General features: G+C 39.0%; 3 protein-coding genes across 3 annotated transcripts; all 3 read right to left on the bottom strand.

The window, feature by feature from the left end:
- Positions 1–42420: 42420 nt before the first annotated feature.
- Positions 42421–43470, bottom strand: LOC137959553 (uncharacterized mitochondrial protein AtMg00810-like). The gene has a single exon (XM_068806919.1). It carries the CDS (start codon positions 43468–43470, stop codon positions 42421–42423), a length of 1050 nt encoding a protein of 349 aa, XP_068663020.1.
- Positions 43471–43632: 162 nt separating this feature from the next.
- Positions 43633–46623, bottom strand: LOC137959554 (uncharacterized). The gene is made up of 5 exons (XM_068806920.1): positions 46189–46623; positions 45864–46080; positions 45385–45512; positions 45140–45268; positions 43633–43959 (listed from the first exon to the last, which is right to left on the bottom strand). The coding sequence occupies exons 1-5, from the start codon at positions 46621–46623 to the stop codon at positions 43633–43635; spliced, it is 1236 nt and encodes a 411-aa protein (XP_068663021.1).
- A 10097-nt stretch (positions 46624–56720) lies between these two features.
- Positions 56721–57454, bottom strand: LOC137959555 (uncharacterized). The gene is made up of 2 exons (XM_068806921.1): positions 57042–57454; positions 56721–56871 (listed from the first exon to the last, which is right to left on the bottom strand). Exons 1-2 carry the CDS (start codon positions 57452–57454, stop codon positions 56721–56723), a joined length of 564 nt encoding a protein of 187 aa, XP_068663022.1.
- Between the last annotated feature and the right edge of the window lie 14635 nt (positions 57455–72089).

A 72089-nucleotide genomic window follows, 5' to 3' on the forward strand; every position in this document is an offset into this window, starting at 1 on the left:
TGGTTATAGCCAAAAAGTCCCACAGAACGGGCCCCAACGTTTGTAACCATTTAATGCCTAATACCATATCAAATCCCGCCAGGGGAATAAAAAAAATTCAGCATTAAACGATGGAAAAAGTTACTGCCTTACTAATCCCATAGCTAGAGATCTTCTCGCCATTGGGCACTGAGACGGTGATTGTCTGATGAGTGTGTATCTGGAGCTGGAGCTGTGCGGCTGTCAAACTCAAAACATTGTGTGTACTCCCCGAGTCGACTAGTCCCACCAATTCTCGGTCAATGACATGAGCTCGGACTTGCATTGTATTAGGTGATTTCTACCCAGTAATAGCATGCAAGGATATCTCCGGTGGTTCCTCCTCAATAATATCATCTGGCTCCTCTGGATTCTCTGAATTCTCCACCTCGAGCCAAAAAAATCATTTACATTGGTGCCCTACCCGATACTGCACATCGCAGTTATAACATAAATTTTTGGACTGCCTTTCTGCCATCTCTGCACTCGTTAATTTTTTGATAAAGTTCGGTAGGGGATTACCAGGGCGAGGATTGGCTACCCGAGTCGTAATCGGAGTGTGTCTGGAGGATGGGGCTGCTGGAGATGCTCCCTGAGATGAAGTATAGCGGTGCCCTTGCCATGCGGAGGAAGTGTTCCTCTCACCCGACCAACTAGGCTTACGTTGCTGCAACTATTGTCGTTGTTCCATTGCTCGGGCCATATTCATTGCATCTACTAAATCCGTAGGCATAAAGAGTTCTACCTCTAGCCGTAAATACTCATTGAGACCCGTTGTGAATAGGGATACCTGTTGGTCAACCAATACCCTCTCCCCAGCACGAGCCAACTTTTCTTGGAACAATTTTTGATATTGTTCCACCGAACCAGTTTGTCGCAATAGGACTAACTCCCCAGGGGGTTGCTGTTGGCAGGAGGGCCAAATCTAACTGTGAATAGATTTTTAAATTCTCATCAAGTCATCCCTAGTCTCTCTTTCTCTACTTGAGTAACCCATAACATGGCTTCATCTGTCATATGAAAAGAGGCTAGTTGCACCTTATCCCATTCAGTAGTCCCTTTGTTCAAAAAAAAAAAAAAATTCACTTCTATGCAACCAAATTAAGGGATCAACTGACCCATTGAAAGAGGAAAACTCTAACTTGGTGTACCTTGGAACTGTGCCTCCTTGCTGGTGTCCTTGGACAACAGTGCGCCTAGGCCACTGCTCCCCTCTTCTATGATATGGTTAAGCAACCTCTCTCACCTCTGGACTCTGATGTCTCTCTGCCCTCAACTCCGTTAGCATGCAGATGACTCGGCTCATCTCTTCTTCCAAATCACAAACCTTCCCCAACACTGGTTGTGCTGTTGCAAGGCTATCTTCTAAATTTTGTATCTTGATTTGGATTTCTTCATTGCTGAGAGTATCCCCCATGTTACCTTGCTCTGATACCACATTGTTACGGTCTCGGGTCATAGATCAAGTAACACAGCGTGGGATTTGTGAATCCAGCATTGGTCTTGAGTTGTTGGACATGGTAAGGAGGGTTAAAGATCCCTTCTTAGACTGGTCTTCCACATGTGATCACTCCCTTTTGATGAACCCCTCTAGTGCTAGAATTATAGCTAGAATTGAAATATTATCACGTGGAGAGAGGATTGAAAGAGGTACCTTTTCAACCCTGATTTGGTTGCTGCTCGTGCTAGGATTGAAGTCCAAGCTTAGGGGGTAGCCTTGGCTCACGTTGATGGCTGTTTCTACTCTATTTCCGTGATGACTCCCAAACTAGAGGAGTTGCACTAGTCCTTCACGTGGAAGAACTAGAAACTCTTCCTTTTTCTACTTGTCAAGAGGGTTAGAACCCCTGCTTGTTGTTGACGCTGAGAAGGAGGGAAGACCCTCTCTTTAGGCTCAGAAAAGGGGCAAGAAGCTCCTCTTCCAACTATGAATGATGAGGAATGAAGGTGGATGAAGATGGATGGCAATGGAGATTGAAGGATAGGTTGGATTTTTGGAGTAAACCCTAAACTCGAGATCAAGAGGTGATCTCAGCATGTTTACACTAGGTTATTCTAAAATCTCAAAGCTTACCTATTTCATTCATTCTTTCCTTTAAATAAATCACGTCATGGAGTTTTAGGGTTAGGGTTACAATAATTCCCCATAATACCCCTACATATAAAAGTAATTAGAAATAACTCCTACTTAAAACAATATAAGAAATAAATCCTACTCAAAGTAATATAAAAAATAATCCTATTGAGTAAGTTGTTGTTGCCTCCTTCGTTGTGTGACTCGGTGTGCTATTGAGTCCACAACACCTATAAGACTGTGCCTCAGCTAGACAACCCCAAATGTGTAAGTGCCTAATGCTAGGCTTCTTGCTTGTCCAAAGCTCATAGGGGGTTTTGTCAATTGCTTTGCTCGGTACCCTGTTAAGGATGTACACTGTGGTCATGAGAACTTCTCCCCAAAGTGACTCTGGCAACGAGGAATGACTGTTCATACTCTTGACCATATCCTTAAGAGTTCGATTTCGTCGCTCTGCAACACCGTTCATGCTGGGTTTGCCCGGCATGGTGTATTGCGGAACAATTCCACACTCTTTGAGGATAATCGCGAAGGGTCCTGGACGTTGTTCTCCTAATCCATCATACCATCTGTAGTATTCACCACTACGGTCGGATTTGACAGCCTTGATTTTCTTTCCAAGTTGAAGTTCAACTTCATCTTTGAAAGACTTGAAGATGTCCAGGGATTGTGACTTCTCATTCATCAAATGTAGGTAACCGAATCTAGAGTAATCGTCTATGAACGTAATGAAGTAATGTTGGTCATTCCATGAAGTTGTAGGAAATGGACCACAGATATTTGTATGTATAAGTTCTAAGACATCTTTAGCTCTTTCAGCACCTAATTTTCTAATGTTTGTTTGTTTCCCCTTGATGCACTCAACACAAACTTGGAAGTTTGTAGTATCTAGGGGTTCAAGAATTCCATCTGACACAAGCCTTTGAATTCTCTGTTTAGAGTTGTGTCCTAAACGTTTGTGCCATAATGTGGCAGAATTCTCACTGAATTTTTGCTTCGTACCACGTGAACGTATTTGCAATATTTCTCTATAGGAACTAACAATATCAAGCATATATAGATTATCACTTAAGGGACCAGAACCAACAAAATATGAATTTTGGTAGAGACTAACTTTATTATTTCCAAAAGAACAAGAAAAACCTGATTTGTCCAAAATGGAAATAGAAATTAAATTCCGCCTAAAAGACGGTGCAACAAATGTCTCAAATAAATCCAAATAAAATCCAGTGTTTAATTGTAATCAGAAAGTTCCTATAGTCTCTACTGCAACTTTATTGTCGTCGCCCACAAAGATGAATTTTTCTGCATTACTTGGTGGTTGGCTCCACAGGCAACCCTGCAAAGATATACTAATGTGAGTGGTAGCACCAAAATCCACCCACCAAGTGTCTTTAGGTACAGAAGCTAAATTAACTTCAGAACAAACTAAAGTTAAAGGCATACCCTTCTTTACATGCCAGGCTGCATACTTGGGACAATCCTTCTTCATATGTCCCGACTTCTTACAGAAGTAGCAGGTAAACTCCTCAGCCTGTTTCTTCTGTTTCTTAGTCTGAGAAGAACCTACCGCAGTATCCTTACCTCTCTTCTTCTTCTTGTACTGAGAGGTTGAGGCCAAGTGAGCACTTTCAGTCTTATCCCGCTGCTGCCTCTCTTCCTCTTGCATACAGGGAGATATAAGCTCATTTAGGGACCATGTGTCCTTCTGAGTGTTATAACTCACTTTGAATTGGCCAAAGTGTGCAGGAAGAGATATCAGAACCAAGTGCACGAGCAAATCCTCAGACAGCTCTAACTTAAGTGACTAGAGTTTTGACGCGAGATGAGACATTTCCATGATGTACTCTCTTATGTTCCCTTTGCCTTTATACTTCATCGAAATGAGTTTAGCCAAAAGGCTACTCGGTTCCAATTTTTCATTTTTGGCAAAATATTGTTCAATTTCTTCTAGGAACTTTTTGGCGCTCTTGCTCTCTGTCATAGAGCCCCGAAACGCCTCCGAAATGGAGTGTTTCATGATCATCAAGCACATTTGGTTAGAGCACTCCCACTTCTCAATTTTAACCTCATTGAGGTTATCCAGAGTAGAAATAGGTGGCTCTGCCCGAAGTGCAAGATCCAAATCCATACAACCGAGGACATTTTCCACTGTATCTTTCCATGCCTTAAAATTCGTCCCGCTCAACATTAGAATGCTGCTTATTTGAGTAGTAGCATTTGAAGCCGTAGTAACAGAAATTGTATAAAGAACAAAATAAACAGTATTCACACATTAACTAGCATGTCATATAAAGAAAAACCAAGATAAGTACCAAATAAAATCCAAATTGGGGACCCATCTCAAGATACCTAGTACAACATTAATTTCTAGTCTTTGGACAGAGAAATTAATTGTAAGTGGTACTCTCTGTGCAATGATCAAATACTGACAATCAGTTTTGTCACATGAAAAATCTTTATAATTGTCACGCATTTATCATCACATGCACGTTGTTGATTTGGCCAAACTGTATCTTCCTTTGGGCCGAGCACAATTTGCATAAATAACTCCGTACAAACATCTATGTATTTCTAGTCAAATTATTCTACACTACAGAGGTTACTTTGGCAACATATGTGATTGAAAATACTAGACCATCTGAACAAAAGATTTTTTTTTTTTTCAGTTGCCCAACACTGTTGCACCGCCCCATTGGCGCCGCGGTGGTGGCTTTTATTTCCTTGGAGTTGTAATGAATGTTCTGTAATCTACGAGATATAAACAAAACATTTATCCAAATGTAACAAACATATACAACAACCTTATTGGGCATATGCGCCAAATGGAAAGCTAGCGCGCTGATTCGAATCCCCATGGGCACATAAAACTGATATTTCAGAATCGAGGCAGCTCAGTCGAGCTGGCTCAGCCCGAGTCGATCTCGTTAGGTAAATCTAACAAAACAAGAGATTTTTTTTATGGCGACCCTGCAATTTGTCTAACGGACACTGCAGTGCACGCAACGGTTACTGTGGTTGCCCAACAGACATGGCAGCGTGTGCAACGGTTGCTGCTGTTTCCCAACGGACATGGCAGCGTGCTCGCTGCTATGAATGGGCACGACAGTTGCCCAACGGACAAGGCAGCGCGCCCGCTACAGTGATTGGGCACGACAGTTGCTCAGTGGTCATTGCAGCGCGCCCGTTGCCATGAACGGGCACTGCAGTTGCCCAACGGGCACAGAAGCACGGCCGATGGGCGCTGCAGCGCACTGAGTCCCAGCGCTTGTGGCACGGCAGCGCGCCCGATGACCCTAGCCGGTGCCATTCTTTCCGACGGGTGCTACAGTGCCGGACTCTCTGTTTTCGGTGCTGCCGGTGCCATTTTTTTTCCCGACGAGTGCTGCACCGCCGGACTCTCTGTTTTCGGCACTGCAGGTGCTATTCTTTCCGACGGTAGACAATGACGGCAAAGCGTTACCCCGAGAGCGTTTAGCCAAATGCCCAAGTTTCCACCATCACCGCCCCCTTTTCCCTCCGGACATCACTGCAGCGTCCAATGATGCGGATGCTGCAGCGCGCGTCCCTCTATTTTTTTCTTCCTTCCCGTGCATGCTAGAGATCATCTTCAACCTCCAGCCTTGCGCGGGTTCGGCTTCCACCGGTGGCTCTGCCAGACATCGCTGCAGTGTTTCCTAGCGGATGCTACAGCGCGAACCTCCACCATTGGATGTCGGCCTTCGTCTTCCGACGGCAATGGCGACCGACTTAGAGCTGTGGAGAAGGTCTGCAAAGCGCCAGTTCGGCACAGCGCAGGCGCTCTGGATGTCTCTCCCCATCGAATTAGTATAAAAATCCTAATAATCTAACATGTACCGCTCCGATACCACTTGTTAGAAAACCGTAGTAAATCCTAATTTAGAATTTACAACATGCCAGATAATTAGGATTGAATATAAATACCTGGATCCATTCCGAAGTTTTGTCTTTCTGTTGCGGAATCACTATGACAAACGACAGTAACAGAGATTGATGTTGTGGTCTTCCTCAACTAAATCTCCTTATTCCTCAATGGGACCTTCGTCTTTCTTCCAGATGGGGAGAAGGGAAGCTGTGTGTGATTTAGTATTTTGGGGACTATAACCATGTTGTGTCTCCTTATATAGGGTTTCTATAATTCCCTATGGTATTTACTCAATTGGCCCATATCCATGGCCCATTCCTTAATGGGTTTAACAAAATTAGATCACTTAATTTCAGCCCATTCCATTAAAAATAAAAAATATAATTATATAATAAATATATTACCCAAATTAGAATAGGAAATGTGAATTTCCTAACAAGAGTGCCTTCTCCGGTGTATGCGTTTGCTTTCTATCGACTTGCATGAAGAGAACCGCCTGCAAAAAATTTAATGGCATACACGACGATGCTTTGACCTGAACAAGCAACTGAGCATCTTTCACCTTCAAAACAGTGGTTGGCTGAATTGGTCTATCAGTGCACGCATGACGAGATTCACGAGCAGAGACGAGGAAGCGTGGATCAAGTTACTCGACATTTTTACAGCTCAGTTCTTGACGATTCAGAATTGCAAGTCATTATATTTGAAGGAATCGTGAATTAATACACTAAAGACCCAGAAAGTTTAAAACAGAGATTAAGAAACTCTGAAGCAATTCATATCTCTCCAGGCAAACAGTATCTTATCCAATAATCTGGAGACATTAATTATTCATCAAATATAAGAAATAGAATAGAATAAATTTGAAAGAAAAGATCGTAGTCTTTACCCAAGACTCGAGTAACCCAGAGTTACATGTCCACAACTTAAACGAATCAAAAACTGAATCGCGTTCTATACTATTTATTATGTAATGGGTCAGGGCACGAAGGGACTTCTCTTTTCATATCTGAGAAAAAATCTCCACTCTGATTTGAATGACTAGCATTTGATGTTTGAAGGTCTTCCTGTTGTACCAGCTTCTGCTGTAGCATTATTACGCCTAAAGCTCTCTTCTTTGCGACTCCCACACTCAATAAAAGAAGAAGAAAGAACCCGGGTTTCGTAGTGGAGATTAACATTCTCTTCTCCGAGAAAGAAGAGGGGAGCGACTGCAACCGACAATGGAGGAGCTGAATGCCAAACCGCATCCTATATATAGGAGAAGGAGATAAAGAAAGGCTAGTTCACTTCCCGAACAAAAAAAAAAAAAAAGGTTGAGGGAAGACAAATGTGTCATATGGGGGTAAGATCTCATTGAGAGCTCGAGTTTCTCCATGTAATGACCAACTCCTTTCCATGACTACTTGCAATTGTTTAATGCAGTTTCATTCAAAAGGAAAACCTGTTTCATCTTCCTTACCTTCTCTTCCAGAAAAAAATAGAAGAAAAGTTCAATTTTCTGCAGCTCTGTAGTGGTTGATGAACCGCTGTAGAGATGTTTGGCACTTGTCACTCCAGTTGCAGACGTAAACTTACCTCACTGGATCTATGTTTGCCTTCCATTGCTTCTCAATCTATGTCACCTGGTCAGTTGTTATTGAACATCGCCCGAGAAAAAAGTCACATACAGATTAAACTTCTCTGTTCTAAATTCAAAGATATAACCATTCTTCCATTAAATGGAAAACAAAACTTACAGTGAAGCTCACAGTTGATGATTAAGGTTAGCAGCAGAATGGCTAGTTCTGAGCATTTCCTGGAAAACTGAAGCTAAAGGCTCTAATGCCTTGACGAAACAGTAAGCATTTCTCTGAAATCATGGTGAAAGTGTAAACCGTTTTTATGAGAAACGGTTTTCTCAAACGTGTGGTCTCAAATTTCTGGCAGTTGCAACTTTCGGCAGTTGCAACTCCCTCGGTAACACGAAGCCATGAACCTTGATGGGAGGTTGGCTTCGGTTAAGAATGGTTTTCGGTCCCCTGTCTCGTCACTCTCATTCCCCTTCAGTTCAGTGCCATCGCCGTGAGTGCTCAGAGATCGGAAGCACCGAGAGAACAGAGCGAAGGAATTTGAAGCGTATGGAAGGAGGTATGATTTATCTTCCATTTAATTCATAATGAATTTCATGTTGTTATTAGAAATTCATGATTAAGACTTACAGTTGGTATCAGAGCAGACCTCTGATCCAGCGTTTCGATTCCGAGAGACTCTGTTCGGTCTCTGTTCTGTTTTTGTTTTTTTAAAACAATTCCGCGCTCACTACTTGCGGGCACCGGGCTCTGGCATCGGCGACAGCCAGCGTCGAGCATGACGCCGGCGCCAACGACCATTCCGCACGATTGCTGGCGCCGACCGCCGACGGAGGCTGTCGCAAGACACTCTCTGTGAGCTCACTGCGGCGGCTGTCTTGTGACGTCTGAGAGCATTGGAGATGCAGCGCCGACGCCGATAACAATTCCGAACTGTTTTCCAGCGTCGATGACTTGAAAGAACGTGAGCAGAATGCCGGCGAAGTTTTCTTCTGCGCGCGGTTGGAGGTTGAAGACGATCTCCAGCGCGCAGAAAGATTTAATTAAAATCATAAGGTATTTCTGTAAATACCAAAAGAGTTGGCTTGGGACGAGTTTTCTTCGACTTGCCGTTCCTACTTGGAAACCGCGACTCAGGTCGGGTTCACACGAAGAGAAAAAAAAAAAATCAAGTCGACTCGGACGAGTTGAGTTGGCTCACCATTCCTAGGCCGAGCCGACTCGATGCATAAATTGAATTTGCGCCGGCGGGATTCGAACCTACACGCTGGGGAAATTATTTGCGCTAGTGACCATTAAGCCACTAGTCGTCTGCTGTTGTGTAAATAGGAAATTGTAAATTTATTTCCTCTTACAGTTTTTATGCATTTTTTGGCTTATATGTAAATGCATGAAATTAAAGTTATGCATAATATTATAGTTTTCAATTATGCATATCTTATGAGCATATTTGGTGCATAATGATAACATGTTAGTGTAAGTTACAATTATGCAATTCATGCTATTCTCATATATTTATGAGATTTAATGTCTAGTGATCCATATAATTTTTATTAATTAGAGAGTAGCCACAACATCTTTAACTTAATAAAAATTATATATTATGATTAGGATTACATAAAGAATATTAGACATTAATTGTAACTAATTTTACTTGATATAATAAATTTTATCCAACAGGAATTTTTATTATATTTGAGTTTATTAGTTAGGATAAAGTATCAAGTTATTCATAATTTACCCACAGGGATTATGAATTCATAAATAATTTGATAGTTTTATCATAAAGAAAAATTAAAAATTAATTGTAATTAATTATATTAATATAATAAAATTTATCCCACAGGAATTTTTTATTATATTTGAGTATAATAATTAGGATAAAATATCAAATTATTCATAATTTACCCACAGGAATTATGAATTCATAAATAATTTGATAGTTTTATCATCAAGTTTACTCATAAAGAATCTTGAATCTACTTGAATTAAAAACATTTAGCCCATAGACAATGTTTTTTATGTCAGTTGATTTGATTTTTAAGCATGATTTACATTGGTAAAACATGATATTTTATTCAGGCCTCAATTTTAACATCGACATGTAATTTGTACTTTTATGCAGTTGTACAACCTGCACATTTCTCTGATTTTCGTTGTGATATCCCTGATCTTAAGGGAGATAACTATAAGGTCTAGAAAGAGAGAATACTTCTTCATTTAGGGTGGATGGACATAGATTATGCTATTAGGAAAGACGAACCACCCGTAATTACTGATACCTGCACTGCAGCTGCAATTACACTTTATGAACGATGGGAGCGATCTAATCGCCTCAGTGTAATGTTCATTAAGACTAAAATTGCTGCTGGTATTCGTGGTTCTGTTGAGCAGTATGAAAATGTCAAAGACTTGCTGAAAGCCATTGATGCTCAATTTGTCACTTCAGATAAGGCATTAGCAAGCACCCTAATCATGAAGTTCTCATCCATCAAGCACACCAGTATGAGAGGTGTGCGTGAGCACATCATGCAAATGAGGGATATTGCAGCTCAATTAAAAAATCTTGAGGTTGATATGTTAGAATCTTTCGTGGTGCATTACATTCTGAATTCCCTTCTGCACCAATATGGACCCTTCAAAATCTCGTACAACACACATAAAGATAAATGGTCAGTTAATGAACTTTTGACCATGTGTGTTCAAGAGGTAGGGAGACTGGTGATGGAACAAGGAGAAAATGTCATGATGGCAACACATGGAAAGGGCAAGTATCAAGACAAGCAAAAAGGCAAGGGTAAAATATCCCCCCAAGCTGGTATTAAGAAAGATTCCAAGTGTTTTTTCTGTAAAAAGAAGGGACACATGAAGAAGGAATGTGCCAAGTTTCAGAAATGGCTTGCTGACAAAGGTACACCAACCTCATTTGTTTGTTATGAATCTAATATGGTTAATGTCAATAATTACACTTGGTGGATTGATTCTGGATCAACAATCCACATCTCGAATTCCTTGCAGGGTTTGCAAAACCTAAGGAAACCAGTGGGAAGTGAGCATCAAATATTCTCAGGAGATCAGATGAGCTCACATGTGGAAGCTATAGGAACTTGCTATTTAACTTTAAGTAGTGGCTTTGTTTTAAAATTAGAAAAGACCTTTTATGTTCCAAGTTTCTCCATAAACTTGATTCCAGTTTCAAGGCTTGTACCTTATGGATATTCTTTTAACTTTTCATACTCATTTTTCAGCTTATATTATAAGTCTGATTGTGTTGGGAATGGTACATTGTCTGATGGTCTTTATAGCATTAATTTAGAAAACAATGCCACTTACAGTTCAATGCATGTTCACATTGGTAATAAAAGAGGTGTTATTAATGAGGATTCCTCTACATTATGGCACTGGAGATTAGGTCATATCTCCATAGATAGAATTAAAAGATTAGTGAATGAAGGGGTACTTAATACTCTGGATTTTACTGATTTTGAGACTTGTGTAGACTGCATTAAGGGAAAGCAGACTAACAAGTCAAAGAAAGGTGCCAATAGGAGTTCAACCATATTAGATATCATACATACTGATATATGTAGTCCAGACATGGACTCACATGGTCATAAATACTTCATCTCTTTTATAGATAATTCCTCACGATACATGTATCTCTACATGCTTTATAACAAGTATGAAGCTTTAGATGCCTTTAAGATCTTTAAGGCTGAAGTAGAGACACAATGCGGTAAGCAAATTAAGATCGTGAGATCAGATAGAGGTGGAGAATACTATGGTAGATACACTGAGAGTGGACAAGCACCTGGGCCATTTGCAAAGTTTCTTCAAGAACATGGGATTGTTGCCCAATATACCATGCCTGGTTCTCCGGACCAAAATGGTGTAGCAGAAAGAAGAAATCGAACATTATTAGGCATGGTGCAGAGTATGCTTAGCAACTCCAATCTTCCTAGATCCTTGTGGCCTGAAGCACTTAAGACGGCAGTGTATATATTAAACCGAGTTCCAACCAAGGCTGTTCCCAAAACACCATTTGAATTATGGAAAGGTTGGAAACAGAGTTTGCGATATATACGCGTTTGGGGATGCCCGTCTGAAGTGAGAATTTATAATCCACAAGAGAAGAAGTTGGACCCAAGGACCATTAGTGGGTATTTCATTGGATATGCTGAAAGGTCTAAAGGTTACAGATTTTATTGTCCATCTCACAACACTAGGATAGTGGAATCAAGAAATGCAAACTTTCTTGAACATGACTTGATCAGTGGGAGGAATCCAACTCGGAACATAGTTTTTGAGAAGGATTATTCAGAATCTCAACCTTCCACCTCAAGTGATAGATTGGTTATTGTTCACAGCACCCCTCAAGTACAAACTGGTGTTGAACAACCAATCATTGAAGTTCCACGAATTGCTGACAACATTCCAGTAGATCAAGTTGTTCAAGAGTTGCCAAACACTTTTGAATAACTAGTTGAACCACTTAATTCTCAGGAAAATGATGGTTCTACATTAAGAAGATCTACTAGACTCAGGAGATCAGCAATTCTTGATGATTATATAGTGTATCTGCAAGAATCTGACATTGGAACCACAAATGATCCCATGTATTTTTTCGAAGCCATGAGTTGCAAAGAATCAGAATTATGGTACAATGCCATGAAGGAAGAGATGAATTCTATGAAGAGTAATGACGTCTGGGATCTTGTTGAGTTGCCTAGTGGATTTAAAGCCATTGGATGTAAATGAGTCTTTAAAACAAAGAAAGACTCATTAGGCAACATTGACCGATACAAGGCAAGACTCGTTGCTAAGGGATTCACTCAAAAAGAAGAAATTGATTACAAGGAAACTTTTTCTCCTATATCTAAGAAAGATTCCTTGTGCATTATTTTGGCATTAGTAGCCCATTTTGACTTAGAGCTACAACAAATGGATGTGAAAACGACATTTCTCAATGGAGATCTAGAGGAGGAGGTTTACATGAAACAACCTGAAGGATTCCCCTCTAGTGATAGTGACCGATTGGTTTGCAAGCTAAAAAAGTCAATATATGGATTAAAACAAGCATCCCGCCAATGGTATTTGAAATTCCATAATGTAATTTCTTCATTTGGGTTTGTAGAAAACATTATGGATCAATGTATATACCAGAAGATCAGTGGGAGTAAAATCTGTTTTCTTGTTTTATATGTGGATGACATTTTGCTAGCAACAAATGATAAAGGTTTTCTACATGAGGTGAAACTATTTCTCTCTAACAATTTTGATATGAAGGATATGGGTGAAGCATCTTATGTCATTGGCATTAAGATTCATAGAGACAGATTTTGAGGTATCTTAGGTCTGTCTCAAGAAACCTGTATTAATACAGTGTTAGAGAGATTTCAGATGAAAAGTTGTTCACCAAGTGTAGCTCCCATTGTGAAGGGTGATAGGTTCAATTTGAACCAATGCCCGAAGAATGACCTTGAAAGGGAACAAATGAAGGACATTCCATATGCTTCTGCTGTCGGAAACCTAATGTATGTTCAAGTCTGCACAAGACCTGATATTGCATTTGCTGCTGGGATGTTGGGGCAATATCAGAGTAATCCCGGGTTAGACCACTGGAGAGTTGCAAAGAAAGTCATGTGGTACCTTCAAGGAACCAAAGACTACATGCTAATGTATAGGCAGACGGACAATTTAGAAGTCATTGGTTACTCAGATTTTGACTTTGCTGGCTGTGTTGATTCCTGCAAATCAACATCAGGATACATTTTCTTGTTAGCTAGTGGAGCAATATCATGGAGGAGTGCCAAACAGACTTTGACCGCCACGTCGACTATGGAAGCCGAGTTAGTTTCCTGTTTTGAGGCTACTTCACATGGTGTGTGGCTTAAGAGTTTCATTTCTGGGCTTAGAATTATGGATTCTATCTCTAGGCCATTAAGAATATATTGCGATAATTCAGCTGCTGTTTTTATGGCCAAGAACAACAAAAGTGGAAGTCAAAGTAAACACATCGACATGAAGTATTTGGCCATAAGAGAACGTGTTAAAGAAAAGAAAGTGGTCATTGAGCACATTAGCACTGACTTAATGATCGCAGATCCTTTGACTAAGGGCATGCCACCTTTTAAATTCAAGGATCATGTTGTGAATATGGGACTTGGTTCCATTATGTAAATTTTTTCATTGTATGAACAATATTATTTCAGTGAAATTCTTAAATTAATATGATGTTTTTTTCTCATCTTTATGTGCACTTTAATTTTGAGAAAATTCATCTGTGTTGGACCAAGAGTAAACATAGGGTTTATTCATACAGTATAAGTAATACATACATAGTAATACATGGAAGATACTACTCATCATTAGAGGACCTATCGCCATGATTCATGTATTTATTACTTAAATTCAGATTATCGATGGGTTTAAAATTATATTAGAAGTTTCGACCAAGTGGGAGAATGTAAACCATTTTTATGAGAAACGGTTTTCTCAAACGTGTGGTCTCAAATTTCTAGCAGTTGCAACTTCTGGCAGTTGCAACTCCCTCGGTAACACAAAGCCATGAACCTTGATGGGAGGTTGGCTTTGGTTAAGAATGGTTTTCAGTCCCCTGTCTCGTCACTCTCATTCCCCTTCAGTTCAGTGCCATCGCCGTGACTGCTCAGAGATCGGAAGCACCGAGAAAACAGAGCGAAGGAATTTGAAGCGTATGGAAGGAGGTATGATTTATCTTCCATTTAATTCATAATGAATTTCATGTTGTTATTAGAAATTCATGATTAAGACTTACATAAAGAAGTTCAATTGGAAATCTTTTGGATTGTAAAAAAAGAGATAAAAACCGGAAGAAGTACATAAACAGTTGACATCGTCCATTAGTGCTCTTCTTCGCAGACTTCATTAATGGAGGGTAGCTTCCTCCTTACCACCATTATTTATTAGACCTGAGAAACTGACCAACGTCATCTAATGGAAAGAATCACATAAAAAATGCATTAAAGTAGACAAAACCATGCCTAATAAGTTGGGCCCAGAGCCTCAAATTCAGGATCAATTGGTTAAATCTCCTAACACTGTCTGATATTATATGATGCAACCTTCACAATTCAAGCATGATGGGAACTCTTAGTCTTCAGAACAAATTTTGGATCTCTTAGAAAATGACGGTTTCATGTTTTCGATAGTTTTTATGAAAAGAAATCTTTAAATAGATCATCTTGTTTCGAATTTGGAGAAAATATATATAGAACATATGTTTGATTCTTATTTTATGGTATGATGCAGCAGACTCGTAAATGTCAGACAAGTCTGGAGTCCATTAAAGATTGTTATCTGAAACTAATATCCAGATTTTGATGATTTTTTAACAGTAGCTCTTTAGCTTGGTTGATCTGCCTCCACCTCTGCATGAACTGGGCTCTCATTATTGCTTTCGTTGGAACTAGTTGCTAACCATATTCCAGCTCTCCTTCTATAATATAAAAAAAAAGAGAAGAAAAAAGGAAGCAGGGTAGTTAGTCCCTTCTAGTCACATAGGAAAGAATGAAACTTGTCTCATTGAAAGACAAAATTTACTTTTTACAACTATAAATGTCAGCTAAAGTGCTGTTTAACTCTGAACTTCGGCTTTAATGGACCAGGTGAGAAGTCTTAATTTAAATCCGTGGCATTCATGCATCAGTTGGTACTAGTCAGATTGAATTTCCATGACTTGGAAAGGAGAATTTGTGCACTAAGCAAGTATATATTAATCAATTTAAAAAAAATTAAACAATGAAATAAAATTTTACTAACCAATTTCTAGCTTTTATGCCTATAATGGAAACAAGTCCATAAGTTTGTGCCTATTTTGGAACAAAATAAAAAACTTTATTAATAACTTAGAGTTGCCTAGGAGGCAAAAAATCAAAATTTATAATTCAAAATATTGTCAACTCTTATAGGGAACTAATTAAAAAATGTAGTACAAATGCTGGAAAATTCTAGTTAAAAAGAAAACATTAGTTCTTTTCACTTTTCCCCTTAATTTGAAAGCACAAATAAGCTCTCCTCTTAGTTCAAAGGGTGTTTTAGCTGACTTAAGAAACATGACCTTAGAAGAAAAAATAAAAAATTCAGGTGCTCCTTTATGAAGCCGTCTTTGCAAGAAGCAATCATGAGGAGCCACCTGCCCCAAAAGTACATGTCCATCATTGTTGGTGTAAGATGTTACGGTCCCTGGTCATGGATCGTGTAACACGACGTGGGAGGGGTGAATCCAGAGCTGAGGACGAGTTTCAGCACTACTATGGTTGGTTGTGCTAGAACTCGGCCTAACCCCAAAAAATAGTGCACACATCCAGCACTGCTATGCTCGGTTTGGACTCAGTATATCGGAAAAGAGAAGTGGGAGAAGATGGAAGAGAATGGAAGAAAAATAGAAGATGAAGGGAGCTCGTTGAGGAGAACTCCCAAACCCTGGAGCTCGTGAGGGGAACTCCCTACCCAGAGCTCGTCAAGGGGAACTCTACACCCTGTTTTGGCTATAATGATACTTGACCTTTTATATTTCAGTTTCCCTCCTACATAAGCCTGGCACCAACATGAGTTCTAGCCAAAAATTGCAATAATACCCTATGGCATATTTACTCTTAAACTAAGATAAAGTGCATTAAATTAAAACTAAAAGAAACTCCAAACTTAGTGGCTCAGTTGCGGTGCTTCTAAATGACTTGGCCCACTATCGAGTTCAAAACATCACTCCCCCCTGGAGAAAGAGTTTGTCCTCTAGCTCGAAGGTAGGATAGGCCTGGCGAATTGTCTCCATGTCTTCCCATGTTGTCGTTGCTGCATCTATGTCCACCCACTGGATGAGAACCTCCCACTTGTTATGAAGTTGTTGGGCTTGCAATGGTGTGGCTGGAGAGAAAATAATACGCTCCTCCTTCACTGGGGGTAAGCACAGAGGTGGTGCTATGATACCAAATGTTAAGTACCTAGCCAATACTACCCAAAAGACCGCCCTGTTAGGAGCGAAAGACATAAGTACTTAACCCAGGACCATAACATCACACCCCACCTTTGCGAGCCGATGACCACGACGGCGCAACGACACTGGCCCAACCCAGGGCTTATCACAAGGACCTACCGGTATTTTAATCTCGCCTTTGCGCGTCTCGGGACTCGAAATTGCGACGTGGGAGCCCGCTCTGATACCAAATGTTAAGCCCTTAACCAATACTACCCAAAAGATCGGCCTGTTAGGAGCGGAAGACATAGGTATTTAACCTAGGACCATAACATATTATGGAAGGAGGTCTTACAGAAGAGTTTCAATTTAACTGTGTTTTAGTCATGGTAGTCTTCTATTTATATTGAGTTATTTAATTATGCTAGGACTTATCTTTAAGTGTTAGAGTTTGGGTGTGATTGGGACAAAGGTCATTTAATTGTAGTTGGACTTTACTACTTTCCTCTATTATAGGTAGAGATTTATGTACTCTGATTATAATAAGTCAATGAAGTATTTCTCTTTTCCATAAATTCAACATAGTATCAGAGCAGGTTCTATGAGTTGACTCGGTAAACCCACAGAGGTAATGTGATCCCTTTCTGATTTATTATCTCTAACAGTTTGTTATGATCCCGGATTTGACACATGGATTCGTAGGGAGGAAGAAGAGAAAGATGTACATCAAGGGAAACTTGAAAACCCTAAGTTCTTTGAGGAGAATGCACACCCTTGAGCTCATTGAGGAGAACTCAAAATCGTTGTTTATTCTAAATCAATGCTTGTCTTTCTCATTACTCTTACCCCTTAAATAGGGTTCACCCTTACAAGGTTTAAGATAAACTATTACAAAAATACCCCTATAAATAAAATATTCCAAAATACCCCTGTGTCCTATCAATTCTTTAACTGAAATAAAAAAAGTAAATTAAAGAAAAAAATTAATTTAATAATATTATTGCGTGCATAACACAATTTAGGTTCGTATTTCACTTTTTTCTGTTCCTATACCTGTTATTTGATTTACGTTTTCACCTCTATATTGAGATTTTCATATTGCATATTATATATTGATGGAAATATATTAGACTATACTTTCGAAGGAAAAATGATATTTTGCAATTCGATTTATCTAAAAAGAGAAATTGATATTTCAAGCAACAAAAGTCTGATTACAAAAGATGTTCGTGAAGTACCAGAAAACTTCAACTTCTGAGCTATTATATGCTATAAAGAATGAGACTTTATATGAAGAATTATATATCAAAAGAAATATTTGTAAGTCTATTTTCTTAACTATTCAACCAATTCTCGATCTGAGGATTTTATATGGAGATATTGTTCTTGGAATAGTCAATGGTCATGCTGGAAAAAGATGAAAGAGTACTTAGTTTGGCATAGACCAAAATCTATCAGATTATATATCTCAATAGAAGTATATTTTATGAAGAGAATTTATACTTTAATGAAAGTTATTTAAGTCTAGTTTCAGAAAGAGAAAATTTCATGTCAATCTGATCTATATTTAAGGATACATTCGCATTGGAAGAATCAAAGGCCATTCAAGTTTATGTGACCAAAATATTCAAGAAAGGGGGAGCACAAAAGATGAAGCTTTTGCATCTAAGAGGAATTTTTTTGCAGCAATAAAAATTGAAGATCAAAAATCCTAACCCACAATAATAATTGTCATAATTAATGGTGATACCTGACTCGGCTCGACTCGGTACTATTTCTCCGGCTAGATTATTATTTTGAGGTATTGGCATTATTCGGTGCAGATACTCGCATCGGATTATTTCATGGGTCTTTTTACAAATATTTTTATTATTTTTGTTTGTGTTATATGGGCCCAGGCCCATTTTAGCCGTAGCTATTGTCTCTCTTTGGATGAGACGTTATTATTGAAAAAGTGGTGGCCTCAGCATCCTATCTTCCTATTTACCCATTACCTATTGGTTATTTGACAACCTTACTCCTACCATCCTTTATTTGACCCTAACATACATATTTGGGCCAACCTTTTGTGCGTTGCTTCGGTTTGACATTTATACATATGGATGTTTTAAGTCCATTGGGACTTTTTTATATATATATACTCATGGGTCTTTTATCGTGGTATTGTGAATGACAGGCATTACCCACTTATCACGTTTGAGAGTCAGTGCCTAGGTTGGGACACCGTGATAGAGGAGCTCACTACTACATATATATTACCCCCTTAATTGGCATCTATTACTCCTACCACTTGAGAGTCGTTGTCCTATGGAGGGACACGATGATGGAGGAGTTTTACTACACTTTTGAGCACTGCATATAGACCAACTACCTACAAAAGATTGGAGTGCCACTACCTATGAATGATAGGAGTGTGCCCTACATCCAGCATGGGTTATGACTAAAGTATGGAGCGATGTCATACAACTTGGAGTGATTTTACTCTCACTTATCTTATGCAAGATGGGCCTCGTGGAAGAGAGCACCAGCATGAGGGAAAGTGTTGGAAGATATGGAGGACTGTCATTTTATACGAGAAGATCTTATACATCATTTGCAGTAAGCTTGGAGTTCGTGATATTCTCTCACCCCCAACTTGAGGGGGAGTATTGGAAGATGGGACCAATCCCACAAGACCAAGGAAGACCCACATATCCAAGTGTGTTGGAAGATGGGCCCAGGCCCATAAGATATGGACCCACCACACGAGCTGGTGAGACCCACCATGATCACGTATGAGTCTTACACAAGAAGAAGTTTTATAGTGCCACAAGTATTATGGAAGGAGGTCTCATAGAAGAGTTTCAGTTTAAAAGTGTTTTAGTCATGTTAGTCTTCTATTTATATTGGGTTATTTAATTATGCTAGGACTTATCTTTAAGTGTTAGAGTTTGGGTGTAATTGGGGCAAAGGTAATTTAATTGTAATTGGACTCTACTACTTTCCTCTATTATAAATAGAGATTCATGTACTCTGATTATAGTAAGTCAATGAAGTATTTCTCTTTTCCATAAATTCAATAGTTGACAAGAGCTAAATTTTATATGTTTATGTTGAAAGATAGGGCCCAAGCCCACACAACCAAAGAAGGCCCACATATCCAAGTGTATTAGAGATGGGACCAAGCCCATAAGACCAAGGTAGACCCATGCATCCAAGAGATATAGAAGACACATTCAAGGACCACAGGCCCACATACAATGATGGCAAAATGGTAAATAAAGGGTCATCTCATAGATATGGCATTCATGTAATTAGATTAAAGTTCCAGGGTCAAAACTCTAAACCCTAAACCCTAAGTTCAGGGGTATTATTATAATATAGTAGTTTCATTAATCTATAAATAGAGCTTCAGGGGAGGGTTTGGACATCAAGTCCATAACCTCTTCTTCCTCTGGTTTTCTCCCAATGGGTCTCTCTTCCTTTTTCTCCATGAGCTAAATTCAATGAGTCCTAAAAATCAACATGGTATCAGAGCTTTGATTTTCAGGATTCCAACTATGGTTTTTTTCTTCAGGTTTCGGTATCCTCTATTTAATTTATTTAGGTTTTATTTCTCTTAGCTATGGTGCCCAAATTTTAGTTTGTCTCATGCCCTTTGTTTTTCTTGTTCTCTACCCCATGAAACCCGGTTTTCTTTACAATCATTGATTTTTTGGCAAACAAATGAATCCGTTGCAGTATCCACCCATGGCCTGAGGTCTGATTTTGTTTCCCAGGTGATTTCGTTGATTTTTCTGTTGCCGGAGATGATGAAACCAAACTCCACTGATTCTACAACTGCCCAAAATTACACTGCTCACTGCCATTACCAATCTTACAGTTGTTGGTTTCATCTCCTTTACTAGATAGAATAATTTCTGTTGGAAGTCCATCATTGCATCACTGCTGGTTAACAACAGACTTCAAAAATTCCGTCCCTGGTCAGTTGCTACTAGACAGCTTGTTACGACTGTAGAATCATTTTTGTTTTTTGCTATTCTATTTTCTAGTTGATGGTTCATCATTGTTTCCATCTCGGGAGACCACTGAAGATATTACTGCTATTATTCATTGCAAAATTTATATTGATACTAATTTGACTTACTACCATTATACTGATTTGGCTTAATCTCTGTTCCACTCAATTTGAAAAAATATTTTTGAGTCACTCTATCGGATCCTTGCTCTGCTTATTACAGTTGTTCATTCTGAGCCAACTAAGTTACTACTGCTCTTCAACGGTTTGCGCTAGCAACGTCTTCAATCTTCCCAAAAATACTTTACGACAATAGTCTTGCTCTAGAAAATTCTCTGATTTTGCCCTATCTCTACTGCCTCACGGTAATCGGCTAGCTTCATCTTCGTCTGCCTTCTCCTTCATTGACAACACTCTGTTGGCACTGCCAAGCTTCCCGAGCGCCAGCTATGCGCTCTATTTGTTGTTGTATGCAAAGAAGATGATATTGTAGCCGGATTTAACAACAGATTTTGAAAACTCCTCTGGTTTCCATATCTGTTTTTTTACTGCTGCTGGCATATGTTTTTTCTTCTTCCGAAGATATCAAAATCGGCAGTCTCTGGCTTGGAAGGTTTCTATAGGATTTTCAATATGATATTTTTGGAAGGTCTCTTCTAGAGTGAAATTTTTTTCGGAAAGTCCTCTTTGTCTGAAATCTTGTTGTATTGAAAGTTGCCTTCCGAGCTCTATTTCCGTAGAGAGTCCTTTGGCATCGAAGAGGAAGAAGGTATTGTTACTTTATTTAGATTTCCTAGGTTAGGAAAATTTCATTGTGCCGGTTCAGTGCCTGTTCTAGCCCAACCCTGACCTGGTCAACCCAACAACCTAGCAACCCGATGCTACCCTTCTTGTTGTTGTTGAGCAGCACTAGTCTACCGAGTCAACCCTGACCAACTCGGACTGAGTCAACTTGGGTCCTAGTCAACTTGGGACCACTTATTTTCTGCCTCGATATAGGTATTTGGATCAAAGCTTATACATATTTCTGTAGCGACTCGAATATTTTGGTCTATTATTTGACTCGGCACCACTTGGTAAAATTTTCTCTAGTTGGATTTTTATTTTGAAGAATTGACAGATTATTCTGTGGTCAGCATATTATTTGGTACAAATATTTGCATTGGATTATTTCATGTGTCATTTTACAAAGATTAATTTTGATCATGTTATATGGGCCCAAGCCCATTCCAGATAGTGTTATTGTGTCTCTTTTGATGAGACATTATTATTAAAGGAGGCGTGGCCTCATACCATTATTTATTTGTCCCTGTCAAAAATATTTGCGGTTGGGATTCCATGACAGAGGAACTTAATATCCCATCAAAAGTATAAAAAATATTTGTGGTTGGGATTCCATGACGGAGGAACTTAATACCTGGTAAAAAATATCCAATATATCAAAATAATATTACATTTATGTTACCTCCCCCCCCTGTCATTAATGTCATATATTACTCTACCACTTGAGAGTAATTGTCCTATGGAGGGACACGGTGGTGGAGGTGGACACTTCCGAGCAATGCCAACAGACAAACTACCTACAGAAGATAGAGTGTGCCCTATATCCAGCATGAGTTAAGACTGGAGTATGGAGCAATGTCTTAGCGGCTAAGAGTGATTTACTCTCACTGATATTATGCTAGTTGAGTCTCATGAATGAGAGCACCAGTGTGAGGAGGAGTGTTGGAAGATGAGCCATTTTATACAAAAAATATTTTATACTTCATTTGCAGCAAGCTGGGAGTTCATGTTGTTCTCTCAACCCCAACTTGAGGGGGAGTGTTGGAAGATATGGCCCAAGCCCACACGACCAAGGAATACCACATATCCAAGTGTATTAGATGATGGGCCTAAGCCCATAAGACCAAGGAAGACCCATGCATTCAAGAGATATAGAAGATGAGCTCAAGGCCCACAGATCAAGGAGAAGGCCCACATACAATGATGGCAGGATGGTAAATAAAGAGTCATTCATATAGATGGCATTGATGTAATTAGATTAAAGTTCCAGGGTTAAAACCCTAAACCCTAAGTTCATGGGTATTATTGTAATATAGTAGTTTTATTAATCTATAAATAGAGCTTCAGGGGGAGGGTTTGGACATCAAGTCCATAACCTCTTCTTCCTCTGGTTTTCACCCAATGGGTCTCTCTCCCTTTTTCTCCATAAGCTAAATTCATGGAGTTCTGAAAATCAACAATTTACGTGAGACAGGAACTTGTCTTTAATAAATAAATTTAAACTAGATATTTTAAACAACAATAAAATTAAAAAGGATAAGTTGTATGAAATTTTAGAGGAACCGATATGGAATAAAAAATATGCCATGTTAACCTACATTGGCTGATAGTTTTTTTAACAAACTTAAAGGTCAATACTTGAATCTAATTATCAAGTTTATATTCTACAACTTTGATATTACCTTTATATTTAGTTTGATATTATATTAGTTTTATATATTTCTTCTTACCACTTATCTATTCTTACTTTTATTACATTTTTCACTATCCTTCCAACATGGCAAGCTGCTTATTGCATTTTCTGCCTTGCAGCAAGTTGGTGAAATGGAGAACATGTGATTTACTAGTTGAGCTATGATCGTTGTAGCACTCTCCAAAAATGCTTCTCCAACAACCACTTTAAATATTCTACTACACTTCTTAAACTATGGTATGGTTGTAGACTACTAGTGGAGGTTATTTGTACCGAAGTATTGCATCACTTGGTACTGATAAAGATGCAATTGCCTTGACAAGGACCATCCTAAGTTGATTTCCCTTCACCATAATTTTTTTCTTGATTCCCTTTTTTCTTCTTTTCCCTCTTCAGAGTTATCTTAAAAGATTTCTATCAAAATTTATTTATAGGGTTTAGATGCACCACCTTCAAGTTGAGCAATTAAATTTATCTTCTTTGTCTTAGCCATTACTTCTTTCCACAATATAGATGATACTATTGAATTTAATAATTCACTTACTTTTGCAACTTCCTACAAATTTATTTTGTAAGTTAAGACTCCATGTGAAACATGAAGTTCTAAATTAATTTTAATTAATAGACACCACATGGTTGAAGCATTAAAAAATGTGTGGGAGGGTAATATAACAACATGCATACCCATAATATTATCAAGGATTATCCTTTAATTAAAAAAAATTAACTTACAAAGTTTTTAAACTTGTGCAAAATATATGAGTCAAAGATATATTGCACACAAATTATTAGTTTTGTTAATTTTTTTTACATAAGTAGATTAGAAATACACTATGGCACTTCATGATCCATTAATATAAAGAGGATAATGCCATGGCATTATTTAACTTAAAGAAATTAAAGGATGCATGCTCGTGAATTAAATAACTTACGTATTCAATTCAATGAAGTGCTTATTATAGAGATGCATTCATTGGTTCAATGTAGTGTTGTTAGACCCATGTTGTATTTGTTGACTAAGTTAGGTTCAACCTGACCCCATCCCTTGTCCAACTGTGAAGTTTAGTAGACTTAAAAGAGGACAAAATTCTGACTGAACCGACTAGTTTTATTGGTTAAATGTAACCCACATGATCCATTCCTTTTTGGGTCGATCCCCTTAGACCTATATACTTATGCAAATTGGAAAGAAGCTTCCATGTCTTTGTTTGTAGGCAAATGACGATGAGGATCCCTGCTATGCTCTCTTTAAACACCAATTAGTAGGTGCCCTCTTTCTTGTCCATTATTTGTCTTTGTTCCTTACTTGATTAACTATGCCAAAATCAAGTTGAGATATCAAATTCCAGAAATATAATAAATTAAATATTCAACTGACCTTCAATTTCAGTATCTCAACTTTACCCTCAACTGGTCATACGTAAATGGGAGAAACCATGTAATTTCAAAACTTGTGATAATTCTAATTTAATTAAAATCTTCAGTCCCAAAACAAATCCGAGTTCGATAAGAGTTTAATCACATATAACAAAAATACTACAAGAAATTCAAATTTTAACACCCCTAAACCTAACTCAAAATTTAATTTCTTTTGTTTGAAGATGAAGGGATATTGGAAGATGTTACAATGTGGGATCCACCATGGCTACACAAGACGGTAGGACCCACCATGAGCTCGAGAGGTGAGTGGGACCCACAAAGATACCACGAGCTGGTATCTCTATCAACATGAGCTAGAAGATCATGTGGGACCCACAAAGATAAGATCATGAGGTGACTTCTGTCTTGTTTCACTCAATTAAAGAAGAGTTAGAAGTTGAGTTAAAGTAGTCTATTAAATAGATAATGTAATTTTATCAAGATAGGCTTATCTTGGAGAGTTCTAGTTGGAATGTAATTAGGAGTCCTAAAATTACTTGTATATGGACTCTATCACCTCATCAACTATAAATAGAGGTGACTGTAACTCGGAATTCATCAAACAAGTTTCTTATTTTTTTCATCGCTCTCGTGTGAAGTGTTATCTCTCTACTCTCTTTTATTTTCCTTCTCTTCTCTCTCTACCCGAGAGCCCTTCTCTTTTTCCTTTTTTTTTTATTTCTCTGTGCCCTTGAGTGAGGTATATTATTCATGGGGTCCTAAATTCAACATGGTATCAGAGTTACCAATTTAGGATCCCCATTATGCTCTATGAAGATATGATTAAAAGCAACTCATAGAAGGCTCCTTATGAAGCAAGATTGAAGCTCAAGAGATAAGTATTTATTTATGATATTATTAATTATATTCTACTGGTTTTTGGTATTAAGATGTGGTTTAGAGATGTCCTTATGAAATTATGAGAATATATGTATCTTGGATTATATTTGATTAGAAGAGATTATCAAGGCAATTTTTGTTGGTTTGCATAATACTTTGACCGAGACCAGTGCATATTGGATTTTTTTTTTAATCTATCAGAACAAGATTCCAGGATAAAGAAGGATGATTTTGAGCCTTTTATGATTCATTATCCTTTAAAATTAATTACTTAGTATTTATGCTAAGCATCTCCATTAACCGAGTTGTTAAAGCCTTCCACTTGGTCATATTTTGATTACTTGATTGGGCAATGAAAATGGATCATCATTTGGTGACAATATAGAGTAAGGAGATTTATTACCAAGAATGGAAGATGGTAGAGGATTTATAAGAAAGCATGTAGTAAGGACTACATGAGGCCAACAAAAGTATGAAACTTTCATGGCATATAATAAACCTCGAGCTACCTCAAGAATATGACGATTTTTCCGTTCGGCTACACCATTTTGTTGAGGAGTGTAGGCACATGATGTTTGATGGATAATGCCATTTTCTTGACCAAAAGAGTCAAGTTCTTTGGAAATGTATTCCTTGGCATTATCAGATCGAAGTATTTTTATGTTCTGACCAAACTGAGTGAGTACCATACCATGAAAAGACTTAAAAATCAATGGTATCTCAGAATGCTCCTTAAATAGAAACAACCAAGTGGTATGAGTGTAGTCATCAATAAATGAAAATACCTGACTTGAGAAAATGAACTCGGTATGAATTAATGAAAATGGAGTAATACTTTTGACTTATGGACGAGGTGAGTATGTACTCCTTTGATGTTTACTCAGTTGACAAACTTCACAATTAAACTCGGACCTGACTTTAAGAGTAGGAAACAGATAATGAAGAGATTGTGAAGATGAATGTTCCAACCGGTTTTGCCATAGCCTTGTTTCATTTGCACTGGTGAAAACATTATTTATTTTTGCACATCCAGGTAGTGTAGCCCCCCTTGTTCACGGCCTCCACCAATCACCTGCTTCGTAATAAAATCCTGAAATACACATGAAGTGGGTGAGAAGGTGATAGAGCAATTAAAATTTTATGAACTCGATAGCTAGCTGGGTAACTCAGTTGCACCGTGGGTGAGTCACTGGGTACTACATCTTTTAGTTACATTTATGTTTTTATGTTATTTCTGTTTAAATATGCCTTAGGGGCATTTTTGTAATTTTTTGCCCTAAACTCATGTTGGCGTGAAATATTTGTAAGGCAGTGATGGAAATGAAATGTTAAGACTCATTTTATCTCCAAACAGGATCTGAGGTCTCCTTCTAGAGCTCAGGATCGGAGTTCCTCTTGAGCTCCATTTATCCCCCCATAATCCTCCCTTATTGTTGTTAAATCATACAGTTTCCTAAAGATCTAAGCACTAAACAACAGTCGAAGCTTCTCTGGTTTTAGATGTTGTTTTTCATGGTGTTTCACGGCAGAAACCAGGAATGGTAAGACGAAGCAACACCTCGGGGAGCTGCTGCTGAGGTGGTCAGAGAGAAGCCAGTAGGTGGATTCCTACAGTAGGGCAGAAGTGTAGTTCGTGTGTAGAGGAGGCCCCTGAGCACGACGACAGTAGGGAGGTGCTGTCGGATTTCTGCCAAAACAGCAGGGCTCTATTCAGATGTTGAGCCACCGGTGGTCCTTTGCTGTCCAGCCACCGAGCACGACCACGGTGGATTTCCAATCCCCAACCGATGACAGGGAGGTAGCAACCTGTTCTGGCCAACCTCTAGCGAGTTGCATCTCCCCTATCAATGAGCTAAAGTGATAAATAAAGCCTCACATTTCATTAGGCAAAAGCAGCAAGCTGCTGTCCCAACCTCCGAGATTTGTGGGTCAGATCAGTCGAGATCTGTGGGTCAAACCAGTCCAGATCAGTGGGCCACTCCCTCACAATCACTGCTGCTGTCCAGGTCAGTCCAAATTTGTGGGCTAGACCAGTCCAATTGATGGGCCCACTCCTTCACAGCACTGGATACATCCGTCCCTCGCCGTGTCATGCGATCCATGACTTGGGACCCTAACATCTTGGTATCAGAGTAGGGTAACATGGGGGGCCAGTCAGTGAAGAACTAAGTAACCTTGCCAGAGAACTGAGGACAGAAAATGAAGCTCAAATGATAGAGATGATGGAACATATCACAAGCAGAGTTTCGGAGATTGTGGCTGGATTAAACCAACCCCTAGACAATATACGAAGGATGGAAGGACACTCTTAAAGCAGAGGGGGAGAACAACATTTTGGGTGCAATGGTCTACCAGCAGAAAACAGAGGGTCCGTACCCAGGTACACAAAAATTGATTTTCCTACCTGCACCGGTCAGTTGATCCCTTAATAAGGCTACACCAATGTGAAAAATTTTTTTCCCACCAAGGCACATCTGATAAGCTTAGCTGCCTTCCACTTGCTGGATGAAGCTCAACTCTGGTTCCATCAAGTGGAATTGGACCACCTAGTCATGGATTGGGAAGAATTTAAAGAGCTCTGCACAATACGGTTCAGACCGCCAGCTTATAGCAATCCTCTGGGGTACTTGATCTTTTTACGACAGACTGGGTCAATGGAAACATACCAGATGCAATTTCAGGAAAAATTAGCTCGAGCTAGCCACCTAATTTGAAGAGACCAGCATGTCAATTTGTTCACAGCAGGGCTTACTGATTCTTTGAAATTGGAAGTGGAACTCCATGCGCCTACTGATTCGGGGCGAGCGATGAATTTGGCTCGGGCAATGGAAGCCAGACAACATATTCAAAATAAGAGAAGTGGCTAGCGACGGGGGAGAACCAGTGCACCCGGGTGGCAAGGGGCAAGGAATTATTTTCCTTCAATGACGGGGCCACCAGTGCCACCACCCAAATCTAAGCCAGGCCATACTGTGGCAGCAGCAACTCCCCTCCCCCATATATCAAAAAATTAACACGGATGAAAATGGCCGACCGACGAGCGAAGAACCTCTGCTATAATTGTGATGAACCATACCGGGTGGGCCACCAATATAAACATTTGTTTTGGTTGGAATTGGAAGAGTGGACCGAGGAAGAGGAACCAGCCACAGATGCTCTAAAAGGCCGAACCAGAAATTTCTTTACATGCCATTATCGAACAGAAATCAGCCAAAACCATGCAGGTGAGAGCCAAAGTATCTGACCAGGAACTAGTGGGGTTAGTGAACTCGGGCAGCACACATAACTTCCTCAGCGTGACAGCGGCAAAACACCTCTGACTGGGAATCCAAAGTCACCCAATTGCACAATTTTAGTCGCAAATGGGGAGAAGGTTCCAAGCTACGGGTCATCAAGGAGGTACAATTTTCCATTGGTAACACACTTTACCACCGCATTTTTTGTCATCCCTCTCGCCGGATTTGATATGGTTCTCGGGGTTAAGTGGCTGCAAACATTAGGCCCTATTTTGTGGGACTTCTCGGCGTTAACAATGAGCTTTGTAGCAGAAGGAAAATTAGTGTTGTTAAAGGGCAGTCATACTACTACCGGATCCCATGTCCACCTATTATATGAGCAAAAACCACCGGCCAGCAACATGGACCAGTTACTTGCGGAGTTCACCAACGTGTTTCGGGTGCCATCCGGGCTTGCCCCATTGTGGCACTGTGACCACAGTATTTGTTTAAAAGCCGGCTTAGATGCAGTGGTGGTTTGACCATAAAGATACCCACACCTTTAGAAAGATGAAATCGAACGGCAATGCCAAACCATGCTTGAACAAGGCCTTATCCACAACAGTCGTTCCCCATTTTCTTTGGTAGTTATCCTTGTTAAGAAACATGATGGCACATGGCAGTTTTGCGTGGACCACAGGGAGCACAATGCCAAAACTATCAAAGACAAGTTTCCCATTCCAGTGGTGGACTAGCTCTTGGATGAATTACATGGATCAACCATTTTCACCAAGTTGGATTTGAGATCGGGATATCACCAAATCAGAATGCACCTGCCAGATATCAAGAAAACCGCATTCCGTACTCACCATGACCATTTAGAATTTGTAGTGATGCCTTTCAGGTTATCCAATATACCGTCCACCTTTCTAGCTTTGATGAATGAGGTATTCTGTGATTATCTCCGCTAATTTGTGTTGATTTTCTTTGATGATATTCTCATATACAACAAATCAAGAGCACAACATTTAGAAGACTTACGATGTGTCTTCCAACTCTTCAGAGCACATCACTTATTCTTCAAACGCTCCAAATTCTCTTTTGGGGAGGCCCAGGTAGCCTATCTTGGCCACATCATTTCAGTAGCAGGTGTCATAGTGGACCCAAAAAAAAATCATAGCAATCACCAAATGGCCACAACCGCACAACATTTTGGCCTTACTGGGAGTTTTGGGGTTCACAGGCTACTCTCGGAAATTTATATAGAATTATGGTCCACTGGCCAGTCCATTGACCAATCTCCTCAAGCGCAACACCTTCGTCTGGGGGGAGGCAGCAACAGAATCTTTCATGGCACTCAAGCAGGCTTTTGCTGCTACTCCGATCCTTGCAACTACCAGACTTTGAGGCCCTATTTGTAGTAGAGTGTGTCGCTTCAGAGGGTGGTATTGGGGCGGTCCTACAACAAGCACAACACTCTATCGCATATTTTAGCTGGCAGCTAGCAACACATCACCAAAAATTACCAGCTTATGAGCGCGAGCTGATTGGGTTGGCCAAGGCAGTTCAACACTGGCGGCCCTACTTGTTGGGACACACTTTCCTCATCCACACAGACCAGTACAGCCTGAAATTTCTGCTAGCACAACGAATCTCAACATCACCGCCGCAACATTGGATCAACAAATTATTGGGGTTTGAGTTCACAGTGGAACACAAGCCGGGAAAATTGAACAAGGTGGCATTATCCCGACGTCTGGAGGAACCACCACAAATGTATGCGGTTAGCCAGCCCAGATCTCTCTTGTTTGCTTCCATTAAAGAGTACTAGAGGACTAGCCTCGCTCTTCGGGAGCTATCTCAGAAGATCACTATGGGAACCATGGACTCCAGGTGGGGCATTCGGGATGACATTGTTATGTATAGCGATCGTATATATGTACCACACTCCTCCCCCTTGGTTGCTGTCATTTTGTCTACCTACCATGATAGCACGCATGAGGGAGTTCAAAAGACAGTGCATTGGATCAGGGCCAATTTTCACTGGCAAGGTATGAAATCCGCAATTGCTGAGTCCGTTGCCTAGTGCCATACATGTCAATGCAACAAGGCTGATCATTTATTACCCATGGGCATCCTTCAACCACTCGCCCTTCCATCACAAGTTTGGGCTGATCTTTTTGTGGACTTCATTGATGGCCTTCCCAAGGCAGTTGGCAAATTCGTCCTCTTGGTGGTGGTTGACAAATTCTCCAAGTATGATCATTTTATCCGTTGGCTCATCCGTATATGGCTTCTCGAGTCGCTCAAGTGTTTTTCGACCAGATTGTTCGTCTACACGGCATTCCGGAATCCATTGTGAGCGACCGTGATGTGATCTTCACCAGCCACTTTTGGAGAGAGCTCTTCTGATTATGCGGTACCAAGATGAACTTTTCTTCTTCTTATCGCCTGCAATCAGATGGGCAGACAAAGGTTGTTAACTGCATGGTGAAAATGTACTTATGGTGCTTCGTGGGAGACTGCCCGCACCAGTGGCTGGAATAGCTTGTTAAGCTCCCTTGCCATGGATCGAGTCACCTGATGATCTCCTCTTGGTTCAATATTGGAATTCGTCCTTGAGTGCAGCTTGGTATTTTTAGAACACCCTATAGCTGAGAATAATCAAGTTTTCGAAGGAAGCTTGCACCTTGGACCTCTTTGAGAGAGAGAATCCGATTTATGAATTAAAACTAATGATCAATGCTTAAGTCCATTCAAGCTGATGTCGCCCTTATAGGAGAAAGCTAGGGTTCAAGTACAAAGCAAAGGATAATAACAAGGGCCCTGAAAAGAAAGGAAATTACATCTAAACCAACCAAGTGCTTAAACCAGAAAGTTACATGATTTACCCATGACGTCTACTAATCACTCAACTGGCTATGGAGTCCATAAAATCACCCCCTCCTAGAGAAATATCTTGTCCTCAAGCTCAAAGGTGGGATAGACAACATGGAAGGCTTCCAACGGTTCCCATGAGGCTTCAGCAGGGTCGGTCTCTGCCCACTGGACTCAAAATCTCCCACGAACTGTGTACACCTCGCGCCTGGAAAACCAAAGCTGGAGTTGGCAGCACACGACCATCCTCTAACGGTGGCAAGGGGGTATGCAAGATAGGTGAGCCTCCCTTGAAGGGCTTCAAAAGGGAGACATGGAAAAACATCATGAATTTTTGCATCAGGTGGAAGTTGCAGCTTATAAGCAACGCTGCCAACATGATCCTCAATCTGAAATGGACCATAGAATTTCGGGGAGAGTTTATGACGCTTGGAAGCTGAAAGAGAGAGCTGGTGGTAGGGTTGAAGACAAGCCAGACATAGTCCCCAGGTACATAAGAGAGGTCTCGATGTCCTTTATCATATTGTTGCTTTATCTGAGACTGTGCTTGTTGCAAATTATCTTTGACCAGGTCAAGCATACGATAACATTCAAACAAAGCCTGATTGAGAGCTACCACAAGAGAAGGCCCAGCCACATAAGATAAGAGGTGGGGAGGGTCACGACCATAGACTACTTTGAAAGGTGAATCCCGGAGGGCTATGTGGAAAGAGGTATTGTAATAAAATTTTGTCCATGCTAGCCAATGGACCCAACTCTTCGGGTGATCCCCCACGAAGCAACGCAAATACATCTCAATGGTACGATTGACCACTTCCGTTTGTCCATCCGTCTGAGGGTGGTAGACTGAAGAGAAAGCCAATTTGGTGCCATGTAAATGGAAAAGCTCCTTCCAAAATGTACTAGTGAAAACCGCATCGCGGTCACTTGTAATGGATTCAGGTAAGCCATGGATGCGAATGATCTGGTCCATAACACATTGGTCACTGTGTAAGGATGCGACAGAGGAAGGAGGTGGCCATATTTTGAAAATCGATCCACCACAACCAAGATAAAAGATTTGCAGGATGACTTAGCTAGGCCATCAATAAAATCCATAGAAACATCCACCCATACATGAGAGAGCTGGAGAAGCTAAAGCAACCCTGCGGGGCTTAGGCTCTCGGTTTTGTTCCTTTGGTAGACTTGGCAAGCCGACACATAATCAAACACAATGTGTTTCATACCTAACCAATAGAAGTCATGGGTAAGCCTAAAGTAGGTCTTTTGCTGGCCTTCATGAGTGCTTTCGTGATAGGTGGATACTATGGTGTTAAACAATGCTGAGGTAGACCATAAATAAATGTGATTCTTGTAGAGAATGAGGTGGTCCTAGATTGTCCAGTTGCTATCCATAGTCTATTGTTCAATTTTTTTCATACAGGTCAGTGAACTCCAGAGTTTGCTGAATTTTGTCTCGAAGGGAATCCAGCAAAAGGAACTTTGGTTGACTGATGGCATGGAGGTGTGGCTCGGACATCTCCCGGCGAGATAAGGCATCGGCTACCTGGTTGAGGTGCTCCGACTTGTATTCGACCATAAATTGAAGCCCATCAATTTACTAAGCCAATGCTGTTGGGGTGAAGTTGTGATGCGTTGCTCCAATAAATACTTCAAACTAAAGTGGTCTGAGCGAATAATGAAGTGTGGAACCCAAAGATTGGGCCGCCAATGCTGAATGGCTTTAGCTAGGTTGATAAGCTCTCGTTCATAAGCGGCCAACTTGTGGTGGCGTGGGGGCAAGTGCCTGTTGAAATACACACCCTGCTATTGTAAGACCGCACCAATGCCACCTCTGGAAGCATCACATTATACAACGAACTGCTATTCAAAATTTGGAAGTTGGAGCACAGAGGTCGTGGCTAAGGCATGCTTCAACTGGGCAAAGGAAGAGGCAGCGGCTTCAGACCAAGTGAAGGAGTTTCGCTTCAGCAAACTCGTGAGAAGAGCAGCCAGCTGGCCATAGTCTCGAATGAACTTCCTATAGTAACCAGAGAGGCCTAAGAAACCCCATAAGGCAGTGTCTGAATGTGGAGGAGGTTAGTCAACGACCACCTGGATTTTTCTATTGTTTGCCTTCACCCCAGAGGCAGATATGACATGCCCGAGATAAGCCACCTTAGTGGTGCCAAAGGGGCACTTGGATTGCTTGAGAGATAGGCAATGTGAACGCAGAAAATAGAAGACATGGCGCAAATGAAGAATGTGGTCATCCCACTTCTTAATGTAAATCAAAATATCATCAAAGAAAACTAGAATGTACTTGCATAAGAGAGGAAAAAATACCTCATTCATAAGGGCTTGAAATGTAGATGGAGTGTTGGAAAGCCCAAATGGCATCACGAGCAATTCGAAGTGGCTTTATGTGTGCGGAATGCAGTTTTCTCCAAATCTGAAGGGTGTACCTGAATCTGGTGGTAACCGGATCTCAAATCCATTTTAGTAAAGAAGTGTGCCCCATGTAATTCATCCAACACTTCATCCACCACTGGAATAGGAAATTTATCCGCGATGGTTTTGGCATTCAGCTCTCTGTAGTCCACACAAAAACGCCAGTGATGTCTTGTTTTTTTACCAATAAGACTGGAGAAGAGAAAAGGGATCGGCTGGGCTGAATAATGCCTTGTTCCAACATTTGTGGACACTACCGCACGATTTCATCTTTTTTTAAATGGGGGTAGCAGTATAAACGCACCACTACTGGCTCAATGCCCAATTTTAAGCGAATCCGGTGGTCACAAGCTTGGATAGGTGGGAGATTTGTTGAAGCCTGAAATAAATCTATAAATTTTATTATGACTGACTACTGGCGGAGTCCAGAACTTGTAAATGTTGTAGAGTGCAAGTGGATGGTGCATGAGTCCATGAAGGGTAAAAGGTTGCGGGTAAGACATAAAGCTCATAGTGAGGGACTTGAAATCCCATAAAATTGGACCCAACTACTGCAGCCATTTAATACCCAACACCAAGTCAAATTCGGCTAGCGGAATGGCCAGGAAATCTGCCACGAATGTGTGTCCTTCAATAACAAAGGGTACTACTGTACAAACTCCAGCACTGGAAATCTTTTCACTATTGGCTACTGAAACTGAAGTCCCAGAGTTCTGCTGAATATGCAAGCCAAGTTGTTGTGTCGTTAGATGGCTGATGAAGTTGTGGGTGCTGCCCGAATCAACTAAGGCCAGCAACATGAGGTGTTTTAGGACAACGTGGACCTGCATCGTGTTGGTACTATGCAAACCTGTCATAACATGTAGGGAAATGGCTGGTTCTTCCACCTCGGGCTCTTCCGCTTCCTCAAGTGGTGGGGTATCCTCTGAATTATCCACCTCTAACCAAAACAGACGTTTGCATTGGTGCCTAGGGAGGTATTGCTCATCACAATTGTAATAGAGCCCTTTGGTCCTCCTCTGCTCCATCTTTGTTCGTGAAAGGTGGCGAATGAAGGGGGTGGGTGGTGTTAACTTGTGTGCATCCGATGTTTGAGAGTTGTTTGGGCCTTGGCACAAAGGGAAGGTAGTGGGGTTTGGTGCACCAGTTGCCACACGGCCTTGCCATGGGGGCCTACACCCCCAAAGACTCTTTCAAGACCCTCAGCTTGGCATCAAGGGCATTGGCCGGATTCATAGCATGAGCTAAGTCCAGTGGGTCGTGTAATTCAACTTCCAGGCAAAGTGCTTCCACTAGTCCAGCAGTAAATAAATTAACATACTGAGCAGGATAGACATACTTGTTGGCTCTTGCCAACAGTTCCTAAAATTGTTTCTGATAAGCCTCTATGGAACCGGTTTTTTTTAGGTTGACCAAATCCCCTAAAGGGTTACTTCGGGCTGGGGGCCTGAACTGCAACATGCAATAGTCCTTAAAAGTGTCCCAATTGTTGATGTGGTGTTCAGAGTCAAACTGGTGGTACCATAGTTGCGCTTCATTGAGCATGTGGAAGGCGGCTAAAGGGACTGATCATCCGCTTGGGTTCTTTGATTCCAAAAAAAATGTTTACATCAATGTAACCATATTAAAGGGTCAGAGAACCCATCATAAGTGGGGAAATCGAGCTTGGTGTACCTGGCAACGGTGGAGTGGCTTGGGCCGTGGACACCCCCTGGGTTATGATGTGCTGGACTCATAGAATGCAGGGTAGATGGATGGGTTGGGGGTTGCTGGTCGGATGGCCTGTTGGAACTACCCGGAAGAGCAGAAGATTGAGTTGAAGAATAGTCTCCCAAAGGTCCATAACTTCAGTTCGGATTTTGGCAGTTTGGGTCTGTCCTTCAATCCGAACTTCCTCTAGCAAATTGAGCCAATCATTGGGAGAAGAATAATCGCCAACGGTGGTCCTGTCTGATACCACATTGTTAAGCACCTAGCCAATACTACCCAAAAGACCGGCCTGTTAGGAGCGGAAGGCATAGGTACTTAACCATAGGACCATAGCATACAACTTCCCAATTTTGAAGACTTATTTGTGGTTGAGTGTGATGCTTTTGGTGGGAGCATTGGGGCCATCTTATAGCAACAGTCACACCCCATTGCATATTTCAGTAGGCAGTTGGCAGTTCATCATCACAAATTGGCAGTGTCTGAATGGGAATTAATAGGGTTGGCCAAGGCAGTCCATCACTAGCACCCTTACTTATGGGGTCATGCATTTCTCATTTGTACTGATCACTATAGCCTTAAATTCTTACTTGAACAACGTCTCACGACTTCGCCACAGTAGTATTGGATCAGTAAATTGATGGGATTTGACTTTTTGATGGAATACCATGTCGGGAGATTAAACAAGTCAGCAGATGCCTTGTCACGATATTTTGAACACCAGCAGCTCATATATGCGATCAGCCAACCTCGTTTCCTCATCCTAGACTTGGTGAGAGAAGCCCATACCAGTCTTCCAGTCCTATAGGAGCTACACAGAAAAATTACAGAGGGTACAATGGAGTCTAAGTGGTCCATCCAGGATTCACTTATTGGCTACAAACAACGAATTTATCTTCCCCACACTTCCGAGTTGATTCCAGTCATCCTCTCTGCATACCATGACAACACACATGAAGGTATTGAGAAAACTTTGCAACGTAGTCGAGCAGATTTTTATCGGCAAGCCATGAAGACCTCCATTGCAACATATGTCTCAACATGTCAGGTATGTCAATGCAACAAAGCCGACCACTTAAGTCCAGTAGGTCTTCTACAACCTCTCGCGCTCCCTACACATGTATGGGCTGATACTTCGATGGACTTTGTTGAGGGTCTTCCACAGTTAGCCGGAAAATCAATACTCTTTGTGGTGGTCGATCGGTTCTCCACGTATGCACATTTTATTCCTATGGCTCATCCATATACAACATCACGGGTAGCACAGACTTTCCTTGAGCACATTGTTCAATTACATGGCATTCCAGAATCTATTGTCAGTGATCAGGACGCGGTATTCATTAGCACTTTCTGGCAGGAACTTTTTTGTCTGAGCAGCACAAAATTGAAATTCTCCTCCGCATATCATCCTCAGATAGATGGCCAAACCGAGGTGGTTATGTTATGGTCCCAGATCTGACACATGGATGCGTAGGGAGGAAGAAGAGAAAGATGAAATTCAAGCCAAAGGGAAGCTTGAAAACCCTAGGTTCGTTAAGGAGAACGCACGCCCCTGAGCTCGTTGAGGAGAACTCAAAACCCTATTTAACCTAAATCAATGCTTAAATTTCTCATTACTCTTACCCCTTAAATAGGGTTTACCCATACAAGGTTTAAGATAAAATATTATAAAAATACCCCTATAAATAAAATATTCCAAAAATGCCCTTGTGGCCTAAAATTGAAATAAATAAAGTAAATTAAAGAAAAAAAACTAAAATAATAATGTTATTGTGTGCATAACATTACACCCCCTAGAATAAAGAGCTTGTCCTCAAGCTTGAAGGTAGGGTCTGCTTGCCCGTTCCGACATCGCCATCCGTTCTCACATATCAACCGCAGTATCTATCGCATCCCTCTGGTCTACAAAATTGGAGCATCCAACCAGAGAAGCAATTTTTTTTGTGACACTGCCAACATCTCTTGATGTAGCATACCCCAATATGAATAAGCAACTGAACAACAAGTTAAACTATCACCTGTGCCACTGGTAACTTCTGCTTTGACATTAGTAGCCTTTCTGGGATCTGCCCCAACGGTTGGCTCCTTGTCAAAATGCAGCATGTCCACAATAACCTTAGTCTTTGGACCCAGTCCATGTGCAACAAATTTCTCAACAAACTCGATGAAAATATCATGGCCGTAAGCACTGAGTATGATATCAAGATATCATCGTGGTCTACTACTTTGTCAAGGCCCACCAATTCAAGGTTACACCTTTGGTGAAACTGCTCATCCATATCAAGAACATATGCAACACTGCCACTCATCCCTGCAACAAAGTTGCTTCCAGTTTTCTCAAGTACTACTACAGTACCACCTAGCATGAACTCACAACCATGATCTCCAATCCCTTCAACAACTGCTTTAGCCCCTGAGTTACACACACAAACCCCTCAGCAACAATTCCATTAAAATACGCCTCCCCTCCAGGTGCTCCTTAAAGAGCAACATTACCAATGACTATCTTTTCCTTTGGATCAAACTGACTCTTTCTGGGAGGATACACTACAATCTTCCCTCCAGATAATCCCTTGCCTACATAGTCATTGTTGTCCCCTTCTAGTTCAAGAGTTAACCCTGGACAAAGGAATGCACCAAGGCTTTGTCCCACACTTCCTGTCAGCCTCACATGGATTGTATCTTTAGGTAGCCCATTCAAGTGGTATCTCTCCGTCACTTCATGACTTAGCATTGTACCAACAGCACAATTCACAGTGCGAATAGGCATATCTATGTATACTTGCAGGCCACTGTTCAAGACAAGTGTGCATGAAGCTATCAATTTCTTATCCAATGCCATGTCCAATCCATGGTCCTGTTTCTATACACAATATTGAGCTGCATAATACTTTTTTAGTTTGTAGTTTCTGCTGGGGTGCCACTATCTTCACTGCAATAGCAGCAGCAATATGAGAGAGTAGCATCATCTTGGGCTCAAGAGCTCCACTAATGAGACATGCATTAATAACATAAAAGTATTTGTGTTGCTATCCTAGTCCAGTCAGAATTAGTTACATCCAATAGAGGGGTATTGGTTGTGCTCACAACAATAGATAATTGTGCGCCATACGTCACTGCTACTACTGCTTTCTGAATAATCAGCTCTGGTTTCAGCAGTGCCACTGTTTGTAGCACTATTTTCTACAATGTCAAAACAACGCCGTACAATCCAGAAATGCATTTGATTGTGCTGGAACAATAGGTAAAACTTTCATTTTTCCAATAAACACGGCTATGCTGCTGGCCTAAAGATGGACCTATAAGTTTTCTGTTTTCTATTTTTTTTTTGTTGAGTCCATTTCTGCACTGTAATAGCAGCAGTACACAACAAGTTGTGAAAGAACCCAAGTGCTGCAAAACCAGCAAATTCCTCCTGTCTCCTCCCCTGCTATTTTGCCATCTCCTTAAAGACACTCAATGCTTCCCCGACATTCCTGGTTTGGCAGAATCCGACTACCATGGTATGCCAAACATCCACATTTTGACCGGGTAATTCAGCAAATGATTGGAAGTTGATTATGGTAATGTACTCCTTGATCCCTTTCAGTGCAAACTTGGGCTGATGTGATATTTAGGCAACATTGATTGAAAATACTTTTGGCCTTCTGACATTAATCCTGGACGAACACAAGCACCTAACATACCCACAAAGTTAACTTCAAAGGTAAACTTTTTATCTTTTGATGTTGTCTTGGCACCCGATTTGGTGCTAGAACCTTGTCCCACCATTTCTGCAACTAAAGTGAGACCATCTGCAGGACATCCATGAATACAATGTCCCAAAATCATTGCATTCAGGAAACAACTGGCTCTAATACCAGTTGTTATGGTCCCGGATCTGACACATGGATTCGTAGGGAGGAAGAAGAGAAAGATGAAAATCAAGCCAAAGGGAAGCTTGAAAACCCTAGGTTTGTTAAGGAGAATGCACACCCCTGAGCTCGTTGAGGAGAACTCAAAACCATGTTTAACCTAAATTAATGCTTAACTTTCTCATTACTCTTACCCCTTAAATATGGTTCACCCTTACAAGGTTTAAGATAAAATATTACAAAAATACCCCTATAAATAAAATATTCCAAAAATACCCTTGTGGCCTAAAACTGAAATAAATAAAGTAAAATAAAGAAAAAAACTAAAATAATAATGTTATTGCATGCATAACAGTTTAACCACACCGTCGAAATGTATCTTTGGTGCCTTGTGGGTGATCGTCTGAAGCAATGGGTTGAATGGCTACCGTGGGCTGAATACTGTTCCACTCTCTTCAGGGTTCTTTATGGTCGGGATCCCCCTCGCCTTCTCTCGTATACTCCAGGGTCTACCCGCGTGGACACCATTGATCAAGGACTCATGGGTCGTGACCAGGTGTAATAGAATATTGCAGAATGCCTACGATGAACTCAGGTTCACATGAAAGATGTCTACGACAAGGGACACTAAGATGTCTCATACGAGGTAGGGGACTATGTTTGGTTACACCTACAACCATACAGTTAGCAGTCTGTTGTGGACCACCACGCCATATGCTCTCCCCCAACTATTTTGGGCCTTTCTCCATTATTCGTTGCATGGGCCGGTGGCCTATCAACTACAATTGCCAGCCACGGCCAAGCTGCATGATGTGTTTCATGTCTCCCTCTTGAAACCATATATGGGGTCACCACCTACATCTACTCCATTCCTTCCTCCAGTGGATAACGGACATGTCATCCTCACACCAGTCGCGGTGTTACGCGCTTGTTTGGTCAATGACTAGTGGGAGATTCTCGTCCAGTGGACAGCTACAGAACCTGAAGCAGCTACATGGGAGCAGTTGGACATCTTCAACCAGGTATACCCAGCTTAAGGGCTTGATGACAAACTCTTTCTCCAAGGGGAGGCAGATGTTGTGGACTCAATAGCTAACCGAATCATACAATGAAGTCGCGCTGAGTTACAAAGTAAATAGTTTTCTTTCCATATTGTTTTAAATTCGTTTTTCATTCATTATTTAAGTTAAATTGCCATAGGGGTAGAATTATAATATTTAACCCTAAAACTAGGGGGGACGTCCAGCCTACTTAGGGGCAAAGGAATGAGAAAAGGGCAAGTCTTGAATTAGTTAAACATGGTTTGGAGTTCTCCTTGATGAGCTCTAGGGTTTGGAGGTCTCCTTGATGAGATCTAGGTCCAGGTTCCCTTAGAATCTGATTGTCCTTCTCTCATCTTTCGATTGCCATTCCATTGATCAATACCGAAGAAGAGAAGGGAGTGTTGTTCCCTTTTTACGAGTTCAAATAGAGGCTTCAGCCTCCTTTTCATCAGCAGTAGCAAGAGAGGGACCCTACCCTTCTTTCTCAGCAAGAAGTCAGGATTCTCCATCCCCTTATCACGAGCAGCACTGGTACAAGGTATTGAAGCATCAATACCAACAAGAATAAGGTAAGGAACCCCTCATACGTGATCCAAAAGTTATACAAGATAGGAGCTTCCCAACCCTCTCACGAGCAACAACCAAGAGGGATCCAAACGCTCTTTTCCATCATCAAAAGAGGAGTCTTTCTCCTCCTGTCCAAGCAGCAGCAGTAAGGGCTCTCTGCCCTTACCCTAAAACAGTAGATTAGCCTCATAAGGAGAGTTGTTTTACTCCAATCCGAGATCAGCACAAAGAAAGGATTTTTCTTCTTCCTTACCGAGTCCAGCAACTCACTTACAGTGCTGGATTCTCAAATCCCATGACGAGTTACTCGATCCATGACTAGGGACCATAACATTGATGCCATACCAAAGAGTCTTTCCAGCAACGCCAGTGAGTTCATGATAAATATGCAATTTAGAAACAGGAGAATCTAGTTCTTACCTTATCATACTGATGAAGATCCAGGAGGAAAAAAAAACAGACACCATGCTCAAACTTATACTAACGAAGAACAGAGCTCCGTATTGCTTGATTCATGAAAGGATAGAAGGACTACATCTTGCCTTCAAAACGTATGTATGCAGGAACAAAAACATGATAAACTGATATGGATTATCGTCTTAAAAATAGGAACATGAGCATCAGCTAGTCGATCATCCACCAAGTAGCATCTAAAATACTTTTAGAAAGAAGAACTCATTCACCGAGCAGCATCTAAAGACTTATGCAATTTTAACAAAAAATGGTAGAGAAGAAAACAAACTGAAACAAGCACAACACAAGGGCACAAGACAATGAGATTAAAAAACAATTGGAACCATAGCTGCGAGCCCTGAAAATCCATACTTTGATATCATGTGAAGTTGGGTCCAAGTTCTATCCCAGAATGACTAGTCATCTTAGGAAACCTTTTTCCCAACTAATAAACTCAAGATCTTTGATCTGTAGAGGTCCATATACGAGTACCTACTCTGATACCATGCTGATTTTCAGGACTCCATGAATTTAGCTTGTTGAATTTATGGAAAAGAAAAATACTTCATTGACCTCTTATAATCAGAGTACATTAACCTCTATTTATCATAGAGGAAGATAGTAAAGTCCAATTACAATAAAACTACCTTTGTCCCAATTACACCCAAACTTTAACACTTAAAGATAAGTCCTACCATAATTACATAATGCAATATAAATAGAAGACAACATAACTCAAACTAGAACTCTTCTATGAGAGTGTGACCATAAGATAAAGATGCCAGTTCATGGCTATCTTTGTGGGTCCCACTTGATCTTCTAACCAGCTTGTGGTTATCTTTCAGAGAGTATGTTTCATTATCTGCCAAACTCAGAAAATACAAATTACAATCCCGACGGTTTCACGAGAAACCCTATTCAAAAACGAAGAGGAAAGAGGGAATTTACAAGTATACCCTTAGACAAAAGAAAAAGACAAGTGTACCCCTATTTACATACACATATTTACATTAACCACCCCCCCCCCCCCCCCCTCAAACTTATGATGGGGCAAGTAACATAAGTTTGCTTATGAGATGATGAAAACGAGGAGTTGTATGTGATTTGGTGAAGACATCAGCAAGTTGAGATGTGGAGAAAACATGGGGCAAGGTGAGAGAGCCTTGTAAATAGTGATGCCGCACAAAATGACAATCGATCTCGATATGCTTCATACACTCATGAAAAACACGATTCTTGGCAATCTGAATGGCACTCTGAATATCACAAAACATAGGGGTAGCAGATAGTTGAGGAAAGCCAAGTTCTTCAAGTAATCGACGAAACCAAATTAACTCAGTAGCAGTGGTTGCCATAGCCCGATATTCTTCCTCGGCAAAAGAGCGAGAGACAACTGATTGTTTCTTACTCTTCCAAGCCACCAAAGAATTACCAAGGAAGATACAATAACCAGTAGTAGATTTTCTATCTGTCAGATCACCAACCCAGTCAGCATCAGAATTACCAATGAGAACCAAATCAGACGTGGAAGACAAAAGTAAACCATGATGCATAGTGCCACGTAAGAAACGTAAGATACAGAGAACGGCTGTCCAATGAGTGGTACGAGGGGTGGAAGCAAACTGACTAACCACATGAACAACATAGGTAATATCAGGACGGGTGATCGTCAAGTAAACAAGGGACCCAACTACCTCTCTGTATCGGGTAACATCAGACAACAATTCTCCATCTGTAGAGCTAAGGCGATGATTGAGTTCAATGGGAGAGTCCATAATCCGATCATCTGTCAATCCTGCTCGACTGATCACATCAGAGATGTATTTCGATTGAGACAAAATATAACCTTCAGAAGAATAGGCAACTTCAATACCCAAAAAATACCGTAAGTATCCAAGATCCTTCATTTCAAAGAGAGAATGAAGTTGTTGTTTAAGGTCTACAATGCCAACTTCATCATCACCAATCACAATCATATCATCAACATAAAGAAGAACCACAATATGCCCAACAATAATTTTGCGAATGAACATGGCAAAACCATAGTTTGAAGCAACAAAACAAAGACAAATCAAAGAGGAACTGAACATCGCAAACCAAGTGCGAAGAGCTTGTTTGAGACCATATAAAGCACGTCGAAGATGACAAACTTAATCAGCAAGATGAGGAAGGCCTGGTGGTGGCCGCATATACAACTCCTCGGTCAAATCACCATTTAAAAAGGCATTCTTAACATCCATTTGATGAAGATGCTATTTTTGAACAGATGCAATAGAAATCAAGGTCCGAATCATCTTCATTTGAGCAACAGGAGCAAAAGTTTCATCATAATCAAAACCTTCAGTTTGTGAGAATCCTTTAGCAACCAATCGAGCTTTGTATCGCTCAAGTGTACCATCAGATTGAGTTTTGACTTTGAAAATCCATTTATAACCAATAGCATGCTTACCCAGAGGAAGTGGAAGCAACTTCCAAGTACCTGTTTGGTGCAGGGCGGTGAGCTCATCATTAATGGCTTGTCGCCAATTTGCATCGGATGCAGCTTCCTTGTATGACTTAGGCTCAACAAAAGAATGAATCTTAGACAAAAAGGCCAAATAGGGGGAAGAGAGCAAATATGAAGATGGACTATACCTTTGAGGGGGACGTCGGACACAAGTGGAAATGCGAGGGGTGGAAAGATGCGGATCACCAGAGTCCAGAGAGTTGAGAGGGAGAGGCGCCATAGGAGAAAGTAAGTCAGTACCTACATGTGACTGTGTTATGGTCCCTAGCCATGGATCTAGTAACTCGGCGAGTTGAATATGAATCCAGCACTGTTTGAGGGTTTCTTATCACGTTTTTGTGAAAAGAACTCTCTTATACTTCTCCTTTCACGTTAGGATTGAAAAGGATTTTCCTTTTCTCAATTATAGATGCAACAAGCAAGTTAAAGGACTGTTTAAGCACTCAGATATGAAACCCCTCTTTTATGATTCAAGACAAGAGGGTTTTACTTGCTGTAATGACTCAAGAACAACCCCTTTCCCTTTACTGAATTCATTCCCCTTGAAAAGGAGTTTCCTTTTCTTAATTATGAATGAACCCAGCTAGTCAAGGAAGCTCCTTGAGGCCCCAACGTGGAACCCCCTTTCTTATGGCTCACGTCAAGGTAGGGTTTCCAATTTTATGCAGCACTAGTTCCTTACGTCAAAGAGAAACATAAATCTAATCTTAATGCTTGGAATAAGATTAGAAAATACCTCTTGACATCAACACCAATCCAGCAACCAGAATTCGTCCTCCTTCCTGGTTAGCTCACGCCAACCCTTCTCCAAATACCTCTTGACGTCAACACCAATCCAGCAACCAGAATTTTCGTGAAAGAGATGACCTCTCTTGTAGCTCGAAAGAGAAAGGTAATTCCTCTTCATTTTCCTTCCAAGATCTCCTCAAAGACTCCCCAATGGATACAGAAAACCCCACCCCCAAGAGAGTTCACACCAAGAACCTTAGAATAGAAAGCCTAGAAGGAACCTAAATTACCCTAGATTATGCTAATTCTGAACTTGCTTTATCTCTCCATCCTTACCCCTTAAATAGGGTAATTAACATCAACATAGGTTAGGGTTATTAAACCCAATTCTACCCCTACCTTTAAGTCTTATTACAAATCAATAAAATTCAAAATTAAAAGCAACATAAATAATAAAAATAAAGTAGATGACTCAGTCTTATTGAGTCCATAACAGACTGTTCCAAAAGCATACTAGAGGAAACCTCAGGATGGAGGGGTGAATCAGTGGACTGATGGTGAATGATTAACTGGTCATCATGGGGCTCATCAGACACAAAGGGATCAATGTGTAACAATTTTGTATCATTCAAAACAGGAGTAGACAAGGGAATCTGAAAGTAATAGAACTGTTCCAAAAACTTAACATTTCGAGAAACAAAAAGTCTACCACACTCAAGATGATAACATTGGTATCCTTTTTGACTAAAACCATAACCAAGAAACATACATAATGCAGATTTTTCAGACAATTTAGTGCGACAGGAAGGGGGTAATAAAATAAAGCATGCACAACCAAAGACACGCAAGTGCTCATAGGTAGGACGAACACCATACAACCGTTCAAAAGGGGAGATACTGCCAGAAACAAAAGAAGGAATATGATTAATCAAATAAGTAGCAGGATGAAGGGCTTTTCCCCATAATTCAGAAGGGACAGAGGCATGGAGCAATAAAGAACGAGCGGTTTCAATAAGATGACGATGTTTGCGTTCAGCAACACCATTCTGCTGAGGTGTATAAGGACAAGACAACTGATGAATTGTGCCCTCAGACTTAAGAAAATCATTCAATAAAGATAACATATATTCACAACCCGAATCAGAGCGAAAAAATTTAATGTTAGTGGAAAAATGGGTTCGCACCATAGCACAAAATTGAATATAAATAGAATAGAAGTCTGATTTTTTATGCATAAGAAACGAGTACAAGCATCAACAATCAATGCATAATAGTGAGCCCCACCTTTACTGGATACAGGTGTAGGTCCCCAAACATCAAAGTGAACAAGATCAAAAGGAGAAGAAGTAACCGAGTGACGTAATGTAAAAGGTAAATGACATTGTTTGCCAAGATGACAACCAACACAATCATGAAGAGGGGAAGAATTAATAGTAGAATCTAACATATTGTGTGTGATCATAAACTGTAAACGAGAAGCAGAAACATGTCCTAAATGAATATGCCTTAAGTAAAAAGGATTATTAATAGAGAGTAAATCGTGCAACATGGATTGAAATGAAAAACTAGACACCTGTAGAGATACTGGAAAATTCAAGTCATCAAGCAAGTAAAGACCACCTTCTCTATGGCCGATCCCAATCTGCTTCCCGGACTTGCTATCCTGTATAAGACAATGATCAGAAGCAAAGGTAATAGTAAGACCTAAATCAGTAAGTTTGCCAATGGAAAGAAGGTTAACAGCTAGATGGGGAACATGGAAAACATCAGACAAAGACCAAGTAGGGTGAGTGACAGTTCCAACCGAGGCTAATGGCATGGGAGAGCCATTAGCAACTTGGATGTTAACTGGGTGAGAAGGCTGAGCACAATCATGTAAAAGAGACAAATGGGGTGTCATATGGTGTGTGGCTCCAGAATCTAAGATCCATTTATGAGTATCATTGGGGCCATCCAAATAAGACATATTTGCATGAGATGCAAATTGAGTACTGGGAGCAGACGACATGCCAAGAATGTGAGCGATCTCAGCAGGTTATGATGAGAGATCAGGCGTAGAATCACTGTTGGTGGGAGCTGGGGCATAAGGTGCATCTGAAGAATCCAAAGATCCAATGGCAGCAGATGGACGAAAACCTTGATGCGGAGGTTGACGACGAAAGGCAGGATGTGGTGCAGATTTGAAATGGCCTTGATTGTGACGACTAGAGGCATGATGTTGTGTAGGTTTGAAATTGCCTTGATTTTTATTATTGCTTTGCAATGAGGGACACTGGTGTTTCCAATGACCTTTACCATGACAATAGGAACATTCATCTTGTGGAATTGGCACTTGAGGCTTCCCTGATGATTGATGAGGATGAGAGTGTGTTCCAGAAACAAGTACCTGTGACATATCAGGGGATGATGTCTTATTGGAAGAAAGCCCACCCAAAGACCTCAATCATGTTTCTTCAGCCAACAATTCAGATACAGCTATAGACAAGGTGGGTAGCGGATCTCTATGGATCATAGATCCTCTTATCATTTCAAAATCACTGCGAAGAGCCATAAGAAAATCAGTAAGCTTGCGATCATCACATGCTCCTGTATATTCAGGGAGCTTCCGAAATGAGGGTGGATCCATCATATATAGTTGATCCCAAAGAGGTGTCATAAACTAGTAGAATTCTTGAATTATATGATCACCTTGCTTAGCGGACCGAAGTTTTATCTCAATCTGATACCTTTTGGCAAAGTTTGTTTGTTCATATTGAGTTTCCAAATAGTCCCATATTTCTTTTGCAGTCTCATACTTCAAAAGTTGCGAGTTGATAAACTGATCCACAGAGTTGTTGATCCAAGTGATGATTTTTGCATTATCAGTCAACCACTTCTTATTTTCTTTGATGAAGTCAGTGGATGTAGGTTCTGGAGCAGTGATGTTGCCATCAATGTAATCCCACAAGTCTTTCCCAACTAAAAAATTGCGCATCACAAACTTCTAAAGAAAGTAATTACTCCCATTTAACCGGACAGAAATAACTTCAAATCATAACTAATAGAATCCATAGAAATGCAAGTCCAATAGCAAAATGCCACAAGCAACATCAGTTGATTTCACCAGTCAGTTCCCACCAAAAGGATTCACAAATAAGCACTCACAAAACCAAAACAAAACTAATTCAGACAGCAGCCACTGGAGCAAACCTTTCTTAACACCACCCAGAAAAATTTATCAAAAAGGCCAAAGATGAATCCTCTCTAGAGCCAAAAACAAATACTCCAAAAATGAATCAAACCCCATCGGCAAAACACAAAACAGAGTGCTTCACAAAGCCCTCTCGTCGGCGAAACAGATCAACACAAGCACAAATAGAGCAACACAAGCCACCAATAACCCAAATGAACCAAGATGATAGGTCGTAACCTCCAAAATCCACTACCGAAAATAAATCGAGAATAGACCAACCGAGATAGAGGGGAATCGGCCTCTGAGGGTGCCGAACCGACGATTCAGTCAATGACGGAGCTTTTATAGGGCGGCACGGCGTCTTCAAGAGTCAGAGATCACTGGACGAGGAGCAGATGGAGGCGCAGAAATGGTAGACGAGCAGAACTAGCGCAAACCGAGCAAAACAAAAAAAAAAATTGAGTGCGAGAACAAACAAATCACCTTAGACTGCAAAATTGAAGCCAAAACGCTCGATTTGCTGCTCTGATACCATGTAAATCTCTTTGATTTCAATGAGTATGTTTCATTATCTGCAAAACTCAGAAAATACAAATTACAATCCCGATGGTTTCACGAGAAACCCTATTCGAAAACGAAGAGGAAAGAGAGAATTTACAAGTAGACCCTTAGACAAAAGAAAAACTCAAGTGTACCGTTGTTTACATTAAAAATGTGGGCCTTCCTTAGTCGTGTGGCCCATCTTACAATACTCTTAGATATGTGGGCCTTCCTTGGTCTTGTGGCCAATCTTATAATACTCTTAGATATGTGGGGACGGAACCACCCAGCTCTGACAGTGTGGGCTTGGGCCAATCTTCCAACATAACTCATGGAAAAAAAAAGAGACACCCATTGGCAGAAAATAGAAGGAATAAGAGGTTATGGACTTGTTGTTCTAATCCTTCCCCTGAAGCTCAATTTATAGATTAATGAAACTACAATATCAACATTATGCTCCTAGAATTTAAACTAATTACATCAATGTTATCTTTATGAGATGACTCTTTATTTACCATCCTGTTGTCACTATATGAGCCTATGGGCCTTCTCCTTGGTTTGTGGGGCTTGAACCCATCTTCTACATCTCTTGGATATGTGGGTCTTTCTTGGTCATATGGGCTCGAGCCCATCTTCTATCACATTTGGACTTGTGGCCTTCCTTGGTCGTGTGGGTTTGGGTCCATCTTCCAATAGAGATAAAAAAGGAAGAGAGACGAAGGAGAGAGAGTGGGATGGCTAGGGAGAGGAGAAGGAGAGAGGGTTTGAAAGAAAAACCTACGGACGAATTTGAGAGAAAAAAGGAGAGACTTGATGATCTACCCCTTGCCTTGAGCCTCTATTTAAAGTTTATGAATGAAGGTTGTAATGACTACATTGACCTTAGGGCTACAAGCTCTCAAAAGGAAGAAAACATAAGTAGACATATATTATCTTCTCTATTTAATCCCTTGTGTCATCCTTATGATAAGACACTTAAATTACACCTTTGTCACCTCCTTGACGTGGGAAAGGTATTTACCTTAATGCCACTTTGAGTTGTCTTCCAACAACCTCATAACGAGGGAGTCATGTTGTTTGAGGGAGGGGAGAACCCCATTGTCCCATATCAGAGCTACCAATTTAGGATCCCCATTATGCTCTATGAAGATATTTAAAAGCTGATCATAGAAGGCTCCTTATGAAGCAAGATTGAAACTCAAGAGATAAGTATTTATTTATGATATTATTAATTTTATACTACTGGTTTTCGGTATTAAGAGGTGGTTTAGAGATGTTCTTATGAAATTATGAGAATATATGCATCTTGAATTATCTTTGATTAGAAGATATTATCAGGGCATTTTTTGTCGGTTTGCACAATACTTTTGACCGAGACCAGTGCATATTGGATTTTTTTTTATCAATTTGGGGGAACAAGGTTCCCGGATAAAGAAGGATGATGTTGAGTCATTTACGAGTCATTATCCTTTAAAATTAGTTACTTAGTATTTATGCTAAGCATCTCTATTAACCGAGTTGGTTAAAGCCTTCCACTTGGTCATATTTTGATTACTTGATTGGAGAACTATTGTTGGAAAGTGGGCCCAAGACCACATGACCAAGGAAGGCCCACATATCTAAGAGTATTATAAGATGGGTCACACGACCAAGGAAGACCCACAAGATGGGCCCAAGCACATAAGTAGGACCCACCATGACTACCACAAGTTGGCATCCTTATCACATAAGTTGGAAGATCAAGGACTCACAAAGGCATGTTTATCTTATGGTCACATCCTAGAAGAGTTCTAGTTTGAGTTATGTTTGTCTTTTGTCTATATTGAGTTATTTAATTATGCTAGGACTTATCTTTAAGTGTTAGAGTTTGGGTGTAATTGGGACAAAAGTAGTTTTATTGCAATTGGACTCTACTACCTTCCTCAATTATAAATAGAGGTTCATGTACTCTGATTGTAATAAGTTAATGAAGTCAATGAAGTATTTATCTTTTCCATAAATTCAACATGGTATCAAAGCAGGTTCTATGAGTTGACTTGGTCAACCCCGGAGATAATGAGATCCTTTTCACTAAACCCTAAACCCTAAGTCTAGGTTCATAGTTTTTTTTTTTAGTTCGTACACTCGTTGTTGATTTGTGTTTTTCACCTCTATAATTTGATTTTAATATTTCAAATTATATATTTAAGGAAATATTTTTTAGTCTATTTTTCAACAAAAAATGATTTTTTTCAATCGGAGTTATATATAGAGAGATATCGATATTTGAATGAGCAAAGGTCATATTGCACAAGAGGTTTGAGCAGTAGCAGAAAGCTTCCACTTCTAAGGTATTTAATGCTTTCAAGAATTAGACTTTATATGGATATATATATATATATATATATATCAAAAGAAATATATGTAAGTTTATTTTCTTACCTATTCAACTAATTCTTGATCTGAGTTTTTTATAAGGAGATATTGATCTTGGAAGAGTCAATGGTCATGCTAGAAAAAAAAAAAGGAGAAACAGTGCTTAGTTCGGCCAGATGACAAAGACAAAAATCTATCAGATTAGATATCTTCTGATAATTATATTTTATGAAGAGAAGTTATACTTGGATGAAATTTATTTAAGTCTAGTTTCATAAGGAGAAAATTTTATGTCAATCTGATCTATATTTAAAGATATATTCGCATTGGAAGAATCAAAGTCATGCGGGTATTATGTTGTATTGAAAAATCCGAATTTATGCCCTTTATTTTGCGTCACTGTTTGAGTTTCTATATCAGGAAAATATCTCACTTCTCTGTAGTTTAAGGGCTTATTATTATATCTATGTTATTTGGGCTTATTGCTGCATCTATGATATTTGGTTCTAGCTAGGATCACTACCATTACCTCCCAGCTTGAGGGGGAGAAGTAGGAGAAGTAAAAGAAAGAGGTATTTTATTCCATATGTTGTGGATAAGTTTATGTTACTAAAACATTCAAGAAAGGGGGAGCACAAAAAATGAAGTTTATGCATCTAAGAAAAAAATATTTATATCGGATTATGATTATTTCATTGGTCCTTCTACAAGGTTTATTATTTTGGTTCCTTTTATATGTGTTAGAAGATGGCCATGTTATATTACAGCTACTGCTATTATGTCTCTTTGGATGAGACATTATTATTGAAGAAGAGGTGGCCTTAGTACCTTTTCTCATACCATAATTTATTTTACTCTCAAAAATATCACGGTTGGGACACCATGAGAGTCGGTGCCCGGATTGGAACACCATGATAAATTTAACTCTAAAAAATATTACAGTTGGGATACCATGAGAGTCGGTGTCCGGATTGGGACACCATTAGAAATAAACCCAGTACCCCCCTATAATGGCTTTTATTACTCCTACCACTTCAGAGTCGTTGTCCTATTGAGGGACACTGTGGTGGACACTTCAAAGCAATGCCGATAGACACACTACCTTCTAAAGACAGAGTGTGCCCTACATCCAGCATTAGGACTGGAGTATGGAGCAATGTCTTACCGGCTAGGAGTGATTTTTATTCTCACTTATATTATGCCAGCAGGACCTCATGGAAGGATGCAACAATGTGAGGGGGAGTGTTGGAAGATGAAGGCATATTAGAAGATGTGCCATTTTACACAAAAATGATTTTATACATCATTTGCAACAAGTTGGGAGTTCATGTTGTTCTCTCACCCCCAACTTGAGGGGGAGTGTTGAAAGATGGACCCAAGCCCACATGACCAAGGAAGGCCCACATATCTAAGAGTATTATAAGATGGGCCACACAACCAAGGAAGGCCCACAAGATGGACCCAAGCACATAAGTAGGACCCACCATGATTACCACAAGGTGGCATCCTTATCACATAAGTTGGAAGATCAAGAAGGACTCACAAAGGCATATTTATCTTATTGTCACATCCTAGCAGAGTTCTAGTTTGAGTTATGTTTGTCTTTTATCTATATTGAGTTATTTAATTATGCTAGGACTTATCTTTAAGTGTTAGAGTTTGGGTGTAATTGGGACAAAAGTAATTTTATTATAATTGGACTCTACTACCTTCTTCTATTATAAATAGAGGTTCAACTAATCTGATTATAATAAGTTAATGAAGTCAATGAAGTATTTATCATTTCCATAAATTCAAACACTCTTTTACTTGATTTGCCTACTATGGCTGAAGATAATATGAGTCACAAGAGTGACATACTCAGAATCACCACTGTACCCTTACGAGGGGTATCAAATTTTATGAACTGGTCCACATTGGTTCATCAGTTTCTTATCGCAAAGAACCTAGTTGGTGATCTCACCAACCGTGGACCACGTATTGATGAAGATGATATATTCTATACCAAATGGTTAAAGGAGGATACATTGGTTATTAGTTGGCTTATCAACAGTATGGCAGAACATGTCTCCAATAATGTCATTCATTCAGAGACAGCTAAACAAATTTGGGAGACATGCACCAAATTGTATTCAATCTCCAACAACTTACAAAGGCCATATGATATTTTACAACAGATGTTTACCACCAAACAAGGAGAAAATATACATGAATATTTGACCCGCTTTTGAGGCTTTCTTCAAGAATGGAAACTTTCCCAACCAACCTCTACAAATATCTCTATCCAAGTTAAACAGAAAGAGGCCTTGATAACTGACATATACCTTGCTAACATTTAATCACATCTTGAAGTTGCTAAGACTCACCTTCGTAGCTCTTCTGTGGTTCCCACTTTTGATGATGTATGTGCTACACTTCTCTGTATTCCAGATGTTTCTCCCTCTACTACTGAAATACCATTCACTTTGTACTCTGGACATAGGGGAACACCATCTGACCAAGGCCGAGGCCGAGGCAGATTTTATAGAGGAGGAAGAGGAAGAGGTGGAAGGACTGGGTTTGACATAACAGATGGGAAGGAATGCACCCATTGCAAGGGATAAGGCCACACTTGAGACACATGCTTTCACCTGAAAGAATGCTCTATATGTGGTAGATTGGGCCACTCTCGCGAAAGATGTTATAAAGCTAAAGAGAATAAGGCTAACCAAGCCTTAGTGAGTGTTACAAAGGTAGAGCAGGCTACCACAACAACTCCAAAGAATACTTTTACTGATGAAGACTATGAACTATTCCAGAAAATGAAGACCATGATGGGGTCCTCCCAAGTACTTCTTCACCAATTGCTACCACCACAGCTTCAAGTATGTTTTCTGCCACCACTGCTTTAGGTATGTTTTTTGCCACCACTACTTCAGGTATGTTTTTTTTATCTTTAAATCAGCTTGTGGCTATCTTTTTGAGTCCCACTTAATCTTACAACTTATGTGATAAGGATACCAGCTCGTGGTAATCATGGTGGATCCTACTTCTTATGAGCTTGAGCCCATCTTACAATACTCTTAGATATGTGGGCCTTCCATGGTCATGTGGCCCATCTTGCAATACTCTTAGATATGTGGGTCTTCCTTGATCATGTGGCCCATCTTACGATACTCTTAGATATGTGGGTCTTCCTTGATCATGTGGCCCATCTTGCAATACTCTTAGATATGTGGGTCTTCCTTGATCATGTGGCCCATCTTACGATACTCTTAGATATGTGGGTCTTCCTTGATCATGTGGCCCATTTTACAATACTCTTAGATATGTGGATCTTCCTTGGTTGTGTGGGCTTCGGCCCATCTTCTAACATAGCTCATGGAAAAAAAAGACACCCATTGGGAGAAAACAGAAGGAATAAGAGGTTATGGACTTGTTGTCCTAAACCTTCCCCTAAAGCTCAATTTATAGATTAATGAAACTACAATATCAAAATTATGCCCATAGAACTTAAACTAATTAAATTAATGTTATCTTTATGAGATGACTCTTTATTTACCATCATGTCATCACTATATGGGCCAATGGGCCTTCTCCTTGGTCTGTGGGGCTTGAACCCATCTTCCACATCTCTTGGATATGTGGGCCTTCCTTAGTCGTATGGGCTTGAACCCATCTTCTATCACACTTGGACTTGTGGACCTTCCTCGGTCGTGTGGGTTTGGGTCCATCTTCCAACAGAGAGCAAGAAGGAAGAGAGAAGAAGGAGCGAGAGTGGGATGGCTAGGGAGAGGAGAAAGAGAGAGGGTTTGTAAGAAAAGCCTAAGGACGAATTTGAGAGAAAAGATGAGAGACTTGATGATCTACCCCTTGCCTTGAGCCTCTATTTAAAGTTTATGAAGGAAGGTTATAATGACTACATTGCCCTTAGGGCTACAAGCTCTCAAAAGGAAAAAATATAAGTAAACATACATCATCTTCTCTATTTACATCCTTGTGTCATCTTTATGATAAAAAACTTAAATTACATGTAAGGACTATGGACACCACCTATCTCCACATTGGTATGATATTGTCCACTTTGGGCTAAGCCCTCATGGATTTGCTCCTGGGCTTTTACCCCAAAAGACCTCATACCAATAGAGATAGTGTCTACACTTATATATCCATGATCTTCCCCACTTGTAACCAATGTGGAACTTTGGTCGTATACCCAACAATCCTCCCCTCGAACAAAGGACCACCGAGCTTCTCCTCAAACAATCATCCATCTGTCCACTCTCTACCAACCCAAATTTTCCACTCCAATGCGTTGGAAGCACACGCCTTACATAGAGTACCACCTGTCTCAAGAGCATGCTCTATCCAAATAAATTCCTCTTCACCGTGTTGGGACCAGGACACGTCCATGAAGAATCTGGAGCACACCACATGTCGAATAGAGCACATCCACGGATCCCTTTGTGATCTAATTCGAGGCCCACCACCTTCATTCGGCATTCAGAGCATCCCATCCACCATGGCTAACTCCGGGGCATAGCTCTGATACTATTTGTAAGGATTATGGATACCACCTATAAATTGGGTATACGACCAAAGTCCCACATTAACTAGAAGTAGGGAGGATCATGGATATATAAGTGTGGACATTATCTCTATTGGTATCTGGCCTTTTGGGGTAAAAGCCCAAGAGAAAATCCTTGAGGGCTTAGGCCCAAAGTGGACAATATCATACCAATGTGGAGATAGGTGGTGTCCATAGTCCTTACATTACACCTTTGTCACCTCCTTGACATGGGAAAGGTATTTACCTTAATGCCACTTTGAGTTGTCTTCCAACAACCTCATAACAAGGGAGTCTTGCTATTTGAGGGAGGGGAGAACCCCGTTCTCCTGTAGCCCCTACATGAAACTATGCAAAGGGTGATAGAGGGGCTCCCGTCTCCCCTACCTCATATGATGGGGATCCCTCGTCTTGTTGAAAGGCAACTTCGGGCCAAAAAAAAAAAAAATGGAAGAATGATAATCAAAGTGAAGTAGAGGAGGATGCTAGAAGGGGGAGTGCCTCTACCTTGCACGTTTTTTTCTCTTCAACAACTAATCATAAAAGGGGGAGAAGATGTCTCCCCCTCCATTCTTTCTCTTGAATAGAGGAACAAATTCGCCCCTAGTCTAGGCAAAGAGGGTGTCCGTGGTGCGTCTCTTTAAAAGAAAATTAAATAATAATAATTTTTAAAATCAATTATCACTTTATAAACACTTAATGACCATTTTAACCTTAAATTTAATGAATTTTATTGGTCATATCTAGAATTTAGTTGTCTTTGGAAATACACCATCCAAGCAGTTTGTGTTTGGAATAATTGGCTTATTTTCGTTTGTCAGGTTGGGTAGATTAGCATGTTTTACTTGTATTATCATAGAATTATTTACAAATTTTCAAGGGTCATCATATATCTTTGTTAAGAGACATGACCATCAATCGAATATGTGCAAAGATAACCCTTTACCTACAAACTTGGTTACTAATTATCGATAGAAACATCTGCCACAATCAGATATCATTAATGTAGGTTATGACATCCTGATAATCAATTTCAACTAGGGATGTACTAGCCATTATTAGTGCCAAACCTTAAGCTGACTAAGCTACTAAATATGTGCCTCAGACACATAAATTAAGTCTTGTTTGTTTTATTTTATAAATTATAGCATAAACTATTAAACATATTTATTTGAAACCATCATCCCTTTAGTCATACTAATAGGGTATTATTTTTCGTCATTCTACAAACTGTGCAGCAATACATTTCCTTACATTATGGAATTCCTCCGTGATATATGATTGCATCTTGGGATGCAGATGATTGTAAACTGAAATCCAAGAAACTCGAAAGCAACATGTCACATACGTTGGGGCAATGTATTGATTTTCTTTACGATACTGTATGTGTAATGATTTACAAGTAAATTACAGAGACACTTCGGGCATTCCTCTCAAAACTGCGGAAGCCACTGGAAACGGTGGTGGAACTTCTGTTTGTTCACAATCACTTCTAATGGTTAAAAAGATTGAGTAGGGAGACTCTGGTTTGAATTAAACGTCTGAATACGCCTTGAAGACCATCCTCAAGACATTGGATGCTTTCACCCAGTTCCTCGATTTGGTTTTGGATCTGTCTCAGCTTCCCCATCTCTCCTTGTTTGCTGTATTAAGCAGATAGAGAAGCATCAAGCTTCTTAACCTCGTTTACGGTTTCTTCTTGCCCTTCGCACGCGACTCGCCCTTCGTCCACCGGAAAATGGAGTTAAAGCTCGTTGTCTTTGAGGCAGAGATAACTATCAAAAGAGACTCTAAGATGGAGACGGTGATCTACCGTGCTTCTCTTAATACACTAATGACTGCACAGAGTTGGTCGTCTTTGTCTGGGATTAGTGACGATTTCCACTGCTCTTCTGCTCTCTTGATCGCTATGAGACCATTTCTGATCTCCTTTTTTATCTGCTTTCTCGAGTTGAAATAAACGGAGATCTTCTTGTCAATATCTGAATCTTTACGTCCTTTTCTGCGGAAGGCTGATTGAAGATCCTGCAAATGCATCTTCATTTGGGACATTGCATCCTTGACAGTGCCACATACATCCAGCAATCTGAGAGATCCATCCAATGTCTCTTCTATACAACCCTCTATCCCGCTGTGAACTAGAGTTTTTTGGGTGCTTCCTAACTGAAGTAAATCATGGACAGACTTGTGCACGTCTGAGAGGCTCCTCAACCCTTCAGAAAACATGGCCAATTTGCGGTAGGTGAAGGATGGGGAACACAGAGAGGAGTTCCACTCGATTAGCTTCTTGAGGCTCTCTGCAACCTTTTCGGCTTTGGGATGAGGACTGGATGGCGTGCTGGTGGAGCGAACATGCTACCGTTTGTTGAGAAACTCAGCGCCCATCTTGCCTTGATATGTTGCGCTAAGAAGTACTAGAGCTGACTGCCTAATGCGATTCCAGGAAGGAGAAGAAGATCAATGCCTACTTCACGATACATTGAAGCTCATTTATATAAATACTTTGCCATGCATGTGAGTGGAGACATGGAATCATGTCCCTTTGTGCATGTACCTCTTTAAGAGAAAGGTTTCAATGAGCAAAGTAGCGTTGGCGTTTCTTTAAAAAAATACTTGTATACAAGTGGATGGATGCATGTAACCTAACTGGAAAGGAGATAAAAACATTTAAACGTTCTAACTACTTAATGCATGATAGCCAAGAGATAGCCAAATATTCATGGAATACATTATAAAACCATCTTATCTAGGGTATCAATTTTATCCAATTACCCAATATTTTTTTTGTCATTTATTAAACAAAATGATATGGATCCAAAAATCTTACACGTATATGTAGTTAAGTAATTTTATTGTTTACCCCTTTTATTATTTTTTAAATGGAAACGAGCCTAGTAATGCCTATTCCAAACCTGATTACCCAATTATCATACAGATGTCCTTGTTATGTATACTGCTATATGACTTTTTAATATCTTCAAACATTATAGCTATATGACTTTTTGATATCTTTAAAAATTATAGCTATATGAATTTTTAATATCTTCAAACATTATAGGCATGTTTTTTAAGGTTTTTATTTTTATATATTTTTATTATTTTTTATTATTTTTACTATTTTTTCATTTATTTACTCGTTTATCTGATAGACAACCAAGTAAATAAACATAATCAGAATGCCTTAAAAGTAATCAAATGGAATGGGTATGGAATACCAAAATGGTGATCAAAATAATATATGGAATAACCTATTCCCTTTTTTATACCATTTACAACCCTAAGCTTATGTTAGGTCCATATCTGGTGGAGGTGTCCAATATCATTGACATACCCAAACTGGTCAAGGTTGAAGTCTATTACTACATATGTACTAGCATTAGGTTTGTTCCCTCCAATCCTAGAAATAGGATGAATAGGACCCTCCGTCTCTCTATAAATAGAGGGGATTAACTTTGGTCTCAAAATCCCCATCAAGATAATTTTGATTATAACAAGCATTCAAGTTACAAGTGATGTTTGTTAAGTATTTACTGTACTCAAAATCTATCAAAGAAAATTTTCTGCCATCCCAACAAACCATACAAAGGGAAGCAAGTAACTCATGCAAGAAAGCTACCATCCAATTAACCCAACAACATTATTTGATCGAATAAGAGAGGAATAATCTTTTTTTTTACAAATAACTGTATAATATAGGAATGAATAATAATATTATCGTGATTAATATTGATTAGGTGTACACTATTTATAGAGTTACAAGAGAGACAATAGATGATTACAACTCTACAATTTGAGTCTGTCTCTAATTCAATTAGTAGTTATCTTTATCTCAATCATTACCTTTATCTTTATCTTTATGTTTATCTCTATCATACCACCGCAAGATGGAGCTCCGAGAGGAAGTCCAATGTTGATATTCAAAAAGAGGAAGCGTGTTCTCATAAGTGGTTTGGAGAGAACAGTGGCACTGGTAGCGGCTGAGAAGAGTAGCAGCGGAGAAGAGCAACGGCTGGGAAGAGCAGTGGGTGGGGCAGACGAAATTGCATCGTTTGGAGGAAGAGCAACGGCACTGGAGGCGGACGGAATTGCATCGTCCAATGGGAAGAAGAGTTCTGCATAGAGCTTTTTTTTTTTAAGAAGAAAAATTATTTTTGCACGTACGAGATGGGGCATCGAGGGGGAGTGGGGGAAATAATTTTCCCCCTCTACATAGGTATCTCGGTGCTGCCGAGACCACGGGGGTGTTGGGAGTGGAAGACGAGGGCGAGGCTACAAGACGAGGTTGTGGGAGTCGACAACGACGGGCTATGGTATGGGCAGCGGCAGTGATGGGGTGGCACAGGTGTGTGGAGTCGGGCGACGGGACTCTGTTGTGAAGGCTCGGATTTTTTTATTGACATCGGCGAGATGGAACTGTGGGGACGAGGGTGATCTAGGGATGTTTTTTTTTCAAAAATATCTCCCGCGAGATTGAACGAAAAAGGGAAGAAAAAAGTACCAGGTATGGGCGACGGCAGTGGGCTATAGCGACGGAAGTTGCTTCCGATAAAGATTTCCAAATACGACAAACTAGTTCTTATTAATTGATTAAGAGCTCTGATACCATGTAGAATATAAGAATGAAGAATAATATATCCATGATTATTATTGATTAAGGTGTACACTATTTATAGACTTACAACTCTAAAATTTTAGTTTGTCTCTAATTCAATCATTAGTTATCTTTATCTCAATCATTATCTTTATCTTTAAGTTTATCTCTATCAATAACAAGCACAAAAAAATCAAGAAGAGTAAAAGTAAGAAAAGGAGACAACCACATTGGAACAAGTCAGCCACTTCAGCTACAGAATTGAAGAATTGAAGTGTCAATGGTTGAAGGAGTTCATCCCGTGCATATATGTCAAGCTCATCAATGATTCAGTAATATAATTTTATAAGTTTCTTAAGGATAGTTAAGGAAAACTAGATGTCTTAAAGCATTTTTGTACTCAGAGGTTAATGCCTAATCGCTTAAATAAACAATATGATATTGTGGGATTATTATGGTGTATTGAGATTTTTTTATTTTCTATTTTTAAATTATAATTTTTATAAGTTTATGTATTTTTAATAGGTTGGGTTAGATATAGGGTTGGTTTTCCAATACTGTTTGGTTTGGGTTTCAGGCTTGAAGTTAAGGTTTGGTTCGGGTTTTGAGAAACTAGCCTAATGCAACCTCTCCCCACCTTAACTGGTATTGAAGGTAAATAGATACAGACATACAGTCATCAAAAGGTCTGAAATAAGAGGGGAGTGCCACCTAGTTGAAATCGGCATTTTTCTGATTTGCCACAAAAGTGGAGGCTCTACTATATGAACATCTCCAAAGACGGCCAACTGAGAACCATCTTCAGCTAATGCATCTATTGGTAAGTTTGATATGATGGTTCTGATCAATAACCACCCATTGATGGTCTGGATCTCTAACCATTTCATTCAATGGATACAGATTCAACAATTTGTAAAAGAATGCAAGAAATTGACCCCATATATACCACATGTGTCACTAGTAGAGCCTACACGTACACACGTGTGAAACCATGCACAAGCACACACATGAGCGCCTCTTGCGAGGGTGCATGTGTGGTCTAATGCTTGATCAAGTGCATGGAGAGTGTTGAATTTTTAAGCCATAAAATCCCCATTGAATTTATCAATGTGGGACAAAAATGAAAACAATTTCACACCCGGGGAGAATGCTACAACCATCTAACACTCGCCACCAATTCAGATTTTGAAAATTTATAGATGATTTTGAACATACAAAAGAATTCAAAATTTCAAGGTTGGAGCAACAATTGCATTGTAGCTTTCCATGGCAAAGTGTCTTACATACGTAAACCTTTATCTTGTTGGTATTCCTCTTTCCACATAAATCCTAAGTGACCAACTCATGAACTTAGACTTTTTGTTTAGGGTTTGAGAAGGCCAAACAACCAAGTATTGGTCTTGTATGTAGTTCCATCAAGATAATGCATTATGACCATTCACAAGTATCTTGTCTTGCGAGTGTCTTTTAGAGAACAAACCTTGATTTTCCATTTGATTCCCTAGAGTCAACTTCATATTAGTGATATCTCTAAGGGTATAATACATCTCTATACTTTGCTATAATAGCTTAGATATCATGAAGGTATTGCACCATCCTTATATTTATTGCAATTGAGTACCTACTCCGGAGAAATAAGACATGAGATGAATTCGCTTTAATTCAATACTTCTAACAAGCACTCAATCAACTTGGTTTTTTTTTCCAATTGAACACTCATCGTAGGTTTTTAGTTAGATAAGTTAAGCTGCCACTATTACTGACTCAGGAAATAGGCTTTGATCCTATCCTTCTCAAAGCATTTTGTAGTTTTCCTATAGACAAGCAATTTGGTCAAATAATATTTCAGTTTCACTAATTTAATATAACTTAAACTTTTAACTTTAGTGTAGGTGAGTTTCCTAGAGATTTTATATTGAAACTCAATGTACCTACATGCATGTGAGTGGAGACATGGAATCATGTCCCTTTGTGCATGTACCTCTCTCAGAGAAAGGTTTCACTGAGCAAAGTAGCGTTGGCATTTCTTTAAAAAAATACTTGTATACAAGTGGATGGATGCATGTAACCTAACTAGAAAGGAGATAAAAACATTTAAACGTTCTAACTACTTAATGCATGATAGCCAAGAGATAGCCAAATATGATGGAATACATTATAAAATCATCTTATCTAGGGTATCAATTTTATCCAGTTACCCAATATTTTATTTGTCATTTATTAAAAAAAAAAATATGGATCCAAAAATCTTACACGTATATGTAGTTAGGTAATTTTATTGTTTACCCCTTTTATTATTTTTTAAATGGAAACGAGCCTAGTAATGCCTATTCCAAACCTGATTACCCAATTATCATACAGATGTCCTTGTTATGTATACTGCTATATGACTTTTTAATATCTTCAAACATTATAGCTATATGACTTTTTGATATCTTTAAACATTATAGCTATATGAATTTTTAATATCTTCAAACATTATAGACATGTGTTTTTATGGTTTTTTTATATTTTTTTATTATTTTTATTATTTTTTACTATTTTCCCATTTATTTACTCGTTTATCTGATAGACAACCAGGTAAATAAACATAATCAAAATGCCTTAAAATTAATCAAATGGAATGGGTATGGAATACCAAAATGGTGATCAAAATAATATATGGAATAACCTATTCCTTTTTTTATTTTTGTACCATTTACAACCCTAAGCTTACCATAGGTCCATATCTCTTCGCAATTCGTGGTGGAGGTGACCAATATAATTGACATGCCCAAACCGGTCAAGGTTGAAGTCTATTACTAAATATGTACTAGCATTAGGTTGGTTCCCTCCAATCATAGAAATAGGATGAATAGGACCCTTCGTCTCACTATAAATAGAGGTGATTAACTTTGGTCTCAAAATCCCCATCAAGATAATTTTGATTATAACAAACATTCAAGTTACGAATGATGTTTGTTAAGTATTTACTGTACTCAAAATCTATCAAAGAAAATTTCCTGGCAGTATATCCATTTGACTAACTATCACCCATCCCAACAAACCATACAAAGGGAAGCAAGTAACTCATGCTAGAAAGTCACCGTCCAATCAACTCAACATTATTATTTGATCAAACAAGAGAAAGAAATAATGTTTTTTAAAAATAACTGTATAATATATGAATGAAGAATAATATTATCGTGATTAATATTGATTAGGTGTACACTATTTACAGAGTTACAGGAGAGACAATAGATGATTACAACTCTACTATTTTTGTGTGGCGCCGGCATGATGGAATCGCGTCAAGATGAGACCAAAGGAAGCGCGGGGTGTTCTGTGTTGCGGTGTCGTCGAGCGTGGTTGCTGGCAGATGGTACTGTGGTGGTAGGGCGATGGTGACAAGGCGTGGGTGAGGCTTCAAGATGAGATTGTGGGAGTCGAAGACGACGGGCTACGGTAGGGGCAGCAGCGGTGATGGCGTGGCACAGGTGTGTTGCATCTAGCAATGAGAGCAAAGCAAAGGAAGCGCTAGGGAGGTGGGGTTGGCGCGACGTCTGGCGATGAGACTGTGTTGTGAAGGCTCAAATTTGTTTTATTGACATCGACGAAACAGACAAGCAGGACGAGGGTGATCCAAGGATGTCCTTTTTTTTTTCAAAAATATCTCCAGCAAGATTGCATGGAGAAGGGAAGAGAAAAGTATTAGGTATGGGCGACGGCAGTGGGCTGCAGCGACGGAAGCTGCTTCCAATAAATATTTCCAGTGACGACAGATTAATTCGGATTAATTGATCGGGAGATATAAGAATGAAGAATAATATGTTCATGATTATTATTGATTAGGTATACACTATTTCTAGAGTTACAACTCTAAAATTTCAGTTTGTCTCTAATTCAATCACTAGTTATCTTTATCTCAATCATTATATTTATCTTTAAGTTTATTTCTATCAATAACAAGCACAAAAAAATCAAGAAGAGTAAAACTAATAAAAGGAGACAACCACATTGGAACAAGTCAGCCACTTCAACTACAGAATATAAGAATTGTAATGTCAAAGGTCGAAAGAGTTCATCCGGTGCATATATGTCAAGCTCATCAATGATTCAGTAATATAATTTTATAAGTTTCTTAAGGATATTTAAGGAAAACTAGATGTCTTAAAGCATTTTTGTACTCAAAGGATAATGCCTAATCGCTTAAATAAACAATATGATATTGTGGGATTATTATGGTGTATTGATATTTTTTTATTTTCTATTTTTAAATTATAATTTTTATAAGTTTATGTATTTTTAATAGGTTGGGTTAGATATAGGGTTGGTTTTCCAATACTGTTTGGTTTGGGTTTCAGGCTTGAAGTTAAGGTTTGGTTCGGGTTTTGAGAAACTAGCCTAATGCGACCTCTCCCCACCTTAACTAGTATTGAAGGTAAATAGATACAGACATACAATCATCTAAAGGTCTGAAATAAGAGGGGAGTGCCACCCAGTTGAAATCGGCATTTTTCTGATTTGCCACAAAAGTGGAGGCTCTACTATATGAACATCTCCAAAGACGGCCAACTGAGAACCATCTTCAGCTAATGCATCTATTGGTGAGTTTACATGTACACGTGTGTGAAACCATGCACATCAGCGCCTCCTGCGCGTATGCGTGTGTTTTCTAATGCTTGATCAAGTGCACGGAGTGTGTTGAATCTTTAAGCCATAAAATCCCCATTGAATTTATCAATGTAGGACAAAAATGAAAACAATTTCACACCCGGGGAGAATGCTACAACCATCTAACACTCCCCACCAATTCAGATTTTGAAAATTGATAGATGATTTTGAACATACAAAAGAATTCAAAATTTCAAGGTTGGAGCAACAATTGCATTGGAGCTTTCCATGGCAAAGTGTCTTACATACCTGAACCTTTATCTAGTTGGTATTCCTCTTTCCACATAGCAACTCATGAACTTAGACTTTCTGTTTAGGGTTTGAGAATGCCAACCAACCAAGTATTGGTCTTGTATGTGAGTTCCATCAAGATAGTGCATTACGACCATTCACAAGTATCTTGTCTTGTGAGTGTCTTTTAGAGAACAAACCTTGATTTTCCATTTGATTGTAGCCCTAGAGTCAAACTCATACTAGTGATATCTCTAAGGGTATAATACATCTCTATACTTTGCTATAATAGCCTAGATATCATGAAGGTATTGCACCATCCTTATATTTATTGCAAGTGAGTACCAACTCCGTAGAAATGAGACATGAGATGAATTCACTTGAATTAAGCTGCCACTAATACTGGCTCAGGATATAAACTTTAATCCTATCCTTCTCAAAGCATTTTGTAGATAAGAAATTTGGTCAAATAATATTTTAGGTTCACTAATTTAATATAACTTAAACTTTTAACTTTAGCGTAGGTGAGTTTCCTCAAGATTTTATATTGAAACTCAATGTACCTACATGACTTCGAATTTTGACTTTTACTTTTTCACTTTCGATATAGTCACCTAGTTATCATAGTCAACAAAAATGGTAGGAATAGGCTTATCCATCATAAGAAGGTGTAATAACATACTCTTAACCTATTTTACTTCTCCACCAAGCAACTCTTATGCTACAATCTTAGCCTCCATTTTGAATATGGTAATTAAGGTTTTGCTTGGAAAACTTTCAAGCAACAACACCACCAGATAATGTAAATTCAAATAGCCTTTGTGCCATGGAAAAGAGGTTCTTAGTTAGCATCAATATACCCTTTTTACGGCAGTAGGGAGTCCAAAAGGACATTACATAGTGAATGATACATTTCAGATATTTTAAAAGTGTTTTAATAACATTCTAATGAGTTTTATGAAAGTTACTCGTCTACCTACTCAATATTTCTACAACATAGGAAGTATCTGATCTAGTATAGTTTTAAAAATAAATAAAACCTCAAATAATCTATGAAAAATTCAATGTAGAACAGTGTTTTTTAGTTTTTTTTTTAATTTTATGCTAGAATCATATGGTGTGGTAATTTGTTTACAGTCCTTGTGATGGAATCATTTGAATAGTTTTTCTAAACCATCTCGAATTTTTATTCTTTATAACTCTAATTCCAAAATTTCATTTGCTAATACTAAGTCTTTCATGTAAAAAATAGTCACTTCGGTATTTCTTTACCTTTACGTTTTTTATGTGTTCATTACCCAAAAATAAAAATGTCATCTACATAAAATCATAAAACAATCATTCTAAAAAATTGATTTTTCTCGACAATTGTTTTTGCCAAGAAAAGCCTATTTTCACTGAGAAATTCTACAAAGATTAACTCGTATAAAAAAATAACTATCCACAAAAAAAAAAATCACCAACAACAAATAACCATTTCTCTGTGAAATTTATGTCTCTTCAAAAACAATTTTGTGATGAAATAATTTCACCGAGTATGATTTTTTTATTTTTAAAAATATTTGGACTGTTTTTCAAATAATTAAAATAATTCCCTATGATAATATTTCACCTAGTATTATTTATAATTTTTAAAATTAATTATTGATGAAATTATTTCACCAAGAATTATTTTAAAATTAATCCAAAGATCATTTTTAATTAAATTAAGATATATTTTTAAAATTTTAAATAATTCTCAATTATTTTTTGTTATTAATTTCTATCAAAAATTATTTTGTCAAAATAAGTTAAAAATTTTATTTTAAAAAATTTTAATATAATTTTTTTGCCACATGGCATGTGTGTCCACTTGCGACATGCATGCAAGTTGTGCACGTGTGGTACTCGAGGCTTGCAAAATGCACATGCATGGCATGCATGGCCAGCATGTATGGCGTGCATGGCTAGCGTGCTGCCCACATGTGGCATGTGAGGCTTGGGCGCTATGTATGCATGGCCTACACGCAGTCCACCTAGCTCACTCTTGGCCTACCTGCAGCCCACCCCCTGTATTGACACAAGTGGCATCTCAAGAAGGGATGAATTGAGATTTAAAATTAAAAATCTAACGTTCATATAAGGTGTAGTCAAAATAAATGATAAGGAAAATTAAAGCAAATTCACATAACATACGCGACAATGATTTTTTGTTCTCAACATTCTCCTATTGGTAGTCAGCGTCCAAGAACCCTTGCCCGGAAAAATTCCTTTAATTGTTCTTCTTAGATTCTAGGGTTTAAGGAAAAAAGTAGGAGAAAGGAGGAGGAAAGGAGAGAAGAGTGTTCAGGAGGGTAAGCTAGGCACGTGACGCAAAAAAAGAAATGGATAAAGTGAGGAATTAGAGCACAAATTTTAGTATCCTTCCCCTTAGCTTCATACTTATAGTTTTAGGATAGAAATCCTAGACCATGAATAAAAAAAAAGGAACATAAAATCTATCATAATTACAATTCATTCCACTCACTTACTTAACCACAACAGATGCCACACATACTATTTCAACACTCCCCCTCAAGTTGGTGCAAAGACATCAAATCCCGAGCTTGGTACATGTAGTTTAGTGGGAACTTTTGGGAATAGTTTTTGTTAAAATATCTGCTAACTGGTTCTTGGAAGGAACATATTGCATGGATATCACACAGGTTTGCAATTTTTCTCAAATAAAATGACAATTGATTTTAATGTGCTTAGTTCTTTCATGAAAAATCGGATTGGTTCCAATGTGAATGGTTGCCTAAACATGATATAGGCTATTTTAAAGGATTTACAATTGTAAAACATTTATATGCATTCAGTTAAAACATGATTTTTGAAATAATTCTTGGCCTAAAGCCTCATACATAATTGTATTTAAGAATCAAAGTTTGGGTGCCCATCTACTTATATATCTAGAGTTCTTGAGATATTTTAATGATGTTCGGAATCTAGTCTCAAATATTTGTTTGTCTATTTTGTGTAAGTTCTTCTTCACAACAACAATCTTCAATGTCTTTTTACGTCGGGCTTTAACTTAGCAACTTGATTGATCATTATTTTGTCTTAAAATTTTGCCATAGACCTTATAATATTTTATGCAGGAATATGTGTCTAAAATACAGTAATAATATAATTAGTAACACATATTAACGTTACACATTTTATCTTCATCAAAATAATGGAGACCAACATAATTTTATAATCGATCTAGTAGATGACACGTTCTCCTTTTCACCAACATGTTGCAAAGCAGAAAATGCTATAAGCAGCTTGCCATGTTGGAAGGATAGTGTATAATATTTCTCACCTATTATTCCTCATTGGTACTCGTTTCTACTTAAGGACTATTGTGCATCAGGAAAGGCCCCTACTCCTATTTTTGTACAGCCATATGCTGAAGCGCCAAGTCCATTTTAAATGCCTTTTGAGTCCCTTTAAATATATAGTTATCTTTGTATCTGAACTTTGTTTTATAATTTCAAAAAAAAAGAACATGAATGGAATTCTATTGATAATAAAGACAACCAATGACAATATGTTTTGCAACTCACCGCTGCGATTTTAGGATTTATGATTGGATTTGAAGTATGTATAGAACATGGTTTTAAAGTTGGTAACATATTAAGATTAATTTTTAGGGAGGCATTGTATCCATACTTAGAGGAGATTTAAAAAATATGACATGGATCATTAAAACAACGAGTACCACCCGATATTGAAAAATTGCACAATTCCTTGCAAGTAAAAAATGTAATAAAAGGAAGAAAAGATAAGTGGTAAGAAGAAATTTATAAATCTGATATGATCACAAACTAAATATAATGGTAATATCATAATTATCAAATATCAACTTGATAATTAGATGAAAGTATTAAACTTTAAGTTTTGCTGACAAACTATAAGTCAATGTAGATTAACATGGCAAAATTTTGAATTCCATATTAATTCCTCAAAGAATTTTTCCAGCTAATCCTTTTGAGTTTTGTAGTTGTTTAAAATATCTTGTTTAATTTTTTTTTCTTTAAGACAAATTACCATCTCAGGAATATATATAAAATTTAGCTCTTGTCAACCATGTAGAACGCTTTCTTCACAATGCTGATTACGTATTAAAACTCTCTAAGCACTAATTCCAACTCGCCTTATTTTTGCTAGATAGTGGCATAACTTAAAATGTTTAGGAAGGGGGAGGAAACTATAACAAAGTAGAGGGGGACGGTATGGGGGCAAATCTGTTTAAGTGGGGACAAAACCATAAAATCTCAAAATTTTGAAGGTGGATATTAAGCATTGTAACTAATACTAGGCATAGTAGTTGGATACGAGCATTTTGCAACAAATTCTAGAGAATTAAGTACATTATATTACATAAAATAAATATAATATTTTTTCAATATCCTTAATTTTACTCCCAAGTAACCATATAGCTTCACACTATAAAGGATCATTAATTTCAGTCATGCCGTATACACATTGCCATGCATCAATAGTTGATGGAGGAAAAAGTGTTGTTAATCAATAAGGTAGATCGTGAAATTCTCGCATGTGATAAGTTGGAAAAAACTTTATGAGAAGTCACTTTCCAAAGCTGGCTTTCAAAAATATATATCGAGCACAATATATGAAACACTTCAACTTTAATAGGGTACATGGAGAAAATGGTTTGACCAGCATATCGGAAGTATGGGGTGCAATTCCTATACAAGTGCAACCTGTCCAAGTACACTGGAAAGGTCAAATTCTGGTGGCAAGTTGTACCAGCACACTTTAAAATCTTGAATTCACTAAATGGAAACTTAAAGAAAGAAAATGAAACGTGGATTCTCCCCTATAATTACTATGTGGCTCATGATCTAGAATAAGTAAATTAGGCACAAGTAAGAAGAAAGTAAAAGGAATCAATGCACTTAAATCTATAGATAATGTGTAAAAAACCTTAAAATATTGAGCGGTAGGTAACCCCTGCCCCGCGGTATATTTTGGTTCATTGAGAGTCATCGCCACTCTGTCTAGCAACTAATGGAGCCTATTCACTTTGGTGAGTAGGTTGTAGGCTTCCCCCCTACTAACAGTAAAGAGGAGGAGAGCAATGTTTCATCTCCCACCTTTTGCTTTAGGGAAGAGTCCAAAGAATCTACAACCTGGTGGAAAAGAAATGGGAGAAGGGAATGAATGTTTGTCGCCACCTTATGAAAATGAGAATGAACAATGGCGGCTCCCATGACCAGCCCTCATACTTTTTAAGTCAAACTAGACAGACAATGGACAAGAAAAAGCAAACCTGCCAATTGGTGCGTAAAGAGAGCATAGCAGGAATCGTCATTCTCATTTGCCTACAAGCAAAGATGTTAAATTTCTTTCCTATATGCCTAAGTATATAGGTCTAAGGGGATCGACCCGACAAGGAGTGGATCATATGGGTTACCTTTAACCAATAAAACTAGTAGGTTCAATCGGAATTTTGTCCTCTTTTAAGTCTACTAAACTCAACAATTGGACAAGGAATGGGGTGAGGTTGAGCCTAGCTTAGAAAAAAAATACAACATGGGTCCAACTACACCACATTGAACCAATGAATGCAGCTCTATTATAAATTCTTTTTTCAGTATGGAACTGATTAAGTAGGTTATTTAACTCATGAGTATGCATTCTTTAATTTCTTTAACTTAAATATATTGCCATGGAATTACCCTCTTTACACAAACGGATCATGGTGTGACAAAGTATATCTCAAATCAACTTATATAAAAAAATTTAGCAAAACTAATAATTAGTGTGTTGTAGATCTTTGACGGATATATTTTTTTCAAGTGTTAAAATTTGTATGTTGAAAAATTCTTGAATTAATGGATAATCCTTGCTAAAATTAAGGATTTGGATCGTGTTTTATTACTCTCCAAGACATTTTTATTAATGGTTCACCCATGTGGTGTATATTAATTGAAATTAATTTAGAACTTCATGTTCAACATGGAGCCTTAACTTACAAAATAAATTTGAAAGTAGTTGCAAAGGTAAGTGAACTATTAAATTCATTAGTGACGTCTTCATGGCGAAAAGAGGTAACGACTAAGACAAAGAAGATAAATTTAATTTCTCAACTTGAAGGTAGTGCATCTAAACACTATAAATATATCAGTAAGAAATGTTCTAAGATAACTCAGAAGAGGGAAACGAAAAAAAAGGTCATCAAGAAAAAAAAAGATGTTGAAGGGAAATCAACTAATGAAGGTTCTTGTCTTGGCAATTGCATCTCTATTGGTGCCAAGTGATGCAATAATTCGGTATGAAGAACCTCCGCTGCCAATCTACAATTATACAGAGTTTAAGAAGTGTGATAGAATCTTTAAAGCGGTTGCAGGAGAAGCTTTTTTGGAGTGTGCTACAGCGATCATAAAACATCTAGTAGATGACACGTTCTCCTTTTCACCAACATGTTGCAAAGCAGAAAATGCTATAAGCAGCTTGCCATGTTGGAAGGATAGTGTAGAGTATTTCTCACCTGTTATTCCTCATTGGTACTCGTTTCTTCTTAAGGACTACTGTGCATCAGGAAAGACCCCTACTTCTATTCATGTACAGCCATATGCTGAAGCGCCAAGTCCATTTTAAATGCCTTTGAGTCCCTTTAAATATATAGGTATCTTTGTATCAAAACTTTGTTTTAAAATTTCAAAAAAAAAGAACACGAATGGAATTCTATTGATAATAAAGACAAGCAATGACAATATGTTTTGCAACTCACTACTGCGATTTTAGGATTTACGATTGCATTTGAAGTATGTATAGAACATGGTTTTAAAGTTGGTAACATATTAAGATTAATTTTTGGGGGGCATTGTATCCATACTTAGAGGAGATTTAACAAATATGACATGGATCATTAAAACAACAAGTACCACCCGATATTGAAAAATTGCACAATTTCTTGCAAGTAAAAAATGTAATAAAAGGAAGAAAAGATAAGTGGTAAAAAGAAATTTATAAATCTGATATGATCACAAACTAAATATAATGGTAATATCATAATTATCAAATATAAACTTGATAATTAGATGCAAGTATAAAACTTTAAGTTTGCCGACAAACTATAAGTTAATGTAGATTAACATGGCAAAAATTTTAATTCCATATCAGTTCCTCAAAGATTTTTCCCAGCTAATCCTTTTGATTTTTGTAGTTGTTTAAAATTCTTTTCTTAAAGACAAATTACCGTCTCCGGTATATATATAAAATTTAGCTCTTGTCAACTATGTAGAACGCTTTCTTCGCAATGCTGATTACGTATTAAAACTCTCTAAGCACTAACATCAACTCGCCTTATTTTTGCCCGATAGTGGCATAACATAAAATGTTTAGGAAGGGGGA

This window comes from Aristolochia californica, unplaced genomic scaffold (assembly GCF_029961685.1).
Source record: "Aristolochia californica isolate CCGP_79_NKW_82.1479 unplaced genomic scaffold, dmAriCali1.0.hap1 SCAF_3, whole genome shotgun sequence".
NCBI classification, from domain to species: domain Eukaryota; kingdom Viridiplantae; phylum Streptophyta; class Magnoliopsida; order Piperales; family Aristolochiaceae; genus Aristolochia; species Aristolochia californica.

Coding starts and splice junctions, on each gene's coding strand:
- LOC137959555 (XM_068806921.1), bottom strand. CDS start 57,454: ATGTTTTCTGAAGGGTTGAGGAGCCTCTCAGACGTGCACAAGTCTGTC. Junction 56,872..57,041: donor AGTGTATTAAGAGAAGCACG/GTAGATCACCGT, acceptor TGCTTAATACAG/CAAACAAGGAGAGATGGGGA.
- LOC137959554 (XM_068806920.1), bottom strand. CDS start 46,623: ATGTCGTCTGCTCCCAGTACTCAATTTGCATCTCATGCAAATATGTCT. Junction 46,081..46,188: donor ATTTTCCAGTATCTCTACAG/GTGTCTAGTTTT, acceptor TCTCGTTTACAG/TTTATGATCACACACAATAT. Junction 45,269..45,384: donor GTCTGAAAAATCTGCATTAT/GTATGTTTCTTG, acceptor TATTACTTTCAG/ATTCCCTTGTCTACTCCTGT.
- LOC137959553 (XM_068806919.1), bottom strand. CDS start 43,470: ATGTTCAGTTCCTCTTTGATTTGTCTTTGTTTTGTTGCTTCAAACTAT.